Source organism: Spinacia oleracea, chromosome 4, assembly GCF_020520425.1.
Source record: "Spinacia oleracea cultivar Varoflay chromosome 4, BTI_SOV_V1, whole genome shotgun sequence".
Classification (NCBI taxonomy): Eukaryota; Viridiplantae; Streptophyta; class Magnoliopsida; order Caryophyllales; family Amaranthaceae; genus Spinacia; species Spinacia oleracea.
The window spans coordinates 174,566,135-174,627,082 of record NC_079490.1 but is presented as its reverse complement, the minus strand read 5'-3'; the positions used below and the strand labels follow the sequence as shown (position 1 = coordinate 174,627,082).

At 36.5% G+C, this 60,948-nt stretch overlaps 9 protein-coding genes and 1 long non-coding RNA gene across 13 annotated transcripts; 5 read left to right on the top strand and 5 right to left on the bottom strand.

The window, feature by feature from the left end:
• Window positions 1–4,983: 4,983 nt before the first annotated feature.
• LOC110786494 (uncharacterized) lies at window positions 4,984–6,043 on the bottom strand. Its single transcript, XR_002532883.2, has 2 exons — window positions 5,774–6,043; window positions 4,984–5,621 (listed from the first exon to the last, which is right to left on the bottom strand). It is a non-coding gene; the product is annotated as an uncharacterized lncRNA (long non-coding RNA).
• On the top strand, window positions 5,468–13,022 carry LOC130472322 (uncharacterized). The gene is made up of 2 exons (XM_056842960.1): window positions 5,468–5,606; window positions 12,308–13,022. The coding sequence occupies exon 2, from the start codon at window positions 12,326–12,328 to the stop codon at window positions 12,653–12,655; it is 330 nt and encodes a 109-aa protein (XP_056698938.1). The 5' UTR covers window positions 5,468–5,606; window positions 12,308–12,325; the 3' UTR covers window positions 12,656–13,022.
• A 1,049-nt stretch (window positions 13,023–14,071) lies between these two features.
• On the top strand, window positions 14,072–19,801 carry LOC110786532 (uncharacterized). 2 transcript variants are annotated; one of them, XM_056842957.1, is made up of 9 exons: window positions 14,072–14,369; window positions 15,722–15,927; window positions 16,034–16,607; window positions 16,698–16,905; window positions 17,529–17,636; window positions 17,720–17,863; window positions 17,935–18,004; window positions 18,841–18,948; window positions 19,333–19,801. In XM_056842957.1, coding segments are annotated over exons 1-8 (1,389 nt in total). In that variant the 5' UTR covers window positions 14,072–14,367; the 3' UTR covers window positions 18,918–18,948; window positions 19,333–19,801. The 2 variants fall into 2 exon arrangements, with proteins under 2 accessions (XP_056698935.1, XP_021846782.1); XM_021991090.2 differs by lacking the exon at window positions 14,072–14,369 and adding an exon at window positions 15,022–15,451.
• Window positions 19,802–20,025: 224 nt separating this feature from the next.
• On the bottom strand, window positions 20,026–23,035 carry LOC110786533 (uncharacterized). 3 transcript variants are annotated; one of them, XM_021991091.2, is made up of 2 exons: window positions 22,385–23,035; window positions 20,026–22,251 (listed from the first exon to the last, which is right to left on the bottom strand). In XM_021991091.2, the coding sequence occupies exon 2, from the start codon at window positions 21,169–21,171 to the stop codon at window positions 20,215–20,217; it is 957 nt and encodes a 318-aa protein (XP_021846783.1). In that variant the 5' UTR covers window positions 21,172–22,251; window positions 22,385–23,035; the 3' UTR covers window positions 20,026–20,214. The 3 variants fall into 3 exon arrangements, with proteins under 3 accessions (XP_021846783.1, XP_056698937.1, XP_056698936.1); XM_056842959.1 differs by having other exon boundaries at window positions 20,026–22,514; window positions 22,601–23,035; XM_056842958.1 differs by having other exon boundaries at window positions 20,026–22,633; window positions 22,781–23,035.
• A 220-nt stretch (window positions 23,036–23,255) lies between these two features.
• Window positions 23,256–25,691, bottom strand: LOC110786530 (pentatricopeptide repeat-containing protein At2g21090). Its single transcript, XM_021991088.2, has one exon. It carries the CDS (start codon window positions 25,260–25,262, stop codon window positions 23,526–23,528), a length of 1,737 nt encoding a protein of 578 aa, XP_021846780.2. The 5' UTR covers window positions 25,263–25,691; the 3' UTR covers window positions 23,256–23,525.
• Window positions 25,692–34,022: 8,331 nt separating this feature from the next.
• LOC110786529 (translocase of chloroplast 120, chloroplastic) lies at window positions 34,023–38,236 on the top strand. The gene is made up of 2 exons (XM_021991087.2): window positions 34,023–34,325; window positions 34,636–38,236. Exon 2 carries the CDS (start codon window positions 34,676–34,678, stop codon window positions 38,024–38,026), a length of 3,351 nt encoding a protein of 1,116 aa, XP_021846779.2. The 5' UTR covers window positions 34,023–34,325; window positions 34,636–34,675; the 3' UTR covers window positions 38,027–38,236.
• A 1,133-nt stretch (window positions 38,237–39,369) lies between these two features.
• Window positions 39,370–40,590, top strand: LOC110786478 (uncharacterized). Its single transcript, XM_021991035.1, has one exon. The coding sequence runs from the start codon at window positions 39,370–39,372 to the stop codon at window positions 40,588–40,590; it is 1,221 nt and encodes a 406-aa protein (XP_021846727.1).
• Window positions 40,591–47,272: 6,682 nt separating this feature from the next.
• LOC110786493 (dirigent protein 23-like) lies at window positions 47,273–48,059 on the bottom strand. The gene has a single exon (XM_021991046.2). It carries the CDS (start codon window positions 48,004–48,006, stop codon window positions 47,422–47,424), a length of 585 nt encoding a protein of 194 aa, XP_021846738.1. The 5' UTR covers window positions 48,007–48,059; the 3' UTR covers window positions 47,273–47,421.
• Window positions 48,060–49,878: 1,819 nt separating this feature from the next.
• LOC110786492 (dirigent protein 23-like) lies at window positions 49,879–50,866 on the bottom strand. Its single transcript, XM_021991045.2, has one exon. It carries the CDS (start codon window positions 50,833–50,835, stop codon window positions 50,212–50,214), a length of 624 nt encoding a protein of 207 aa, XP_021846737.1. The 5' UTR covers window positions 50,836–50,866; the 3' UTR covers window positions 49,879–50,211.
• Window positions 50,867–57,472: 6,606 nt separating this feature from the next.
• Window positions 57,473–58,828, top strand: LOC110786490 (carboxylesterase 1-like). The gene has a single exon (XM_056842951.1). The coding sequence runs from the start codon at window positions 57,710–57,712 to the stop codon at window positions 58,763–58,765; it is 1,056 nt and encodes a 351-aa protein (XP_056698929.1). The 5' UTR covers window positions 57,473–57,709; the 3' UTR covers window positions 58,766–58,828.
• Window positions 58,829–60,948: the final 2,120 nt, after the last annotated feature.

The window sequence follows — 60,948 nt, the reverse complement described above, 5'->3', positions numbered from 1 at the left end:
TTGTGATTTATACTCAAACTTTCATTAATCTTTCTGATTATAACCCGTGTATGAATACAAGGAGGTGGCCTAGACTCAAAATAATGACATGGCGTAAGCCTATAATACTTGACCAAGCGACTCTCAAACTTAGGCTAATTGGACCATAACTTTCGTTGGTTGAAACTTTAGATTTTAACCCTTAGGTGTTCACTTGTCATGCGCCATTTTGCTTAATGTTGGCAAGGTAGTTAGTTGGGGAGATCGAATTTTTATTTTTGCAAGACTAGAATCATTAGTGCGGCTTCTCTCTTAGCGTGTATTGCTTTACCCCAATGGTAGCCTTATGGCATGCCGATTTGGGTATTTTCATGGTTTGTCATGTTGTATTTATGGAAAATCTTTTTAGTCCGTACTTAGGGGTACTTCAAGGAGCGAGTGGCTCAAGAGGACTATGATAGTCGTGACCCAATGTGATCATAAGCCTTGAGGCCATTAATTTTGTGCTAATGGTATTGACACCTTAGGTTCACTTTGGGGGTTGTGCAACTATGGGGAAATGATTTTCAGAATGTGACTGTTTCCATTTTGCAAATACTATAATATATTCTTTTTATTGGTGAGAGAGAGTATTAAGGCCGTTGATTCTTAGCAAAGGATGACAATTACATATGGGTGCTTATTGATTTAAATGTTAGGAGAGGAGACTCAATATGGTTTAACCTTTTAACTTGCAGAACGACACCAAGCATTAGGACCGATTCTATGGATAAGACAACTAAGACTTAGGATTTAGATTGTACTTTGGCATAGCCTAGTCTAGACTCGGAATTATTTTTTTATTCGAACATTATTTTTCTTTGAAAACTTCATTTGAACATTATTTTTTTGAATACTTTGCCCATGTGACATTCAAGGTTTAATTAGCATGCTCGGTTTTGATGCCGAGCATTGTCGTCGTAGGAGGCCTAACAACGACACAAAGAGTTATTTTTTTTTATTTTTTTTGTCGCTTTTAGAATCGAGTGCCTTTTCATACGCCCTTGCAGCAATTTTCACGAAAAGTTTTTTTTTTTTGCTACGTGTTTTTTTTTTTTGCGCGGGAACCGAGGCTGCTGTGCCTGACCAAAAGGCCAGGCAGCAACTTCAGCGCCCAGCAGTGGGCGTGAGAAATTTCGGCGCCCAGCCAGGGGCGTTGAAAATGCGTCCCTGGCTGGTTCTCGTTTTCTGTTTGCGTATACTTTTGTTTTTTGCGTGCTTGCCTTATAACGTCATTTACGCGTTGTGCAGCGTTTGTGGGATTCGTTATAGGCCATCCCGAATGTCGCTTTTTTGTGGCGATCGTTCGGGTTTGCGGAACACGTATTGTGGTATAACTCTTTGGCCAATTGGTTTATGAATGTTTGGGCAATTTTTAAGGTCGTTAGTTTTCTAGCATTATTTGTCTAGCATTATTCGTACGCACAATCATAACATAGTCACATAGTTCGCTACACATAATTACATTACAAACATGGATTTGAAAATTAAATATGTCACGTAGTTTATGATAGGCTTCTATGGGTAGTATTTGCGCCTGGCTTGGTACCGCTTCTATCGTAGATCCAACACATGCCCCGGTCGAGGTAGTGTCTTCAACAGACGAATTTCGCTCAAGAGGCCAACCCGCAAGTGCAAGCCAAGGGGGCATGCAGGCGAGAGGGACCTAATGAGCGAGCAATTGGGTTCGGAATAGGTGTACTACTTGCACAAGTACCGAGTGGACAACATGTGCGGCGTATGCACCCCCTATTGGCGAAAAAAGGGTATCCTTAGTCCCAACTCCCGAGGGAGCCGAGATTCGTTATGATGTTCTGTCCGTTCACATTAATATGCTGATTTTCTGGTCGTCCCAACTTGATGGGGAAATAAACGCGGGGTAGGATCGTTTCACCCTTCGGCTATTTTGATTACCTACAAGCACGAGTATTTCCTTCACTATCCCCAGTGGAGTCGCCACTGTGAGGGGGTCGAAAAAGCGCGAGGCTAATGCGTGACCTTGTCCCTCGTGGGTGTGACGATTCTTTTTATTCAATCAAGTGTAATTGGATTTCCTGTGAGTATACACCCAATTGACTAGTAATATAGGAGTCGCCATTCAGTTTTTAACGACAATGAGAAAAACTAACAAAACCCGGTTATCGTGACATAAAGGGAGTGCAATTATGTTTGACCACGACGGCCGTAGGTTCCCTTGTGATCCCTGGTGTGGAGATCTCTCAATATACACCCGCAAGGTAGAGATTGAGGGTTCGGGGGACTGTAACTACCGAGAGGAGTAATTCGCTCGTCGATAACTCCAGAGGCAGGATATCCTTACTAGCTCAGCATAAATAATTGAAGGGACATGCGTTAACTATTAAACTAATCTGAGTTGATTTTAGCAATATGCAACATGTAATACTAATTCGATCGTGATTATCTGATTTAAATAGCATTAAGGGACCTAGCATGATAATCCGATTTCCCAAAAATATTATATTTGTTAGGCGTGATAGAACAATCAAATTAGGTTAGTTTAACAGTTCATAAAAAGGGCGAGGAAAGCAGTTAAATCATCGAAAAGGGACACATTACGACGCACCCTTGAGAGGTGCGTCACGGTTCTCAGAAAACTAACCACTTTGACTTTTCTATTTCTCCTTTTTATTTAACGAATCTCAATTATAGGACAGGATACGTTCTGTTCGATTTATGGATCGATTGCGACAGAACGCGTGAACAGTTTCACAGCGAGAGGCTTAGGCTAAGGGGTTTAGAGTCAATACTCAGAATATAGTTATGTGTTGTTGTGTTTTCACGTCGAAACTAGGGGCCTATTTATAGGGAAGAGTTCGTGGAAAGATAGAATTGCAGAGTTCTAATCCATAAAGAATTAGGAAAAGAGACGTATCCAGGTATTTTCAGCGCCCAGGCCTGGGCGCCGAAGATTTCGGCACCCAGAGCCAGGCGTTGAAAATAGGGTCTGGGCAGTTTTGTTTAGTCAGATTCGGATTCCTAAAATCCGTAGAGTTTGAGATTAATTCGAGTCTTTTAGCACGTATCAATTTTATGACAGAATGCGTCTGGGCCCGTTACGAACTCTAGGTTCGTTAGGATTTTAATTAATACGTAACTCCTATTTCCGAATCCTATTAGGAATAGGATTCTCGCGGTTTTCTATCTCATTTAGGATTTATGTTGGAGTGCAACACCTAATTCTGACAGGTTTCTATCTTTTATGATTTGCCACTTTTAGACGCTACCTTTTACGGCAGTTACTATTTTTAGCAGGTTTCCATAAATAGCAGGTTTCGGGTGAAATGAAATGGGGAATCGAGATTTGTTTATTTTATAGGAGATGCGTTGTCAAGTGGAGTTTTTATGCTTTCATCATCGAACCTTTCCCTTGCGGGAACGGGGACAAAAGTAGGTGTCTACATTATTATGCTTGGAGGTTATTTAGTTAAGTTTCGATATTGGGAATGGTTCAAAATATGTTTAGGGTGTATTTAGAGTACTTTAGTATTGCTGTAAATTGTTGGATATTGATTGGGGAATTTTACTGATTGTTTTTAGGCGGAGAATTCTTTGTAGGCGACTTTTGAATTCGTTAAAGTGGCCTATCAGTTTGTTTACACAAGGTACGTACATACCTGTGTGCTTGGAATGTGTGTTATCTGTTGAATCATGTTGAAAGTGGTTGATGAACTTGGTTACGTTGAAATTACATGTTTAATGTTGTTGGATGAACGTGTTGAACATGGGTTGTAGTATGAGAATTAAAACATGTTAGTATGGATTATTGATGCAAGCATGTCATTTGGGAACTTTATTTTATATATATATTGATTCAGATCAATTGATTGTTGTTCCCTTTTAGCTTTTCACTAATTTATGAGGACCGAGGACCTTGTTTAGTAAGTTGAAACCTTATACCCATATAGAGGGGTTGATCAGTATTAAAGAAAAGGTTGGATTTAATTGGAATAAGTCTTGATTGATACCTTTGTGATCACTTACTTAATTCCAAGATAAAAACAGTTAAGAATAATTGTTGATTGTATAACTTATGTGATTGTTAGTCATAACAGAGTTTAATTTGTAAATCATGTAAAGTGAAACTGAGTAGCAATATCTTTAGACTATGCACGTCTAAAGTGACGGACAATCAGGAGTTGGGGTCATGGGTCGCCTATGGCTTTTTCTGGGGCCGGATTGATCACCGGTTCTATTTTATTCAAAAGTCCCTTGATATCGCAGGTCATTGGGGTTTACGGAGTCGCGCTCGTACCTCGTCTTCCTTAGTGAAGAAGAAGAAGTTTCTAGTAGCAACTCGGTCCATTGACTATTTCAATTAAAATAATGTTATTGTTATAAAAGTCTGGTCCAGTCTAGCCTAGTCTAGTCAAGTGTGGTCGTCAAACTAACATGTTTTGTCTGCCCTTACTCGTGTTTTATTAGAATCATGTTAGGGTTGTTCGTTTATTAGTATCATGTTAGGATTGTTTTTGTTTTAGTATGTAGTACTCAACTTTGCTGATTACGTGCTTTGTTTGTGTGTGTTGATCATGGCTATGCCTTATTGATCCTGTGATGACCCATTTTGGTGAGCAGTCTCTAAGGATCAATAAGCGTTGCCATCTACAGGTTTGAAGATGATGCATCATGGGAATCGGGATTAGAGAGCTTGTATTTAGTTTCGTTTTGCTAAGTAACTTGGTTTGTTAATTTAGACTTTAAACTTATCGTATTATTTATATTCCCTTATTTTCGTTGGTTGGTTTTTGGGATTAAACCTGTAATCGATTATTTATAAACCTAAAGTTAGTTTTATGTTTTCCGCTGTAAAATTCTGAATAAGCCGTTACGTTTTCACACGGGCGATAATGCCTTGATAATTCTCTACGTTTTATATAAAAAGGTTATTTTAGAAAAGAGAGAATTGTCGGGGTGTTACAAGTGGTATGTCAAGTTAGTGGAATATGAGGTGGAAGAAGGAGAAGGATGAGAGATATATATTATTTGACACTTGACCGAAGGTCAAGGATGCACATGGTCTTACAATATTAAAAGGTGGAGCGCTAAACTCCGCCCCATAAATACTCACTCGCCCTATTAAATTCCACAACTACTCCTCTCTATATTTACCCCTTTACTTTTTTACATTTTTTACCCCATCAATCCAACTCCCTCCATCAATACAGTAGAGGTAAATACACCCAACAACCAGATTCAGGCACCTTCAACCCAGAATCCAGCAAAAATTTCCGGCCACCTTCAACCTAGAATTCCAAAAAAAGGGCCTACGCTAAACCTAGAATTCCGGCAAAAAAGAGAAATGTCAGACCCGCAATGATGACCCGTGCTGCTCCACCTCCGCTCAACCCATAATTCCGGCAATGATACCCGTGGTGCTCCACCTCCGCTCCACCCATAATTCGGCTAGAAGAGAAGCGAATGGGAGTTAAAGTGGTCGGCCGACGAGTATGGGAGATCCAGGAGCAGCTAAGGCGGGACAAGCTCCGGCAGCGGCGGCGAAGGGAGTGAAGGCTAGGAGAGGTAAAACGGCTTCGGTGGTGGCGAGGAAAACGCCGGCAAATCGCAAGGTATGTCCCTGTTCTCTGCAATTATTCTGTATATTTACTCATTTTCACTCCAGAATTCAAGCAAGAAACTCTAAAAAAGGAAAATAACTCAACCCAATTAAACATAAACCAAACTCACATAATTTTCTAATTAAGAAAAGCCTTGAGAATATAGACACTATAATTACCTGATTTTGAGATACTTTAGGCATAATTAATTGGTAGCATTGGATCTGAAACTTCAACTTTGTGTTAAATCGGATAGAGTTTGAATGATTTTGCTGATGAGTTAAGATGAGAAAGAAAGTAAGTGATGTGTGCACTATTTCAATTCATAGCTAGATGAGCATTTTTCATTCCGTATGTTTTTGCATTTTTGCATTCCAAATTTAATTTGTTATTTTTTTTAAAGGGAAAAAACTCTAGAAAAGCATACTGTATGTTTGAGTAAAGGAAAAAAACTAATTAATGTTTAGTTAAGGAGCCCACTTTGTTAATTAATGTTCTCTTCTAATTCATGAGTTACTGCTCATATTCCAAATAGCCTTAGACTTCTTTGTTTTGAGCTTGCATCATGGTAAAGACTTCTGTTGTTTAAGCTTCTACCATGGTGTAAGCTTTAAATGAAGAAGTCTCTGTCATGGTAGAAGCCTAAAACGCAAAAGTCTCCATGTTAAAAAATAAAATTTGTTTTATTTTTATTGGAGATATTAATTAATAATTAATTAATCGATCTTATGATTATTTTTGTTAGAACTATTATAGTCTACTAGTTAAATAAGGATTATAATTAATTATTTTTGTTAACTAATATTATGTGTAATTAGACGTTGTAATCATTATTGTTAAAAAAAATGTTATGGATATAGATGAGACGGTAAGCATTAGCGTATTAGTATTGAGAATAGCTAATGATTAATATCCAATTGTTAATTAGTGTTATAAGTTAGTTATTTTTGCTAACAGAAGGCGTGTGTCATGACATTGTCCTCCTCATGAACCCACTGTGAGTAACCACTCTCTTTAGCAAGATGGAGAAATTGACTTACAACATCTCTTCCTTGAGCATCCATCCTTCTCATCCGATCCCTATAGTTGTATATGTGTCTTCTGTTAGGGTTATCCTCCGGAAATTGCTCTTGGACAGCTGCCAAGATAACATTCGGCTTTGCTTGAGCCGAAGACATATCACGAACAAGTTTCTTTGCTTCTAGACTAAGGCTGCTCATCTGTCGGTTGCCTTCTCGGTACGTAGAAAAGTCATTATTGTGCATCCCGTTTTGTTCAGGACCCAAGCTAATCACCCAACCTTCATTTTCACACGGTACCACTTTAATCAGGAACTTGCAACCGCATGCTTGAGTTTTGGTGTTTGGTCGTTCCGCTATTTCCACATTCCTTCCTTTGCCCCAATTCCTTTCACCATGATTGCATCTCAAATACAATTGTCTTCCACGAGGATTTCACAAGCATAAAACCATTGCTATTAGCAATGCTTTTAGCCCACTCGAAGTAACAAATTTTGGATTATAATTCACACCGTCACTACCAAAGTCTTGTAAAGGAACCTGTCAAATAAAATAATAATTATAACAAATATTTAATTTCAATTAAAATATATTAAAATAATTAATAAATTAATCAAATAAATAATTAATATCAATTACAAATTCAATCGAATAAAAGTAAAATAAAATTCTATGTAAAAAAGTTAGTTAGACTTTTTGGTTTTGAGCTTCTACCATGGTGTAGACTTCTTCGTTTTAAGCTTATACCATGGTAGAAGCTCAAATAACATAACTACATAAGTCCACACCATGGTGCGAGCTCAAATAAAAAAAGTCTAACTAATTTTTTTCTGAATAATTTTTTCAAATGTGAAGGGCAAAATTACAGAAAATTATTTAATATCATTAATAAAATAAAAATAGATTTACATTTCTTTTTTAGCATTGAGACTTATGCGTTTTAGGTTCATGCCATGGTCTACTATAGTAGAAGCTTAAACAATAGAAGTCTCCACCATGGTGCGAACTTAAAACGAAAAAGCCTAACTAATTTATTTCCGGAATAATTATTTCAATTCAACACTTAATTACCAAACTATTCCGTATTTAATATCAGTAATTAAATAAAAAAATAGAATTACATATATTTTTTTTCGTGGAGACTTCTACGTTTTAAGCTTCCACCATGATGTAGACTTCTTCGTTTTAAGCTTCCACCATGGTAGAAGCTCAAACAACAGAAGTCCCCTACCATGGTGCGAGCTCAAAACGAAAAAGCCTAACTAATATTTTTCGGAAAAATTATTTCAAATTCAACAATAATCAAAATCGAATTAATATGCAGGCTTCTTCATTTTAAGCTTCCACCATGGTAGAGACTTCTGCAGTTTAAGCTTCTACCATGGTAGGAAATTGGTAAAAATGGAGCAAACAAGTTATGGCGTGGGGGTGAGGATACAAAAGGCAAAGACGTAATAAATGTAAAAGTGTACCCTCGTACAGTCGTACCCGTCAAATCGTCAATTGTCAAGTCATTTCTATCTCTGGAAGTTTTCCCCACAAAACCACTAGGGGCTCAAGTTTCCATTTGGCAAAAACTAGCATTGTAGTCCGTATAAAAGTACTACAATCAGTAAAAACACTCATCTATATTAAATTCCAAGCTTTCACTGTACTATTTTCATTTTTATCCAACCCTTTTAGTACCTTATTAATCGAAATAAAGCTTATCAATATATTTCCTTGGAGATTTGATTTCAGAATTGCTTTAAAGTAACAAAAAAATTATGTACGAGTGATTTAAATCTGTCTAGTGGCCTAGTGTGGGACTGGGTGTACAACTGTTGGGTTTTTTTAATGTGCGCCATTATATATGTAGGTACGATCTGTCAACAATAATAACGTGGAAAAATAATGTACAAAGTAATAATTTATTACACAATGGGGAAAAAATTCTACACTCATAACCACATTGGCACTGTATTACGCAAGGCCTTCTAGGTAGGAAAACGTGGCAATCTATCACCCGTTAGTACTTTGCAACAAATGAGAAAAGATATCTTTTCATATGCGGTCTTTGTTCTTTCGTTTGAGTTTTTTTTTTATATATATATAAATATTCTATGTCCCTTCGTTTTCAAAAGGGTTTCATGTCATGTTTTGTTTGTCAATTTCTATGGCCCATATTTCATAAATTTCATTTAAGTATTGATTTGAAACCATATTCTTGAATGAAGAGTTACATACCTTGTTTAAACCAATTAACATATGTCTGTCTAAATTCAAAGAAAAAACGTCTTACAATATACTACAAGAAGAAATGGTTTTAAACTAGGTTTAATTTGTGTGAGGGAAGCATGTAAAGTCTAAGGGAAATTTCATTTGAAGTATTGATTCCATAATGATATACGAAGTATGAGCATCAAGAACACTAGAGACGAACAAAGAAAGCTCCTTAAAGGCTGAAGTTGCCCTACTGATATAATTTCTACTCGTATCTTTTTTATACCTAAATTCTAGTTTCTCATTAGCCTTTGTGCCTTTGAAAAACAGTGCATTTGTTATTCTAGTTGTCAAATCCCCCTTTAAGCATCTCCTCTTTCTTTCTTTTTTTTCTTTTTTTTTAAAAAAAAACTTTGACTATTTAATTAATTTACCCCTTCAAATGTGTTATAGAAAGAAAGTGTCTTATTATCTTTCTTATCTTATTGACCCTTGTAGGAAGTTATAAAAAGTGCATTTGAACTTGTTGCCGAGTGAAACATAACTTTGGGATCCCACTTTTCCTTTGTTTCACCTTTTAGGATCCGAACCTTTTGTTCTTTACGTTTGGTATTATTAGAGATGGCAACGGGTCCAGGATCCTACCCTGACCCTGTCAGACCCTACCCTAAAATTAGGGTATGGGTCTTAATTTTCTAGACCCTATTGGGTAAGGGTAGGGTATGGGCATATGATGTATCGAATAGGGTAGGGTAAGGGTCCAACTTTTTCAGACCCTTACCCTACCCAGACCCTACCCATAGACCCTTAAGATCCATACCCTACCCAGACCCTAAACTAAACCCGCTCAAATTTCATTAAAGAAATATAAAAATAACACAAAACCTTAAGGCAATCCACAAAATCACATTTACTCCTCTAACAACCATCCAACACTACCACTCACTAGTCAAAAAAACCTCTAACATTGACATTGTGTACTTGAGAACCTGAGATTTTTTTTAATTCGTGACCTTAGTACATTAAATTGTAATATGTTTAAGGAAATACAAGGATGATTTGGGGCACTAGGATTTATTTGTTTCAAAATGTCAAATATATCGTTTGTCTTGTGTATTTTTTGTGCATTACATATGGTTGGATATAAAAAAAATTGAAAAAAGTTATAGAAAAAATAGGCAATACGGACCCACACCGGACCCTAGACCCTACCCATACCCTACTGGACCCATAGGGTCCGGGTAAGGGTCTTGTAATTCTAGACCCTATAGGGTAAGGGTAGGGTATGGGTATAGGTCAAAAAATTAGGGTCCGGGTCTGGGTATTGCTAGACCCTACCCAGACCCTACCCATTGCCATTCCTAGGTATTATGCACGTGATTTAACGCTTTATAATGTGCATTGAGATTCCTCTATTTTCTTTTATTTAAACAAGGCGCATTACGTTTATTTATAATGTTTTCACTTTTATAAAAAACTAACATTGGAGAAATGAAGGTTTAGTTTCCCATGGAAAAGTGTGAGAGATTATATATCCCAATGAATTTAATTGGTTAAAATAATTCTTGGGCACAAATTTTGATAGAATTCTAAAGCATTTATGTGATAATACAAAAGGAAATATTCTCAATGCATGTCGAAAACAAAATGGGACGGAGGAAGTATTTCAATCACTAGTATCTATTACTGTCAATACATAAAAATTAAAAAAGTTGAGATTTTGAAAATACACATTGAGACGAATAACAAAGCTACACATGGTTATATTTTCCTTATATGTAAATCATTAAAAATAGTTAAAGTAGAGTACGTGAATAGTGAATTATCAAAAAGTTGTTAGTAGAAACAAAAGGAGGAAGTATAAAAGAATTGAAAATTATTACGTGGGTGCACCATGCATCCAATGGCACTTTTATATCCATTGGTGGCCCCTTTCACATTTTCTCCTCACATGTAAAGGGGTATGTGAGATGGTGCACGGTGCACCTATGCACTATAAAAGAATGCTTGAGTCGGCGTAAAAAAATGTGAACTACCCTTTACACTCTTCAATTAATTAATTTTTTAAAATTTAAAAAAGGTTTTCTATTTTGCTAAGCTAAACTAATACAGAATCACTATTGAATAAAATATTATGTTATTTTTCTACTTGTATATGCAATTCTTCAAAAAAAAAATCTTTTACTTTGTACACAAAATATTTGATATAAAAAATCGTGATTAACTAACTAATCTCTATTTTATAAGGGATTTTCTGAGGTCATTATCGTAAATGACATTTTAGTGTCCCCTATAGAATAGTCCAAAATGCCGCTACTGCTTACAAATAATATAAACGTTAATTATAAAATAAAATAAAAAGGCATAAAAGAAATTTATCAATCAAATTTAAATACTATTTACAAATTATAGTAACATTAGTTGTAAAATAAAATAAAAGGCATAAAAGAAAATTAGTTAACTAGATTTAATCACAACAGACAAAAAGTCAAAAGCAAAAAAGTTAAGTCACTATCAAACACTTAATCTCAGCCAAATATACTCCTTATTAGTCACATAATTTATTTTTCTTTCAAGTACTTTATTATGCCACATTTTCATATTACATAAATAAATATCTTAATCTAATTTTTAAAAACAAATTTCAATAAAACAATATACTCCGAAATATAAATTCATCCCTCAATTATTTTAATGTCTACTTTTTTTTAGAGAAACTTTGCGAATAATATTTTCTACATAACATATTTTTTCTTTTTTATATATCTTTGCACACATCGCGTGCATATAAGACTAGTTTATGAAATATTAAAACATTATTTAACAACTGATAAGGGTGGTACGTTCAAAAAAATAAGTCATTTCACGCTAAGGAATATTTATTTCTTAATATTGATTTACATGCATATTAAAATCCGCATCACGAACATAAAAGACTAGTACTTTTTTTAGACAACTCTTGAACATTTCAATTTGGTGTCGAATTAAAATTGATAGTCCCCAAAATTACTTAATATTTAAGCAAATTTGCGAAAGACAATCTTTTATAACCACTTTTTTGCAAAAGACAACCTTTTATAAATTTTTTTTGCGAAAACAGACTTTAAACTAAATTAAATTTGCGAAAGAAAACCTTAATATGTTTTCAGGCATTGACCCAACATTTTCCGATTTGACTTGCCCGATTTTAATAATTACACCCTCTTTCCCTCCCTTTTTCCCACTTAAAACTAAGTTGGAGCCAAAAAAAAATCCCCCAAATTTTCTTTCTCTTCTCTGTTCTTCCTTCCCCCAATTTTTTTCCGCCCAATCTTCTTACTGAATCATTCTGATGAAATTGCTTCAATTTCTTCTCAATTAACTGTTTTCGACACTCTACAACTTAATTTCGGTAAGTATTTTTCATTAATTTTGGTGTAATTTTAATGAAGAAAAGTTAGGGTTTTCCCCCCCAAATTTGTGAATTGGTTCGTTTTGTGGGTGAAATGACAGGGACCATGAGGGCTTGGGATGGACGAGGTGTCGGAGGAAAAGGGGGGTAAGGTTGCGCAGGATAAGGCTGATGAGGATGACCATGATACGGCGGAGGAGGAGGTGGTTGGGGTGGTGGTGGGCCCCACTGATTCTGCTGTGGAGGAGAAGGAGGATGGGAGGGAGAGTGAGAAGGTTGGTATTGGAATTGGCCGGAAAACCACGAGTTTGTTGGTGGTGGAGGAGGGGGAGGCTGACTGTGGGGAGGATAATGTGAATCCCCTGCCATCAGCGGCGACGCTTGAGGTGGGTGGAGGTCTCATACAGTGGAAGTTCAATATATGTTTCTTGATGGTTAAGCTTCATTAATGGAGTGCGTGCACCTTCGTTTTGTCTTTTCAGAGGGTATTATTTTAAGGTTTTAAGGAACTTGCTTTTATATAGGAGGAAAATTAAGGAGGGAAATGGATGGAAATAAGAAAATTCCGCCTCACGTGACCGGCACATGGCAAGTAAAACTGGAAATTGTTGGGTCAACGCCTGAAAACCCATTTAGGTTGTCTTTCGCAAATTTAATTTAGTTTAAGGTCTGTTTTCGCAATTTTTTTTTTAAAAGGTTGTCTTTTACAAAAAAATGGTTATAAAAGGTTGTCTTTAGCAAATTTTCCTAATTTAAGTGGTTAATCATTTGTAAAGTGTTGCAACAGTGTTTGCATATAAAATAACATTTTTAAAATGTATGGATGCATAACATGCATGAGGTTTTCTAAAGAGTAAATAGGTCTGGAGGTCCCTAAACTTTGCCAAAAGGAGCAGTTAGGTCCCTCAAGTTTCAAAAGGAGCATTTAGGTCCCTCAAAATGGATGGAAACAACTACTTTTGTTAACACCGTTTCATTTTCTGTTAAGTTCAATAAAATAATAATAAAATCGCTTTAAAGAAAAGGAAAATTAATTTACACGTGTATAAATAAATGAAAACAGCTGATTTTAATTATGACTTAGCTTTTTCAACTTACTTAGCTTTTTCATATGACTTTTTCTCCATTTACACGTTTCACCCTTTATATTCCCCTTTTCTAGGTTTTTCCACAATTCTTCCTAATCAAATCGAACTTAGTGAGTAACCCAAGCAAATTTACTCTAAATTTCCAGCAATTATCGCCATAAACTTCAGCTAATTGTTGTTCTTCCACAACTCTAAAGTTTCAAATTCTCTTCTCCCAGATGTCTGCTACTACCACTAGTTCTTCTTCTACCTTTTTCTATCTCTTTCTCTCTCCTCTTTTATTATGGATTCTCTTCAATCTACTTCTCTTTCTTAATTCCTGGATATCTCCAACAATTCCATTGTAATTTCACATTTTCACTGATTTTCCCTTTTTTTTGTTCCCCTGTTTTTTTTATTTATTTTGGGTTGGTTTCGATTTTTTTTCTTATTTATTCTGGGTTGTTTTCAATTGAAGAGATTCTGGGTGGGTTTCGTTACCACATCGTGACCCACACCCCTGCTCCCCCATTTTCTCTCTCCTCCCTTTCTGAAAAAAATTGATCTTCGATCTCATTTGGGGAAACCACTTTCTTCTTCATAATCCTATTCAATAATTCTGAGAAAAATAGTTACTTCAATATTTCAAAACTTACTCCGTATTTCAAAAGATTGTTACCAAGAAAAATAGAACGATGATGATTGATGGTGATCATGATGAGGATCAACGATGATTGATGGTGATCATGATGAGGATCTCAAGCTCAAGTTGATAGATGATTATTGTGATCTTTGAAGGTGCACGATTATTGTGATCTCAAGCTCAAGTTGATAGATGATTGATGGTGATCATGATGAGGATTTCAATGGAATTTTACACATAGACCCCGCATTGTTGTTTGATCCACAAAGTTATGTTAGCTAGCTAGGCTGTTGATAAGAATATAATTGAAAGAGTATGGTTGAGCAGAGTACTATTAGTCGTAGGCTCGTTAGATTTCATGTATGAGTTGCTGACTTGCTGATTAAACATGAGATTGAAGATGATGATGCATGGAGTTTATGGGTTTGAGCTCGGATGAATTTTACCGGAAATGTAAGTTACTTGGGTGTGCACACAAGGTGTTTGATAAATTGTCTCTAAGAAATGTTGTTGATTAACCTATGCTTGTTGGGTGTGTTAATTTGGGGGATTTGATTAGTAGGAAGCTTTGATCCTTTTTTTTTTAATTTTTTTTTATTAAGTGTTGAATAATTTTGGTACAAATGGCCTTGTTAAATACTTTGAACTGCTAGTTTTTTGTAAAAAGCTAACTTAAAAGGGTTTCCCTTTATTTAATTATTGTTAATATGTAAAAGTAACTGTTATTTTGTCCTTTTCTGCCTTTTATATTAATTTGCCTTTATTTTTAATTCATTTAACAGACGTTAGTAACAGAAGTCAAAAAACAGCGGTTTCCATCCATTTTGAGGGACCTAAATGCTCCTTTTGAAACTTGAGGGACCTAACTGCTCCTTTTGTCAAAGTTTATGGACCTCCAGACCTATTTACTCGTTTTCTAAACGTCAAGTGACTTGTGACCAAATTGAACACAAGTCACCCGATACAATCATTTTTAGTACAACACATAATATATCTGTACCAATAACGCAAAGAACTTGTTTAGTACTCTTAGCAGTATATCTGTATACAAATACCAAATTTATGAGTACTAATAAGAGTCATTTCCGTCTATTTTGAACATAAGCCACTTTTGATATACACTTCCTCTAGCCGAGTACTACCTCAAATCCTCAATCGCTTCAACAAGGCAAATTACCAAAGTAACCCTCCATAACTGGTCAATTTTATGTTCAACTCAAGCTCGAGCGATCTCCCGTTAATCGGAGAACACCAAAGAAAGGGGATTTAAAGTAAAACAAGAGTGCAGAAAGAATGGGGAGCAAGAAGAGGAAACGAGGCGGTGGAGGAGGTGGCGGCGAGAGGAGAAGCATACATCCTCGCAACAGATACGCAAATAATCCCCCGGATTTCTCTCTCCTCGCATCTCTATACCCTTCTTTCTCTTCCTTCGTATTCTATTCTCGTGACGGTCGGCCTAGAATTGATTGGACTGATTTCAATGCCACTCGTGAACTCACCCGCGTCCTCCTCCTCCATGACCACTCTATCAATTGGTACATTCCCCTCCTTTATTTTCATTCAATTATTTCATCATATACAAACTCCAAACTTTAACCGACTAAACTAGTTTGGAATCCATCAATTCTCTTTTGTTGGCGTGTTTCAACTTTTAAATTTGTATTTGTTTATGGGTTTCTCTTTAAATGCTTGAGAATTTAATACTTGTCTTGTGAATTTGGTTCATAAATTGTACAATTTTGTCATGTATTTTATCGAATTAGTGGGTGTTTGAGTTTAATTAGTGAGAAATGATGGTGTTTTAGGTGGATTCCTGATGGGCAGCTCTGCCCAACTGTGCCAAATAGGTCAAATTATATACATTGGATTGAAGATCTTTTAGCATCTGACATTATTGAGAAAAACAATGTCGATGGAGATAAAGTGAGAGGATTTGATATTGGAACTGGGGCAAATTGTATTTACCCTCTTCTTGGTGCATCCCTTTTAGGTTGGAGTTTTGTTGGGTCAGGTAGGCTTTGTTAGTAGTATCCAACATTTAACTTGTTTAAAACACTTCTTTGGTGACAAATTAGTATACATTTGTCTAATTTGAACATTATCATGATTTATTGTAGACGTAACAGATGTAGCCTTAGAGTGGGCGGAAAAAAACGTTCGAAGTAATCCGCATATTTCGGAATTGATTGAAATTAGAAGGGTTGAGGTCACAGAACCTGCCATTGACCATGGAACCATGTCCTTAGATGGTAGTAGGACTAGTGATTATTGCCAAGAGAAGGAAGATGTTGATGATTTGACCAAACATGAAACGAGAGAGTTCGATGAATCTGCAGTAATTCATCCCGAGGGTGAACTGGATAATGCACACACGGTAAGTAGTGAACAAGTGGAAGATTTTAATGAAAGAAGGGATGGTGAAGCACAGGCTCAATCCTCAAGTCTTTCTGATGAACCCAATGTAGATAGGGGTTATCATGGGCCATCCATCCTTCTTGGTGTGGTAAAACAAGGAGAAAAGTTTCATTTCTGTATGTGCAACCCTCCTTTCTTTGAAAACATGGAGGAAGCTGGACTGAATCCAAAAACTTCATGTGGTGGGACGCTAGAAGAGATGGTCTGTGCTGGTGGAGAGGGAGCTTTTATCAGTCGCATTATTGAAGATAGTTGTGCGCTAAAACAGTCATTTCGGTACAGAAATTATTTATGGGTTAGTTATATCATGCTTAAAATTTTCAAGTTGAGCTCCTACGGATATTTTCTTAACTACATTGCTTCTAGGTGGTACACTTCAATGCTTGGGAAGAAGTCAAACCTTAAATTTCTGATGGCAAAGCTTCGGGAAGTGGGAGTCACCATTGTGAAAACTACTGAATTTGTCCAGGGTCAAACATCTCGATGGGGACTTGCCTGGTCCTTCATGCCTCCGGCCAGAAAATTGGTATCCCCTCATGTGAGGGGCAATACTAGCTTGTCCTTCATGCTTGAGGTATGCCTTGTGAATCCATTGTTAGGGTCTATGAAGCTCTGTGAGTAATTAGTATTGTTCATTCTTTCCATCAGAACTTGTATAGGTTATCATTACGTTGCTAGCAGATCCAAGGAGGTGAATGAATACATGATCTTACTTAAGCAAGCAGACAGTTGCTCCTGTTTCATTATCACAGATTTTTAGTATCTCCTGATTTAAGATGATTTGTTGCTTTTGGTTATTGGATACATAAGCTACTTGTGAAACAAAAATGAATAGGTTTCTGTATTTTTAAGGGATGATTAGTAATATTTTCTAGTTTTGACCTTGGTAACCCACTCTGTTTGGATAGGAATATTTACTGATGCTGTTCTTTCTGTTCAACGGTTTGGTCTATACATGTCTATCACTCTATCATCATCTTCAGATGAACTCTGTCACAATGTCTGTTTTTCCTCTTCTGTACTGCCAAACCTCGGTTCTTTTGTTGTGTGTGTGTGTGTGTGTGTGTGTGTGTGTGTGTGTGTGTGTGTGTGTGTGTGTGTGTGTGTGTGTGTGTGTGGTACCAGGGTATTTCTGTACCAGGGTATTTCTGTACTTCCTGTCCACAAATTTGATCCAGAACTCTCTGGTTTCTTCAGGGTCTCCAGCATCAAACCAGTGCCTTCGATGTTTTAAAGTCTGTGGAATCCTTTTTCAGCTACTTTGGTGTATCCTGCAAATGCAACGATTCATCGTTTACTGTTGAAGTGAGTTTCGTATTATCAGTGTCTATTTTCTTGTTTCCTTTATGTTAAACTACAATGTAATATAGACACTTCCTTATGCTTAGGTAAGTGCAACAAATGATCTTTGTGACACTATATTGAAGACCAATGTCAAACAGCTTGATGAGGCTTCCACTTGCTCGCATGTGGCTGAAGCATCGAGTGCAAGTTGTTCAAATAGTCTAATGAACTTATCTTTCCGCATTCTGGTATGACTTGAACATTAGAAGTGTTAATGAATTACTAGAGCTGACACTGACATGATATTTTGTTTCTTAAGGTCTTCCAGCAGATCCCTGGCACACTCCTGGTGAAAGCATCATTAAAGCCGGGAGACAGTGCACTCTCAGGTAGTAAATTGCTTTTCATTTTCTTCACTTCCGTAAAATTTCCTTATTTTGATAATTTTGTTGCAGCACTTTTTCATAGAGAAACCACTTGTACATATGGGTTTTGTGCAACAAGATCCTTTCATTCATTATGGCCCTAGTCTAATCACTCCGTTGCAGGGAATTTTTGGTTGTGACCATTGACCTTTTTCTTCTCACTTTATCTTGACAACTTTTTCTAAAATTTTGCATTTCTTCAGAGATGAGATGCATATTTTGGACGGAAGCTATACTAGTTCCTTTTTCTGTCTATGTACATAAGTTTATTTTGTCAATTAAAAGATTTGATGATGTGACATGCCCGAGTGTGCGAGTCATTTCATATAAGAGTGAGAAATCGTTGGAATAGTATTGATTTATGTGTAACTTTATATGAACGTACATGTGCATGTTTTATCGTCCCTGGTCCACACCAGCAAGCTTGTATTGTCTTATTTAATCATCTATATGCCCATAATAAGTAGTGATGAGAATTAATGAAGAAAATATACATATGGGCTTGGGAAGACACATTTTTATGGAAGTATGGACATTCACATGGGACAATCTATGTGAGATTGCGCCTAAAATCGTTGTCATTTGTTCAATTCTAGTTGTTGTAGGCTTGTAGCAAACATGTTTTCGTTGTTTTTCTTTTAAAAATTTACTTGAGTTGTCTCTCTCTCTTTGGCTCTCTTTCGCTTTTCTTTTTATGCATCACCTGTTTCAAGATTTTGATGTTACATGCCTACTCGTCCTTTCACCACTTGACACTTAGTGCACACCTAAGCTCTTGCTTCATGTGGTTTTTTTTGCAGGAACATTCACATCTGTGTTTCAACAATTGGAAGGATTTCTAAAACACAAGTTTGCTGGCAAGAAGGCCCGTATTTAACCCTTTGCATTGAAGATGCTTCCAAATAATGGTTAGTGTTACTAAAGAACTTATTAGGAGGAGGTTCAACGCCATATATTTCTATTGACAATTAGGTGATACGGAAATGTGTTATGAATGATTGACCATTGTAGATATGCTTAATGTTGACCTTTTTGGATTGTTGGAGGAAATAGGTCATAAACCTTTACAGAGCATCAGGCAGGTCTCTATTATGATTTGGTTTGATCCCCTATGTTTGAACATATGTTTAAATCCCGAGCCTTAAAATTGGTTCTTGATGCACAGGCGTTACTGACATTCAGGGATCAGAACAGCTTATATGTATATGACGTCTCTTAGCCCTTAGGTTACTTGGGAAAATAAAGAGTTATTACCTTTTCTCTGTGGTTGTTAATTTTGTTTTTGTATACAGGATCAGGAATTGCATACACTTGTGAGCTGAAAAATAAGCGAAAAAGTCGGTTGTTTTACTTTACTTGTATCAAACACTAATGGGAATCGACCAGTGGCCATGGGCAGCTCCTGGTGTCCCACTGCCCAACATGTGGATGAAGTTGAATTGGTTGCTAAACTTAAGTACTGTAGTTTTTGAGAAAGAGAACTCTGACAATGTTGAAGACAAACTAATACTTAAATTTGAAGTATTAAGAAATGGGTTGCTTACATAGGGGAATGAAGGATTCCCTAATTAAGCATACTTTTGTCGGAATGGTTGTGCAATCAATATTCTACCATGTTTCATGTTTGTGGTCCTGTTACCATTATCGATTCTAAACTCATTCAGGATTTAAAACAATTAGTGACTTCAAATGTAAATTTCTAACTTGTTCCTAACTTTAAGCTGATATTTTAAATGTTGTTTCTTTTCCTTGACCACAAAATTTTCCAACTTTTGATGAATCCATTTGAATGGATCAGTAACCCTCCCAAAAAAAAAGGTTAATTGCCCAAAACCAGAGAAAATATATTGAAATTTTGATGCTCTATCTTAGAAGAAAGAGCCATATGTCGACATGTGGAGCTACGGGACTAGGTGGAAAATCTGGCTTCCAAAATATCAGGAAGTAATTAACAATGACGAGTAAACAGAACAATTGCTTATGGGAATAATTACTGCACAACTCGTCCAAATATTTTAACAAATTCCATATCCAAATTATATACTAGTGTGAAATTTACAGATGAATACATTTTGAACAGAAACCACACACTTGATCCGAGAAAACATAATATGATTATGGAGTATGTAAAAACTAACAAGAGAGCTATGGTGTAAAATTGAGTGTCTTTAAGTTTATGCTTGGCCTTGAATCCTTGCATGAGTAAGGGCAACACAAGCATCCACAAAATCGGCGTCGATAAAATCAGTTGAGAAAATCTGCAAGCGATCAGCAATATTCCTGGCAAAACACTGTTTTATGAACAGCCTTGCATATCCATGAATCCTATCAGTCACAGGTTTGACACATAAAATCGGGTTATCTGCTTGAGGAGTAACTGTATTTTCTACCCGGTAGAAAAACTTCCTAGTTGATACTGGAGTTTGATCAGCCAAATGTTTCAAATTGCTCTCGAATTTTGTTGATGGTAAGTCGGTATCAATCCAGTTGTCTTTCAAGTACCCTGAACTCCAAAGTGGATCACCTTTCTTTGGGGCTGGGGATTTCCTTGGTTTCCATACACAAATTACTCTTTTAGGAAGCAACTCAGAAACAGTCTTATTAAAGACATGATCATCCTGATGGATTAAGTGATCTCCAAGTTTCTCCACGAGAAACTTGTCGAATTCAGGGGGATCATCATGCCCGAACTCTGTCCTGATCTCGAGGATAATAATCTCAGATTGAGTTTCAGATAAGAACTTGTTAACCTCATCTAAGACCACGTCTACACTGTATGTTTTAAGGATGCCATGACAAACCCGGCGATCTTCCTGGACTCGGATGTCCAAGACACGAGTGCCTATGACGAGCTGCTTGTAAATAGACAAGGATTGACATTGAGCAAAGGGACGAGATATAAAGGGTATACCAATCTTATTGGTTGCAGAATCATGAGTACCAGCCCAGATAATCTTGTTAATTGTAAGTTTCCCAAGATCAAGCCCAGCCATCCAGTTTTTCCTATCAGAAGGCCGGTAGTCACATCCTGGATAATCACACCCTGAATTTTGATTCAGATCAACCAAAGCTTTCTTCTCTGTTGATATTGTTTTTCTCCTCTCAACTTGTCTTGATATATGACCACCCATTTCTTGATGATCAAAGGAACAACAAGATCCTTTTTAATTTCTATGTGTTTGTTCAAGACTAGTACAGCTTAGACATTAATTAATATGTCAATTTTTGTTAGTTCGGATTTGGTATTTTCCCTGTACAGCACCAGGGTTTATACTTTATAAGGAGTCTGAAAACTCAGTTTCATATTATTTTATGACTCTTCATTATTTTGATCAAGTGATTGGAACGTGTTGTTTAATTTAATTAATGCCTGCAAAGGTGGACTTGTAAGCTGTAATCATGCATTATTGGCGGAGAAATATGATCAAGGTTCTTTCTTATTGTTGGTCCACCTGTCTTAAATCTTAATTAAGCTGTATTAGTTGGCTTTATAGATTAATTAACCTTCTCCGAGTAATCAATTAAACAGCAAAATAAATTTCCTTAATTATTTTTTCTGTCATCAATTAGCATAAACAGGTAAAGATTAAACAGAATATTTGCTTTAAATTTTATTTCTGGTAAATCATAGAACAACAACGCCTGCGCCGCCCGAATTACAATTTACCCCTACATACCCTCTTCTTGGCGGATTAAGATTCGAACCTATAACCTGGGTCGTGGAAGGTATGTGGAACTTACTACCAAACTGAGTTAATGCCACACATGATAACCCTTATCACACCTTAAATGCTACGTTGTCATCAATTATAGTCTTGAATTCTTGATGGTTGAACAACTCCCCAACCAAAATAAAGCTAGTAAATCATCAACTAGTGGATGTGGTTAATCCAAGCTTCTCTTTCTACTTACCCAGTGACAAACCTCGGTTCAATTGAGATTTCATCAAGTGTGATCATAAAATCCTAAAGCTACTGATGCAGGTAAGATTTATCTGAATGAGTTCAATCATGGAAATTATCAAGAACCACTTATTGAACTTAAATTGACAGCAGCAGCAAAACAAAAATCTGTTCAGGTAGTGTAAAAGTAACTTTCACCAGTTATGATGGAAGCAAATGCAATAAACTTCAATGGGCCGGCCAATTCCTAGCAAACGGAGAACCCTCCTTAATCAGCAAGAACGTAACGATATATTCTGGGATGCAAACCTGAGAGTGGTAAAAGATGGAGTACGAAATACATGGAAGCTTAGAAGATGAAATCCTTCAGACAGGATCTACCGTAAGTGAATAACTCAATATCATGTGATAAGTTTCCTAGAGTTTGAGTTAGTTTTCTCACCTTAGTTGTTGCTTTCCAGGAAGGATCCAAGGAGTGGCCTAAAAACCACTTAAGTCATTCAGCAGCATATTACAATATTCTATAGTGCAGAATATCCATTCTTCTGTAATGATGCTGTGACTCTGTGAGCCTGCAATGGCATCATAATCTTAGCCGATTTTGCTCATTCCCTTGGACATAGTAGAAATAACTTCTTACTGATATTAGATCGACTACCTATAGGCTACATACACATCAAAACCTTCACACCTGCATCAAAGAACATATACATATACCTCATATGACAATGTAGTTCAGTCAACATCGAGGTTTTGAAAGTCCTAATATTTTCAGAAGCAAATACAATTCTCAGAGAAGCCTATTTTTCAAGAAAGAAAGATTTAGCCTTGTCTATACCTTCAGCCAGTTCTTAACTACACTGTAACTACACTGATATTGACCTCAGACAATATTAGACTGATTGTTAAAGTCCTGATACGCTTTGAGGGAGTAGGATAACTGTGGCAGAATGGCAGTCTTAGATAAGCAGAAAATTGGCTTTAACTATTAAAACATGTTTAATTTGTGCAACTATGGATGATTCTCCTCTTTTAAACTCACTTAAGCGCGTGAAAAGCTAGATCACCGTGGAGGCAGTAAAGTCGCAGGTTAACCAACACATTTTTTTTTCTTTAGTCCTCTTCTCCTTTAAGTTTTCCAATTTGGCATCAAGTTTCTTTTTTTATTTTATTATTATACCATTATTATAACTTTCTTTGCCTTTCCCTGCTTTAGTTGGTGCACCAACTATAGGTTTGACTACCAGTTGGATGGAGTAAGGCATAAATCAGCAATACTCCATATTAGCTGTAGCAAGAAAATAACACTGATGTAATAAAATTCCACGAAGAAAGAATTTATCTTCTATTAACCTGTAAACAATTGGGTTAAACCAGAAATATATGCACCCTGATTATCAAATACATGCATCTACAAGTAAAAATATTCAAACTATAGGCAAGTTATTTGAGGCAACTACTCAAGTAAAATAAGAAAATGAGTATACTTTCACTATCTCTTTATATTGCCTCAGATGAAATATAGAAGTGATGATAATCTGATTTTACTGAAACCAAAATTGTTTGTAAAATGGAAGTAGAAATTATCGCGCATTAAAAGCATGAACCTTGCTATTAGTTTCAACCCAGCTACTGGCTTGCTCTTTTCTGGCACATCTCTGATCCATGAGCTGCCTCGTCATTTCTACATTCTCCCATTTCCCAGATGCAGCTTGTATACTTGAAAGCAATAAATACGGAGCATAAGACTTTGGATCCAGTTTGATTACGTGTTCTGCAGCTTGCTTTCCTAGCTCAATATTGTCATGAATCCGACAGACACCAATCAGGGAATTCCATATCCTATCATCATCTTTACACGGCATCTTTTCCAACTGTTTCATCAACTCATCAAAAGATCCAGCTCTACCCAAAAGATCAATTAGGCATGCATAATGCTCTACATCAGGAGTAATGCCATGATCCTCAGTCATGGATTTGAAGAAAGCAAGCCCCTGATCTATAAGACCGGAATGACTACATGCACTGAGAATGATAACAAGAGTTACTCTATTTGGTCTTACTCCACAAAGAATCATCTCATCAAACACTCTGATTGCCTCTTCGCCATTACCATGCTGTGCCAGGGCACCTATCATGGGATTCCATGTCATGACATCTTCCTTAATACCCATAAAGTGAAAAACATGCTGGCTAAGCTTTAGACTTCCACATTTAGAATACATATCAATGAGAGAGCTAACAACCACGTTATTAGGTCGAAAACAAGTTCGTACCATATAGGCATGGATTTGCTTACCATGCTTTAATGAAGCTTGGCTAGCACAAGCATTAAGCGCACTACTGAAAGTAAACTGATCAGGTCTAATGCCAAAGATCATCATTTTCTTAAACAAATCCAACGCAGCATTTCCAATATTATTCCGAGCATAGCCAGAAACCATAGCAGTCCACGAGACTGGATTCTTTGCAGGCATCACATCAAACAACTCTTGTGCTGATCTCATATCTCCCCACTTGCAATACCCTGAAATCAATGAAGTCCAAGCAGGAATATCCCTAACCTGCATCTCATCAAATAATCTCCTTGCATCACTCATCTGTCCACATTTAGCATAAGCATCTGCAATTGAGCTTGAAAGAACTACATTAGGAAGAAACCCAGCAATCAGAACCTGGCAATGTGCCTGCCTGGTCAATTCCAAATCCTTCAATTTGATACCAATGGTCAAAACACCAGCAAAGCTAAACGCATTATAACCTATAGACGCCTTTCGAAACTCCCTATAAAACCTTATTGCCTCACCGTACTTACCTCCCTGTGCATACCCAATCACCATAGTATTCCACGATACAACATCCCTTTCAGTCATTTGATCAAAAACCCTCCTAGCAGCATCAATCATACCTAACTTAGCATACCCAGAAAGGGCATTGTTCCAACTGTACAAATTTCTCACAGACATTTTATCAAACACCTTGCGTGCCTCAATGTGATCACCACATTCGAAGTACATATGCATCAGATGATTCGATATTAACGTACTGGGATGTTTCATACCAGTAGCCTTCAAATGAAAATGCACCCATCTTCCCTCCTTAAGAGATCGGGTTGTTGCACACTGTCCTAGGAAAAATGTCAAAGTTTCAGAGTCTAATCGTAACCCTTTTCTAGCTAAAATGCTGAGTGAGTTAACGGCTTCTTTGAGCTTCCCTTGGTAGCAGAGATCAATCAATGGCTGAACTATACAAGGAAGATTTCTGGGTTTCTGTCGGATTTGTGAAAGGACGGCGTTATTTTGGGGAGAAAAGGGGGGCATTGCAGTTGAAACACCATGTCAAATCTGCGCTTCTCTCAGCTCAATGGTGAGTTCAGATCAATTAATTGACCCAAAAAAATTTCTCCGGCGAAGATAGTAGGGACGCACTAGATTGGATGTCGCCGGTAAAAAGATTCCGACATATTGTTCATATTTGCGATTTGGGTCAAGGTGTCAAACGTACGAGGTTTCTAGTTTAGGACTTAGGAGTGTAGCTTGAGTCCATGTTAGAATGTTAAGGATTCATTACGCTGAAGCTGAACTGCTTAAGCTACAAAGTTGAGTAACAGCCTAACAGGCCGAGCGATGTGTTGAATATTTACTTCCCGAGCCCCCTTAAAAAGTAGCATAACCAGAAGCCCCATGAGCCATGATTGATGTTTTAACGTGGCTCATACTAACTATTGTAAAATATTATTCGTCCAGTTAACTATAAATGCTTATTTTGATAATTTATTTATACATATTGTTCTTAAATTTGAATAAATTATAGTTGTGAATTAAACTTGTTAGCTCATGTATGGCTTATTAACTTTATATGAACATAAATCTCATAGAATTTGTTATACTTGATTAAATGAGTCTCGTGAGATATAACCCCTAGACTACTTGGGAAGTGTTGGGATCTAATGTGAGAAGCGATATTATTATACCACTACTCCACCATATCAATCTTAAAGATTGGTAAAATATGCATATGCAATGCATAAAAGTCAACCATTAACCGCAACTATTGTTCTATGATGTCCCTTTTACAACAACTGGTTTACAATGATAAATTAATTGTAGTTAATTGATAATTTTCAATTGTTATCATCTAACATATCTACCGTACTAATGTGTAAATAGATATCAAAACGAAAAGTGTTGCTTTTAAATAAGGTCGTCTTAAACATTTTACGGGCCCTTTGCTATTTATAAAAGTTAGGTAACACAATGATACATATATTGTACAATTTCAATGAATAAACTTACCAAAATAAAATTTTAATAAAATATCTTAATTAACAAAAATCTTGTTTTTCAAAAACCAAAAAAGAAAGACAAACAAAATAAAATGAAACATATTTAATATTATCGATCAATTGAATATGAGGCATCTACTTTAAATGGTACTCTGTATATAGTTTGGAATTAATGGAGGTACGAAAATGAAAAGATGAAAGATTTGGATGATAATAATAATAGCAATATCGTGACTTGACTTGTTGAATAAAGAAGGTTGAAGACCAAGAACGGGCTGAACCATGAGAAATTATTGGATGAATTTATCACATGTAGAATTAATTACAGGCTATAAAAGCTCAAAATATCTACCAAAAGATGAATGGTCCGGAATTCAATTTTGGGACAAGCGGGATTGGAGTCTTGGGAGATTACACACACAAGAGATATTCATGTCATTTATGCAAACATTTTGTTTAAGTAGAATAAAATTGTGGCTTTATGCTGAGACCCACCTTACATATCCTCTTAGAATGATCTGCTTTAAAATTAAGCCTTAGCCTTTTGAGTTAAAAGTTTTTTTATATAAAAATGGCAAACGATACTAATAAGAAATCGAGGTTTGTCTAATTGGAGTTGTATTGTAATATGCTTCAATTCCATTATTTAATCATTTCTTGATTGTCTAAATATCCATTGTGAAAGCTTGTAATCCAAGACCTCCCCTCCACAAATTTAGGTAAAGGGATGATGTATACATCTATGAATCTCATGCATGCTTCGAAGCTAAATCATGGGAAAAGGATGTTTACAAATCAAGGCACATAATCATTAACATTTCTATCTTTGGTCACATGGCATGTACAAAGGTACGACCCAAGTGGATTCGGAGGAGAGAAATCAAAATCAACTTGGCAAATGCAAGAAACAAGCAAAAGCTAGCTAACATAAGGAAACTGAATACTCTTCAAAATCCCCACCTAATCCACAAACATACTTCGAATATCACTAATATAACACATTTTTTGTTTTTTTTATTTAATATAAAAAAGTTAGGCAATGATATTATTGTAAATTAAGATCCATTAAAGTATTAATACTCCGGGAATAATTGTTTATATAATACATATTACTACCTGTGTATATCTCAAATGTACACGTAAAAGAAATCATATGCCTAGTCTTTACTCTTTACTAAGATAATATAAGATAAATGTGAATTCTTACACAACTTGTTCCCTTTTTTATGTACCCTTTTTATGTAATAAACAACTTTGTTCCCTAATTAAATAAGACATTGTTTTCAATTGACTCTTGAATTTGATACACAACATACAAAAATCAAGACAAACAATGAATCAACAAGGCATTATATTCATAGGTTATTCTAATACTCCATGTGAAAAAGAACGCATGAGTGCAGGACGCATACTATATCGATGAAAAGAGACCTTGATAGATATAATTTTAACGGAAATGAAAAGAACGCATGTTGCGACTTTTAAGCCGTGTCACAGTGGTGACATGACACTCTTATGTGTCATAAATGTATTTGGAAACTAAAATATTTAGATTATATAATCTATTATACATGTCATAAAAAAGGTAGGAATATCTTAATATTCTAATTTACAAATTGAATAATATAATTTTTTTATTTCAGAAAAATAATTCTAATTTGTATAGGAAATTAGAAAAAAAAAATACTTTTAATTATTTATATGATATAGGAAATAAAAATAAAAATAAATTTATTAAATTATACTTAGAAAATAATAAATACAATACATTAGAAAATAAAAAATTAGGAAAAGAATTTCGTCTTTATTTGCTTATTGGGTTTATACAGTACTAGAAGTGTTGTTCTTCCTCTCCGAATTTTTTTTCTAACACTACAAGAAATTGTACTATTAACGACAGGAAATCCCGTCGCGAAAGGCCAATAATCGTTGATTAACGACGGGATTTCCTGTCGCGAACCCGTCATAAAAGGGGGTCGTCGTTAATAGAAATCCCGTCGTAAATTCGTCGTAAACCCGTCGTAAAAGACATTTGCGACGGTTATTCCCGTCATTGTTTGGTTGTTAGCTCCGTCGCAAAAGGCCTTTGCGACGGGATTTTTGACCCGTCGTAATTAGATTGTCGTTAAAGATACAAATTCTTGTAGCTTAGTGTAATGAGATGATGATGCGTGACTGCGTGTAGGCCAAGGAACTGCGTGTAGACCTAATTAAAACTAATATAATCATTAAAATTAAAATAATATTTTAAAGTAATGTATAATTATGAAAATTATTTACATAAAATAATTTTTTTTTTGGTGAAAGAAGAGGGGAAGACCCCTAAATAAAAGAAAACACAAGTCAAAGGAACCCAAAACAAACGAAAAACTACAGACTACCAAAACAAAACGAAAGGAAATATTTCTTGATAGAGTCAGTAGTTTTAGTTTCTTGCTATTTACATACATAAAATATATTATTAGATTATAAATTGATGTATTTTTTAAATTAAATTGATGTATTTTTTTAATTGCACAAAAATATATTATTAGATTATAATTATAATTTTTTTAATGTGTAATTTATAAGATAAAAGGAAATATATATTTACTATGAATATAATAAATATTTGTTTCCTTCTTTGTATCGACTGCCTTATTTATATATTTTCATAGTAAAAATATTGAATTGATAGTAAAAATAAATTGATGACGTGTAGCCTACATGGTGCTTATTTGTACCAATGAAATGCCGACACGTAAGATTGCGATAACATTTTGTTGTCGCAACTTGTGACCTATATCATCGTCCTAATTTTAACTCACATAGTCATGCTCATGCTTTGTAATTCTTTAATTTTTTATTATAGGAAAATTAATTTCTAATAATCCAATATTTGCTGGTAATCCATTAACAGTCTCACCTATGCGATATTTCTAAATGATCCTACCTTTAGTACCTATTATCTTAACGAACCTCGTCAAAATACGACATGTAAAATCAGGTCAATTGTCCTACATGGCAGTGACCTGATTTACCTGATTTTGCAGGTTGTGATTTAACGTGGTCCGTTTAAAGATAATAGGTACCAAAGGTTGGATCATATAGAAATATCGCATAGGTGGGACTGTTAATGGATTACCGGGAAAATGTTGAATTATAACTTGAATACCTGCTTCGGCATGGATAGCCTAGGCGTTGGTGTAGAACTCGAATACCTGCTTCGGCATGGATAGCCTAGGCGTTGGTGTAGCATTTGAATACCTGCTTCGGCATAGATAGCTTAAGCGGTGGTGTAGAACTTGAATACCTGCTTCGGCATGGATAGCCTAGGCGTTGGTGTAGAACTTGTATCTCTATTATATAAGCCAAGAGGGTAGGGGTAATTTAGTAACACCACTTTTCGTGTCCACTAGAAAAAAGACGAAAATACCCCTCCTTCCGTTATCGGTCTTTGCTAAGCCACTCCTCCTCTCACCTTCGTTTCTCTTTCTCCTCTCACCTTCGTTTCTAGGGTTAACCTTCCGCGCCGTCTTCCCTCACCAAATCACGTCCTGTTCGCCTCCCTCCTAGAATTTAATTTTGCTTTATTATAAAGAGATTGTATGACAAAAACACGCTTAGTTTGGTGTTATTAGATGAAGGATGTGTGAAGGGGAATAAAGGTGATACAAATTGAGAAAATTAGATTAGGTCCCGTGCACGTACATATATTTGAAATTTATTATTTGACAATCTTTTTTATAAAATATTTAACTGAAATATACATCTCTTAGATCTATTGGATAATTAAATAAATATCGAATGTACTCATATCATCATATAATATACAATTTCCGCCTTACTACACAGGAGTATATATTTTATATGTTTAATATGATGATTAAACATTTGATATGCTTAATATGATAATTGAACCAAAATATTGAGTAAGAATATTTTCTATCATTGATGTTACAATTTGACTAAAATATTACAAAAATTGTCTAATAATGTCATATTCCATAATCTTATAATTTTTTCCATATATAAACATTTATACAAAAGGAGAAAAAATTAAAAAAAGAATAAAGTAAATATGTTTTTTTAGGAAAGAATTTTTGGCAGGAAATTTTGCACCAGAAAGTGACATGTGCCATTCCTGATGTCTGTTTTAGTATATAAAACTAGTCTTACATGCAGGCAATGTGTGCGATATTAAATTGAAACGTCACATTATTTTATTGCGTCTAATATCCTCAAATAATAAATAAGAAACATTGTTCATAAAGTTTCTCTAAACAAACATTTCACTATTGTAAGTATTGTGATTGTATTTCTTTTATGCGCATATAAGATGTAGCCACTAATTATATAATAAATATAGAAGGGAAAGCATTATGTATATTTCTTTAAAACCCCATTCCAAGCTAAATATAATCTCGACAATCCACATTCGCCTCAACTCATAGCCACTAATCTTCGATATATGCCAATTGCCACCCAAACACCGCCTCAACTTTTAAAAATAAAAAGAAATCCAAAACCCCAAAGTTGTTTAAAATTTATTTTCTTTTGAATGTGTATAATTATTTACTGGTAGACCCTAGGGAAAAAGAGATAGGACTTAAAATAACACTGTCTTTAGTCATTTGTTTCTGACAATTGTGAGATCAACAATATATAGTATGATAATATGCTAATATAGAGCAATATAAAAGAGCAGTAACCTTACTCAGTTACTCATAACGTGATTGCATACATGTCATACAATATTACATTTTAAGCAGTATTGCACATAGAAGTACAACAATTAACAAAGAAACTCAATAACAATATTTGCATATTACATCATTTTTTTTTAAAGAAACTCAATAACAACATTGCATATTATTTTATTTTTTTAATGAGTTGATGGAAAACATGTCTTATTTGGTGAAAGTTATTCGATTGTGGTAATTGAATGCAATGACGAACTATATAATACCTGCATAACGATTCAAGTGTTTTAGTACAATTTAGAAGACGAAACTAATTAACTATTCCGTACTAAATTAATTTTAGAGTTGCATCTCAACAACCAAAACAAACTATAGACAAAAAATTATTAGAGTAGAAGAAAGTTGAAGATTAATTGTTTAAAAAGCCGTTCTTTTAATTAGTTTTATTTGTTAATTTTTTCCAATTTCGTGCATAAAATTACTAATTGGTTTAATTACACAACCTCTAATATAATCATGAATTGCTTATTTTGTTAATTATTCTATTTTTATAAATTTTTAATCATGAAATATTATAATCATTATGTTTTAATTTGGTTATTTGTGCATGGTTTTAGAAGAAGTAATTAGTATCAAGGGAATGAAAATACTTATGTGTATGTGGTAGAGTTTTTAGGGACAAAGTATTTTGTTTGTTTGATTTAGTTTTCTTTTATTTATTTTCTTAACTCTACTGATTTTTTTTGGAAAAAAAAAGTTGCGTAATTATAATTTTCCGTATTTAACACTTCAAGATTTGGGCAACTAAACAAATTTACGTAATTATATGACTGTTTTAATTTTACAATGACAAAAAACTTTGATTTGGGTATTTTGTTGAATTTTTTTAATTTTAACTTGAGAGTTGAGAAATTGCATAAATAGGAGAGATTGTATATTTATTGTGATGATTCCCTCTTAAAGATTACACCACATTGTAAAAATATTAGTTTGACTTTTTTTGTTGCTGTCATTTATGGGTTTTGCTTCTTTGTAGGAAATTAGAATAGATTTATGTTTAATTTGAATTTTGTATTTTTAATTGCTCATTACATTAAATTGTGGGTGAGGGTATTTTAGTCTTTTAGATAGGGGACACCAAAAGCGTGAGTACTGAAATGCCTCAGCTCTTCACTTATATAATTGAGATAGATGTAGCATTCCTTATTCCATCACCCTTAAAAGGACACACGTGTTACAACAGTAAAAAATGATTTATAATATGAGAATATTATTTATTCACTCATTCACAATCTTGATTAGAGAATTAAAGAAAATTTAATATTATTAGGACAAGAGAATCACAGATATATATTCCAACCAAAATCAGGGTGGTGATTATTCCAAGGAAGAATTTCACTTCTTCTATAGAAATAATAATTTCTCAAAGTTATTTCCTTGGAAGAAGTGAATCATTTGCATAGGATATCACATATCACCCCAAATCAATTTTGTGTGTGCAATTCTATTTACTTTCGCGTGCATGAAAAGACGAAAAATGCCCTCAAGTCTCTAAAGTCAAAGAAGACAACTATTTACAAGGGTAGAATTATAAAATCTCCATCTTGTAATCATATAAACTAGTGTGTGGCCCGGGCGATGCCCCAATTGATACATTGAATAGTTAAAATTTTTGATTTTTCTTGAGCTCAATATTTGACAAAAGACATGTATACCATAAAGTGAAATGGATCCATTAAATTCGTCAACTACACAGGCATATTACGTCATTTATCATACCATCTAATTTTTCAATTAGACCATCTTATAATTTGTATAATTAATTTTCTAGTTGAACTATGTGCTTCAAATTAATAAACACCAAATTAGATATATGCAACCATGTAAGACATTTTATAGTTGATGCTTATGAGACTTTATGACGTCATGTTTCTTGGTTTGTCCTAATTCTTTAATTATTAACTTTTTTTCAAAATAATCCATAGAAAATAAAAAGTCACATAAAAAGTCAGTTATTTTAGACTTCATGTTAACATTTATTTATAAATTAATGTGAAGAGATAAAACACAATTGGTGGTTTGTTAAAATGGTAATGAGTAATCAACTGAAAAGGTACCTAATTCATACCAAAAAGGACAATCGCACACTTTCTCGATCCCACTTAACGGATTACTTACCCAACTTAATCATCGACTTTGCAGGTGGTCGACCTTAACATATCGTGATCAAGCGCGTGGTCGACTAAAACTTCTTTTCAAAATAACTTCATCGATTAACTTCTTTGTGATTTTTTGAGCAGAAACACCGCCACTGTAGTACTTCCTCATTTCTTTATTAAATGACACAATTTTTTTTGTCACGTTTGCCAATGCAATATTTCAACCATTAATACCTTTTATTATTAATGGTTAAAAATTATAAAAGTTTGATATTATAAAACTATAGGATGAGACGATTATAACAAGACCCCACATGACTATATTTTTTGTTAAGTATAAATCACAATTGATGGTCAAAGGTTATTATATGAATAGTGCCAAAAGTACAATTGTGTCATTTAAAAAAGAATGGAGGAAGTATTTCTTTTCCCGAATTACATCAAATGACTTAGATATGTGAACAAAAAATGGAAAAAAACATACGAAGTACCCCCTCCGTTTCTTTTTGTTTTTTACGTTTTTCTTTTTGGGTGTCTTAAAATGTTCTTTACATTTCCTATTATATTATCACATAAATGCTTTAATATTCTATCAAAATTTGTGTCAAATGATTATTTTAACCAATTAAATTCATTGAGTCATTTAATCTCTCACACTTTTCTATTGGTACATTATTTTATTTTTCATTTTCCCAAACAGAATTTTGACAAGAGTGAAAACATTATAAATAAACGTAATTTTTCTTCTTTAAATAAAAAAATAGAGAAATCTCAATACACATGAATTAGTCGTTAACAAACGTGTGTAAAATGACAAACGTTAAGAACAAAAAGAAACCGATAGAGTAATGCATGGTAGACCCTTAACATTTTCCAATTTGTTTCATTTTCTTTGTTTTTATTTTTATTTTTATTTTTATTTTTATTTTTAGGAGGTGAGAGAAGTTAGAGCCAATGAGGTGAAAGTCTAACGTCATAATAGTTGGCATTTTTCACGATTGCTAATTTGCTACCAATCCCAATTTCCACATCCGTCGGATCCTTCAATGAAATCTGAAACCGTCGATATAATTGTTATCTTCACCCCATCTACTGGGTTTAGCCTTTTTTTTCGATTTCACTATTAACAAAGTCGCTTATCCCCTCTTTCTTGCTCCTTCCTTGTTATACTGGGGTGGTGAGCCACATCCAAGCTCTTTTCCCCCCTTTTTCTCTCTCCCAATCCCGTCTCTTTCTTCAATTTACGTTTATTCCCAGGTTAGCTTTCCATCGTATCTTCTTAATTTCTGTTGATTTCCGTTTTTGGTTTTGTTATTGTTTCGTCTTTATTACTGGCCATGATTAGCATTTAAATGTGATTACTTTCGTTTTAAGATCTATTGTTTTCGGTTTGTAATTGAATGATCTGGGTTTTTGTTGGATTATTGTATATTTATATGCCCATTCATTTTACGGGGGCTGTTGAATTTCTGTGATTTTCATTTGGTGGGTATTGGTGATTTTTTAATTTGAACAAAAATGGATTGATCTTACATGAAATACAGCTGATTAGATGTCTGGGTTTTAGGTAAATTTCAGGAATTTGTGCAAAAAAGTGACATTTGGGGATGGAAAATGGGGTGGGAGCTGTTCATGAGCATAAGGATTCTGGAGGGTCTGATATGTTTGAGGAGGCAGTTGAGGAGGCTTTAGATAATGGAAATAACGAAGTGATACCGGATTCAGATGATGTTGGTGTTCGTGGTATTGCTATTGGGGAGAGTGATGCGGATTTTGCTGCAGCTGAGGGGAGTCCGAAGCCTCTAGACGAAGTGGAGAAGATTAAGAGTGCAGTAGAGGGGTCTAGTGAGGGGAGAGATGACCATGGAGAGAGTGTGGAGATGAGGGAAGAATCTGTGGCGGAAAACGGGCATGATGACTCTGTGACAATAGAGAATGTTGACGGTATTGTAGCAAATGAGGATTCCTTTAATGTTGATGAGAGGGTTAACAGCCAAGAAATCGAGCTCCCTAGTGTCATTGGCGATGCTGTAACAGAAGAGTCTCAAGACAAGGGGTCTAAAGTTGCACCTTTGAACATTAAAGAGATTGAAGCTATTGAAGGTGACGAGGATACTGTTGAAAAATCTGTTGTCTTGGAGATATCAGAGGGTAGAGATGTTGGGGCAATGGGTCAAGATGACACCGGTGCGGATCTAGCTGAGGATGTGAAAGATGTGATAACCAACTGGAATGTTAATCATGTGAATGAAGACCTGGTGAGGGAACTGGGGGATGATGCTTCAGCTGCCAATTCTTCTGACAAGGAAAAGGAGAAGCCTGAAGAAATTAAAGAAATTTTAAGTGGGGATCTAAACAGCAATGACAGTGAAACTGTTTTGTCAAGCATTAGTCCAGAACCTAAGGAGAGTGTTGGGGTTGTATCCAAAACAGTTTTGGGCGAGACCAATTCAGAGACTCCTGATGGTGATACGAAATCTGAAAGTAGGGTTTTGCTTCCTCAACATAATGATGAAAGTAGTTCTCCAGTTGATAATGGTGGAGCGTTGACTTCAGAGGCAGAGCCACAACAGCCTCAACGCCCTTCCCCTTCAATTGAGGAGAGACAAAACAATGAAACGAAGAAGGAATCAACAGTTAAGCCTAAGTCAACAAGTTCCAATGTTCCTCCTGCACATCCTGCTGGACTTGGCCGTGCTGCCCCACTTCTAGAACCTGCCCCAAGGGCAGTCCATCCACCACGGGCAAATGGGCAAGTTTCCCAGACTCAAACACAGGTTGTTGAAGATACCACAAATGGGGAGGTTGAAGAAGGTGATGAAATCCGAGAAAAACTTCAGATGATAAGGGTGAAGTTCTTGCGTCTCGCTCATAGGCTTGGGCAAACTCCTCACAATGTTGTTGTTGCTCAAGTCTTGTACAGATTAGGGTTAGCAGAACAACTTAGAGCAAGAACTGGGGGGCGTGTAGGTGCATTCAGTTTTGATCGTGCTAGTGCCATGGCAGAGCAACTAGAGGCTGCTGGGCAAGAGCCCCTTGATTTTACTTGTACGATTATGGTTCTTGGGAAGACAGGAGTTGGTAAAAGTGCAACCATCAACTCCATATTTGACGAAGTGAAGTTTAGCACCGATGCTTTTCAAATGGGTACTACGAAGGTTCAGGATGTTGTGGGTACTGTGCAAGGGATCAAGGTGCGGGTCATTGATACTCCTGGACTCGTTTCATCCTGCTCTGACCAGCATAAGAATGAGAAGATCCTTAACTCTGTGAAACGTTTCATTAAAAAGTCTCCTCCAGATATTGTGTTGTATCTTGATAGGCTTGATATGCCAAGCAGGGACTTTGGCGACATGCCACTATTGAGGACAATAACCGACATTTTTGGACCTTCAATTTGGTTTAATGCAATTGTTGTTTTGACTCATGCTGCATCAGCTCCCCCAGAGGGTCCAAATGGTACTCCATCAACTTATGACATGTTTGTCACCCAGCGTTCACATGCTGTACAACAAGTTATCCGCCAAGCTGCTGGTGATATGAGGCTTATGAACCCTGTTGCATTGGTGGAGAACCATTCTGCTTGCAGGACAAATAGGGCTGGTCAGAGAGTTCTGCCAAATGGTCAGGTCTGGAAGCCTCATTTGTTGTTGCTCTCATTTGCCTCCAAGATATTGGCCGAAGCAAACATACTTTTAAAGCTGCAAGATTCCCCACCAGGGAAACCATTCACTCCTCGTGCACGAGCACCACCTTTGCCTTTCCTCCTCTCTTCACTTCTGCAATCAAGGCCTCAATTGAAACTTCCTGAAGAGCAGTTTGGTGATGATGATGCTATGGATGATGATTTGTGTGAATCGTCCGAGTCTGATGAAGAGTCAGAATATGATGAGCTGCCTCCATTTAAGCCTTTAACCAAGGTTCAGCTGGCTAAGCTTCCTAAAACTCAGAAGAAAGCTTACTTTGACGAGCTAGAATACAGGGAGAAGCTTTTTATGAAAAAGCAGTTGAAGGAAGAAAAAAGAAGGCGGAAGTTTATGAAGAAAATGGCAGCCTCAGCCAAGGACAAGGACAAGGACATGCCTAGTGAGTACAGTGATAATGTTGAAGAAGAGTCTGGTGGTGCTGCATCACTACCTGTACCAATGCCCGATCTGGCATTACCTGCTTCCTTTGACTCCGATAATCCTACTCATAGATACCGTTATCTGGACACATCCAATCAATGGCTTGTGAGGCCTGTTCTTGATAATCATGGTTGGGATCACGATGTTGGCTACGAAGGTATTAATGTGGAACGTATGTTTGTAGTCAAAGACAAGATTCCTTTGTCCCTCTCTGGTCAGGTATCAAAAGATAAGAAAGAAGCTAACCTTCAGATGGAAGTAGCCAGTTCCATAAAGCATGGGGAAGGAAAAGCTACAACAATGGGTTTTGACATGCAGAGTGTTGGGAAAGACTTGGCCTATACATTACGCAGTGAGACTAGATTCTGCAACTACACACGGAATAAGGCCACAGCAGGTCTCTCTGCTACTTTAATGGGTGATGTAGTATCAGCTGGAGTGAAGATAGAAGATAAGTTAATTGTTAACAAGCAATTGAGGATGGTGGTGAGTGGTGGTGCTATGGCAGGTCGTGGAGATGTTGCTTATGGTGGAAGTTTAGAGGCCACTTTTAGGGACAAAGACTACCCTGTGGGGCGTTTCCTTTCAACTCTTGGGCTGTCTGTAATGGATTGGCACGGGGAACTCGCTCTAGGGTGTAATCTTCAGTCTCAGATCCCAATGGGAAGGTCTACAAATTTGATTGCTCGTGCGAATTTGAACAACCGTGGATCTGGGCAAGTGAGTCTTCGTTTGAACAGCGCAGAACAGCTCCAGTTGGCTCTAATTGGTTTCCTTCCTCTGCTCAGAAAGCTAATGGGTCAACGTCAAGACCGTCCTCTTGGATATTGATGAAAAAAACAAGTAGATGATACATTCAGCACAGCAGGATATTATTAATTAGGAAGTTGGTTTTATCTTGTCAGACATAATTTAGCAGAGTGAGTAACCTTTGTTGATCCTTTTTTCTTTTGATAGCCATTGTAATTCTCTTGTTAGATATTTGCCATTGGAAACTCAAGTTGTTGATCCTAGTATTGCTTGTTAAATTTTGGTTTCAAATATGAGAATAGTCTTTAACTTTCCTTACGCACGAAATATATGTGCATTTTGCAGTTTGCTTGTATATGAGACATGACATATGAGGTCCTTCCCACTTTCTTCAACCTCTGATTGTCTTCATATTCTGAATGATGTGTATGCATAGTTGGGGTTGGGGACTTGTTTCATGAGAGCCACAGTCCAAGTGTGAACCAACATTGCACACCTTGGCAGTAAAGTGAGTAATCCTTTCAAGTTTCAACCAATTATCTACAATCAGTCAATCAGCATGAGCTATGCTTTCCATGAGATTGCCTTCAGAGTTCTAGCTTATTACCATGTTAACATTATCAAACCATCCCGTTGGTTGTGCCTTCTACTAAAAGCATTTAATTATTGCCTTAAGAGTTGTTTGGTTCACATAGTGGTATACGGTTGAACTCATGTATGATATCAAGATAATATGAGTTTAGAACATGATTCTTAATGAATATTGGTTCAGTTCGGGAATGAGTTGTTTTACCTTGGGGGGTTTGAGGTATTACTTTGGAACTCTTACAATCATTAACAAAACACATGGTATGAGTTAAGTCGTTTAGAGCATTTTAAATCCATACCTAAAATTCTTGAACCAAACACCTCTTACTTGTTACTGGTTTAGAATTTTCGTTAACATACTTTTGGAATACCAAAAATAGAGTTCGTGAATATGTAACAACAAAATTACAGAAGTAATCAGTCCTTTTTGTTGGAGGTCGTATTCCTAGAAGAGTCACACATTAGGGATAACCGTTGATTAGGAAAGCAAGAGACAAGAGAACAATTGGAAAATAATTAATTATTATTGTGATAAACCCTAATGAGTGCGCAGCAGGAACGAGAGCTCTCGGTGGAAGAAGCCGATCTAATCCGCAGGTCAAATAAGAAATTCAAAAGAGGTAATCCTGATCGGACTACGGATTCGAGTGTGACCCTGGGAGAAGAGCACCGTACCAAAGTGTGACTGAAGAAGACATGGATGTAGCCATGGAGCCTATTGAACCGACAAATGGTGGAAAACCCATCTCATATAGTATGGCAACAAGGGGAGTATCCAATGGCAGTATGGCACCATTGGATCTGAAGGAAAACAGGTTACTGATGAAGAAGGATATATGTCGGACGATGATTTGGTACCGGAAGATGAACAAGATGGAGAACTTTGCCCTACCATCTTATTATCAAAGGAGGAAAAAGCAAGGCTGCGAAGGCCTTGGTTGAACGCCCTAATTATAAAATTATTCGACAAGAGATTAAGCTACGCAGTTCTTATTAGAAGACTCAGATTGAAATGGAACCTGAAGGGAGCTATTGCCCTTACTGATGTAGGGTGCGCATACTATGTTGTTCGGTTCTCATCCTTGGAGGATTATGACTTTGTGCTAACCCAAGGTCCATGGATGATTGGGGAGAGTTACCTCTCGATTCGTAAATGGGTTTCGAATTTTGTCCCAGACGAATCACCAATTAAGACCCTCACAGCATGGGTTCGAATACCAAATCTCTCAGTGGAGTACTTTGATAGACAGTTTTTACAAAGAATTGGAGAGAAAATTGGGAGAGTGGTTCGAATTGACAAAAACACGGAATCAGTGGATAGAGGACAATACATCAGATTCTGTATTGAAGTTGACCTCACAAAACCTCTGCTAGCCAAGTTCAGGTTGAATGGACGTATATGGAAAATACAGTATGAGGGTCTGCGTTTAATTTGCTTTAAATGTGGGCACCTAGGGCACAAATACAGTGATTGCACTATGTTCAGAAGTCCTCCAGAGCAACAGATGGTATCAGCCAACAACGGTGAAGGAAGCGTAGCTGTGAGTAAAGAAGTTGATACTAGACGTAAACCAGAAGAGGCAGACCAGTATGGTTCGTGGATGTTGGTACAGAAAACAACGAGGAAGTATAACACTAGACCGCGGAATGGTGCTAACAAACAGGCGCAACAGCAACAGGAGACTAGAGTTCCAGTTTCTAAAACAACCCAAAGTGCGAATGATAGAACAAACCAGGGACATGCTCAACAACAGGAAACAGGTAGGAACGACCAATTAAATGGGTCACGGTTTGCAATTCTAGATCAGGGAGACAACATTGTGTCGGAGGGAGAACATGAAAGGAATGCTACGATGGTTCAAGTTGAAAGTAACTCAGGGCAAGCATCTTTGGGCATTCCAATAAATTTGGGAGAGGATGGAATAAATGGAGAAATTGAAGGAAGAGGTGACAGGGACGAGCATGTGGTTGCTAGCCCAGGAATTATTTTGCCCACAGTGGATTTGGGTTCCACAGGACAATCGATCCCTATTGATCGACGGAGTTACAATAACTAGAAGGAGCAGGCAATGGACTGTGAGGGACCGGCCCAAGAGGCAGTAAACGTTATGATGGCAAGAAGTCCTAATGGAGATAGGATACCAGGACAATTCCAGCTTCGGGAAAACTTTCCTAATCAAAATAGAATCAAAAGATTTGATTCTTCGAAATCCTCCTCTCCTTATATACGACCTATCGTCTATGGTAAGGAGAATCGTAACCCTACTACTCCTCAAAGTGCCCCCTTGCCGCCTCGAATACCTGAACCACCGGACCGAGCTGTGCAGTTAACAACTAATGGCAATGAATCCCCTTCATCTCCCGATCACGTTGGAGGTCAAGGTCCCCCCGGCTTACTCGACGTTCATAGATTACCTCACCGAGGGACCTACGATGGTCTCAGTTCATCCCTTGGTACAGAAAGTGGAACTTTTAGTGAGTTCGTTCTTGCCACCGGCTCACAACCCACCAGAACTCATGACATCAATCCAACTCCCTTTGGAGTTAGTGAATCCAATGAATGCCCTCAGGGAAGCATTCATGGAGATTCTACCTAACGTTCCTTTGAACGTGAGTACAGATACCCCTCCTTTCCAGAGTTTATCATGTCTATAAAAATAATGATATGGAACGTACAAGGTGCGGGGAGTCAGGCTTTTCAGACTGTTATTCGTGAACTGATTCGCATTAATAACCCTACGGTACTTGCGCTAGTGGAGACGCACGTAAGCAGAGAGGTAGCCCGAAAGATTTGTGATAAGATCGGCTTTTCTGGCCATACCCGTGTTGACGCTCAAGGATTTAGTGGAGGTATTTGGCTCTTTTGGAGACAAGACATTGTTACTGTGAACCCCATTGCTTCGAACAACCAGCATATTACCGTGGAAATTAGCAAAATAGGAGAAGTGCCATGGCTATTTTCAGCAATCTATGCAAGCCCGGATTCCTCATTGAGAAAAGATCTGTGGACTGCACTTGAAGAAGTTAAACGGAACTTCCCTGGACCTTGGTTGCTCGGTGGGGATTTCAATGATACGAGTTCAATGTACGAGAGAAACGGAGTGGGCGGGCCTGAGATGCAAAGACGATGTAGATTGTTCTCAGACTGGATTAACGCTAATGGACTCCTGGATTTGGGCTTCTCAGGGTCGGACCACACTTGGTTTAGAGGTGAATCTACCTCTACCTTCAAGTCGGCCCGGCTTGATAGATTCTTGGCTACGGATGATTGGCGATTGAGGTTCGAGGAAGGTTCAGTAAAACATTTACCAAAGTGTGGGTCTGACCATTGCCCTATAATATTGAGCACATGTGGTTTCGCCCCCATACCCAACTCTCTAAAGCCGTTTAGATTCCAAGCGGCGTGGTTGACGCATAAGGAGTTCGATAAGTTTATGACTAGCAACTGGGACAACGAGCCCCCCTTGGCCCCCCTTCCAGAAACAGTTTGCGGAAAAGTTGAGCAAATGGAACAAGGAGGTTTTCCATAATATCTTTAGAAAGAAATCGGAGTTGTGGGCGCGGTTAGAGGGAATCCAGAAGGCCTTATCTCGTAAACACTCAAATTTCTTAATTAACCTTGAAGCGGAGTTGAGGAGGGAATTAGATGATGTCCTACACCAAGAGGAACTGCTGTGGTTCCAGAAGTCTCGTATGGAGGCCATAAGAGACGGAGATCGAAATACCAAAGTATTCCATTTGAGCACTATAATCCGCCGTCGCCGGAACAGAATCGATATGCTACTAGACAGTGAGGGAAATTGGGTATCAAATGCCGAGGAAGTGAAGGGAATGGTGGTTGAATACTGGCAAGGCCTGTTCTCAGAAGATGGGCCGACTGGTAGGTACGACGTTATTGCTCCTAATAGTTTTCCCTTGATCCCGGTTGCGGAGTTAAACAAGTTGAACAAGCCCTATGCGGAGTGTGAAATTAAACTGGCCATTTCCGATATGCAAGCCTTCAAGGCCCCGGGTGCAGATGGCTTCCAACCTTTGTTCTACCAACGTTATTGGGACATAGTAGGTAGAAGCGTAGTGCGCACTATTATGGATGTGTTGTACGGGAGGGAATTTCCAGAAGATCTCAACAATGCGTTCTTAGTCCTCATTCCCAAGGTTGATAATCCTCAATTAGTTACGCAATTTAGGCCAATCGGCCTTTGTAACATTGTGTACAAAGCAGTGACTAAGGTCATAGTGAATCGACTCAAGGGAATCCTGCCAACTTTGATCTCTCCGACTCAATGTAGCTTCGTGCCCAAGCGACAAATTACGGACAATATTGTGATTGTACAGGAAATGCTCCATACTATGCGAAGGAAACAAGGGGCGGTTGGCTATATGGCGATAAAAATCGACTTTGAAAAGGCGTATGATCGCCTTCGATGGAGCTTTATTAGAGAATCACTTATGGAGCTAAGATTACCTTTGATCATGATTGAGGTCATTATGCATTGTGTGAGTTCTACTACACTTCAGGTACTATGGAACGGTGAGCCCACTGATAAATTCCGTCCTACCCGAGGGATAAGACAAGGCGATCCTCTTTCGCCGTACTTATATGTCATATGTATGGAGCGATTAACTCACCTCATAGAAAAGGAAACTCAATTGGGGGCGTGGAGGCCTGTGCGGGCAAGTAGGAACGGGCCGGTGCTCACGAATCTCGCATTTGCAGATGATTTGATTTTGTTCGGGGAAGCCACAACAGACCAAGCCCAAGTTATGGCAAGCTGTCTCGATGCTTTCTGCCTCGCCTCGGGAAGTAAGGTCAGTAACACCAAGTCACGTATATTTTTCTCCAATAATACCAATAATGAGTTTAAAAAAGACATTTGTGATACACTTGGTATGGAGGAAACGGTTGACTTAGGAACTTACCTTGGAGTCCCCACTATCAACGGCAGAACTCGCAAGCAAGAATACCAATTCCTAGTAGATCGAATTAAAGGTAAACTAGCGGGATGGAAGTCGAAGGTTATCTCGATGGCTGGAAGGGCGACATTGGTGCAAGCTTCTTTGAGTTCCATGCCTTACTATGCAATGCAAACTACTAGACTTCCTCGCTCGACCTGTGATGAGATTGATAGATTGTCGAGAAGGTTCCTGTGGGGTGGAGACGAGGAGCATCGCAAGATGCACCTAGTGTCGTGGGAAAAGGTCACTAAACCAAAAAATGCAGGAGGTCTTGGTATACGATCTATGCGTCAGGCTAATGCCGCTTTTCTTTCGAAACTAGGGTGGAGATTAATTGCGGAGCCGGACACATTGTGGTCTAGAGTGGTTCAAAGTAAATATTGTGAGGGACGGTGTGGGTTAGACATCTTCAAGCCCAAAACTAATGCCTCAAATGCTTGGAAAGGGATGGTAGAGAACATTGATATCCCGCGCAAAGGAGTAGGTATGGCATTAGGAAATGGCAAGCACACACTATTTTGGCGCCACAGGTGGGCCTCGGACAAGACCTTACTAGAAACAACAATGCATGAACCACCAGTACACATTCGAGATTGCACTATAGAGGAAATGTGGGACAAAGACCATGGGTGGAAATGGGATTCTTTTTCCATGTACCTCACTCCAAGAACCCTGTAAATTATCGACTCGTTTGATCTACAAAACGACGAGGATGCCATAGACCGGGTACTGTGGAATGGGACGAACTCAGGGAGATTCTCCATCCAGTCCGCGATGCAAATTATTCGAGGTAATGAGAACATGGGCGCCCATAAATGTTGGTCGAATGTATGGAAAGTTCGCACTCCGCATAGAGTCAGGTTCTTTGTGTGGCTAGCTCTCCAAGATAGATTAATGACCAACGCCAATAGGTTTATCAGAGGTTTAACTGATGATCCCCGATGCTTTTTTTGTGGAGAAACGGAAGAGAACGTTGATCATATTCTCAGAAGGTGCCCAGTAGCTACAAGTGTGTGGAGAAAGTTCCCAGGGATGAACGATGATGAGCTATTCGGAAAAAATTGCAATGATTGGATTGCCTCGAATATTCAACCGGTTGATGATACGCGGGATCCAAACTGGCCAATGGTTTTTACTCACACTATCTGGTGGTTGTGGAAGTGGAGGAATAACCGGTGCTTCGATAGAGTGGCTGAAATCCCTGTGGACCAACTTGGTTTCATTATGACTCGGGTTGGGCTTATCAAACGTGCCTTTGACAGGGAGGAGGGTATCAACAGGCCTGGAAAAAGAAAGAGGGAGGAGGTGTATATACGCTAGCAGTATCCAAGAGAAGGGTGGGTTACTCTAAACACCGATGGAGCGTCGAAGGGAAACCCGGGAGCAGCAGGTGCTGGAGGAATTATTAGAGGGCATGGAGGAGTCCTTCTCGAGATGTATGCAGTAAACTGTGGTTATTGCTCGTGTACGAAAGCGGAACTATTGGCTGTGCTTCGAGGCCTGGCCATTGCCTGGAACGCGGGACATCGCCGAGTTCAGCTCACCCTTGACTCTCAGGTAGTGGCTAAAGCTCTAGTGGAGGAGACTGTTCTTACATCTCCGTACTTCTTCATCATCAATAAATGCAAGTCTCTCATTAATCGGTCGGAATGGGTCATTGAAATTCAACATTGCTATAGGGAAGCCAATCGAGCCGCGGATTGGTTGGCAACTATGGAGTGGGTTTGAATCCTAAGATGGTCCTACTTGAGGCGGCCCCGGCGGGCCTTCAGGCCGTTTTATTGGAGGTTTTGAGTGGGGTGGCGTTGGCTAGAATGGTGCCCGCAGTTGCAGCCTAGCTTTCGTCGATATTTATAGTTTTACATTTTGTTGCCTTAGTTTAGAGTAGCTGTTAAGTTTTCAGTTTGGTGTGCTTTGTAGTTTCGTAGCTTTGCTTTCAGTTGAGTGTGGTTCGTACTTTTTCTTTCCCCTGTTTGGGGCTCTTTAACACCAAAAAAAAAGAGAACAATTGGAAAACTCAATGGATTCCCATAATACTTGTACTATTTCCGTTTCATTAAGTTTTTTACGCTTTGAAAAATGTGTCCAACAATCAAAATTTTGACCATAAATTCTCATTATTATATCTATCGAAAAATTATCATAAGATATCTTGTTAGATTCGTCTCAAAATACATTTTATGAATATCAACTTTTTATAAATTTTTGCCATACAAAATTGAATATATTAGCAATCAAATATTACACCGGAATCCGTACAAATAGTATGTGTAAAGAACTTTTTAAAACGGCGTAAGTATGAAACTTTGCCTCTCCTATGAATTTTATTTTGATGCCTGATTAATCAAAACTCTGATGTAAGCAATTTTAAAACTAACTAAAGAAACATCCCCAATTCTCCAAAAAACAAGCAAAAGTGGGATATTTAGGGAAAATTTGCCAAATACAACCTAATAAAGTTTTCTATTTGCCAATTACAACCTCAAATTTCTATTTTTGCCAATTACAACCTTAAACTTATACATCCATTTTAAATTACAACCCGAAATTAATTTTCGGTAAAAATTACCGGAAGATGATGTCATGATGTTATTAAAAAAAATAGTTACATATTTTCTATAAAAAATTAAATCGATAAATAAGAATTAAAACAAAAAAAATAAAATAATTGATTTTTTTTTTTGTACTTCATAATTTTTTTAATAACGTTATGACATCATTTTCGGGTGATTTTTGCCGGAAAATAATTTAGGGTTGTAATTTAAAATAAATGTACAAGTTTAAGGTTGTAATTGGCAAAATTAGAAATTTGAGGTTGTAATTGGCAAATAGAGAACTTTATTAGATTGTATTTGGCAAATTTGCCGATACTTAGAAAACTCTATAATGCGTGATTTGGGGGGCATCATGTATTCTTTTACTTTTATAAGTGGAGGCTCACAAAGGGCAATACTCATTGTTCTCTACTTATACTTTCCACTTGTACAAAATACATAGTGTAAGATAATGTTTAAATAACAACGAATTAAGGGTATCCAGAAAATAACTCTGTTTTAGAGATGAACTAAAATAGAACGGTGACTCATTATGTATTTTTTGTGAAGGAGGTAGGTATGTAGTATAAATTTATAAATACATATAGTTGTGAACTATTTAATTCAAAATATTTAAATAATAATTGTATCATTAACTACGAGAAATTCCGTCGCTAAAGTACAATAATCGTTGATTAACGACGAGATTTCCTGTCGCGAATCCGTCATCAAAGGGGACCGTCATTAATGAACAATCTCTTCGTTAACCCGTCGTAAAAGACATTTGCGACAGTTGTTCCTGTTTTTGTTTGGTTGTTTGCCCCGTCAAAAAAAAAATTTACGACGGAATTTTTGATCCGTCGTTATTAGATTTTCGTTAAAGATACGAATTCTTATAGTGCGTCATTGAACTTCCGTATCCTATTCTTTTCTTGTCACGCTCTCCACAAATTGCTAATATCAGTAACTTGCTTTTCTGTATCCCAAAAAATGAAGTCCATTTTTCTAAAAGATCTGTAAAGTAATGGTATTTGCTTTGGTTACGCTATTTTCTTCTTCTGAATAATACAAATATTTTATTCTTTATGTTTCATTCTCCTTCGCTAAGGATTTAAAGGTGAAATCGTGAAAAGAACTAGTTATAAAATGTACGCATGCTCTTATTTTGACAGTTTGATACATCTACTAGAGGATTATAAATTTCTAACGTCATTTTTTACCATAGAGGACAACTTTTGTCCAAGACTAATTTTACGAAACACTATTAACGCGTCAATTAATTTGAAAGCAAATCCGTGAGACCGTGACTATTACGTAGTACTCCGTACATACTTATTTTAGTCCAAAATAGTACAGTCTAGTAAGCTAAAAATGATAAAAGTGACAATAAATTGGTGATTAGTGAATAATGGTAACATTGTAACCAACAATGGCATCTCCGGTATTCAAGTCAAACCAGTAAGTATGAGCTAGGGCATACCCACGGGCCATCCGAAAATATCCTGTTCCACCAACAACCGGTATCTCTCTCACCGGATTCATGGCCGAGTTCCGGCCCATTATACTAATGGAGCTTCCATTGTACTTCCCATCCAAGAAATTGTAACTCATAACCATCAATAGGCCCAATTCATCCTGGCAAGCTGATCCATAAAGACCTTGGGCACGTCCCACAAGCTGTGACTTTGGGTCAGGCCCGACCGTCAATGGGTCATCGGCCATCACAAGAACTCCAAAGCCGGAACGTGTTTGTTGGTCGGGCTGGATGGGTTGAGCTACCTTAACCGCGCTTGGAGACTTGCCGCTAACGGTATCATGGAAGTAGAATTGAAGAGTGGTTGTGAGCTCCCTACCGGAATCAACTGTTTTCGCCCATTCTTCGGCATGGGCCTGCAACGTTGTTTGGGCCCAGGCCCTACTTGTGTTTGCCACAAAGATTGTCAAAATTACCAACTTTACCACTAGGGTCGTTAGCCTTGCCATTTGTAGCGAGACTAGTCGAGAAATGTGTTTAAATGTTGTGAGGAAATACAAGGAAGATGTACGTATATATAACAAGAATAACAAGTTTCTGGAATATGGCTACCAAGTAACGTGAGGTCGGTGTGGACCGATTTTCTAACTTCTTTGTTTGCAATTTAGGTGAGGTAGAAAATGTTTCTTGACTACTTTATCAAAGATTTTTCTTGTTGGTAATACGACTAATACTTTCTAAGGGGTCCTACAAATATAGAGTATGAAGACTATGGACCATGCCTTTCATAATATAAGAAATTAAACACTTATGGACATACTTTTGTTCTTTGAAATAGGCCAAATTACTGAAGTGAGAAAAAGTTGCAAAACGTGGAGTTAGTCTCATGATTTTTTGACGTATGCATGACTTGTGATTGTTGTAAGTTACTATTGGTTGGTACGGAGTATGAATCATGACGTACTTTGAATACTTAAACTGTCATGCTAAAGAATATTACACAGTATAAATGAGGTAATTACAAATTTAGATTTGATATATTTTGTGTCGCAGGTAGTTTTTTTATTACGTCCTTTCATTGTTCTGAATTTTTTTTGAGTTTTTCTACATGCAAATTATTACATTGAAGAGTTTTTTGGAGAAACATAAAAGTACTTGTTCAACAAAGAAATTTCAAAAGAGAATTTGACTTTCAAGATTAATTTTTTGAAAGGTAATGTAACAAGAAATAAAGCCCCGGTTCAAGGTTTGCAATTTTTTTATAAAAAGTTTCTAAAGATATATTTGCTTAAAATAATATTTTACAATAGTTTTAACATTTGGTCTGCTTGTTAACATTGTGCTTTATTCTAGTTTGGAATACTCTTTTACTACTATTCACTCAATCTATTTTACATTTACGCCATACATCTTACTTCGTCTAAATTATTATACCAATGTTAAAACGACAATTAAGAAAGAAAAGAGTAATCAATTAAATGAAGAATATTTCCCAAAAAAAAAAAAATGAAATGAAGAATATAGACTTTGTTGAAAGATATGAAGATCCTTTACCTTTCCGACCGTATATTTGGGGTGTGGTGCCTGTGGAATGTGGATTTCATCCATTACATTTGCCTTTTCGTTTCTTGAATTCTTTCTCTTTTGTTATCTGTATTGGACCACCAATTTCCCAACAATCAAATTGACATGTATTCGTAATATTAGGGTCAGTTTGGTACGAGGGGCAGAGAATTAGAGATTGGAGGCACATAAAGTGAAATAAAAATAGAGAATTAATAAATAAGACAATGATAAAATTAGTATTTTATTTTGTTTGGTATAAATGGGGATAAGAGTGGGATAAATGACAAATTTACTAAAATACCTTTATCGATTCTCCATTTCTTTTTATTTTCATTAAAGGCTCATAGGTTGTTTCAATTCAAATCTCTTTTCCTCCCTTTTTACCACCCCTCCTATACATAAACAACAATCAAAGATGATGACATATGCCATATACTCCTATATCTCTTAGGGAGCTTATCACTACAAAAATTAATATCTTTTATAACAACATAATAACGACGGGTAAAAATCCCGTCGTAAAAGAGCTTTTGTGACTGGGATAACAACCCAACAAAGACGGAAACAATCGTCGCAAATGTCTTTTACAACGGGTTAACGACAAGATTTTCCATTAACGACGACCCCCTTTTATGATGGGTTTGTGACGGAAAATCCCGTCGTTAATCAACAATTATTGGCCTTTAGCGACGGGACTTCCCGTCGTTAATAGTACAAATTCTTATAGTATATTTTGGCACGTCATTAACTTTAAAAAAAATTAAAATTAAAATAAACAAGATGAAATAGCAAACACATTAAGACATTTAATAATCAATAAAATCGCTATCCACCTTTTATAGGGGTTATAAACTCATGACTCATTATGTGAAGGGGTATCAGAACGCATTAGAGGACAATTACTACAGTACGCTACATGGGAATATGGGATAATGGATCACATTTCTAACGTAATATTAATTTGGTAACATGTTAACACTGTTAGGCACAGCCCATTTTTGGTTTGTTTTAGGGCTTAGGAAGCCTTTTTTAGTAGATAAAAGCTAAAACAATACAAGTACATGTTCACTACTTAGTTTTATTTATTGCATCGACAGTGTGATAATAACCAATGAGTGTGCAACATACTCAATATTTTTTTGACAGGATCACCATCCCATATAAATATAATCCTTCTTATAGTGAAATATTGTAACATTATAGCCAACAATGGCATCACCAGTAGAGAGATCAAGCATATAAGTATTTGGCACAGCATAACCTTGAGCCATCCTGAAAAGCCCAGTACCACCAATAATGGGTAACTCTCTATGTTTAACCGTGATCGGGTTATGGACAATAATACTAATGGAGCTCCCATTGTAGATACCCTCAGAGAAAGTGAACCCCATAGCCATGATTAGGCCCACCTCCCCTAGGGAATCCGAACCGTACATCCCTTGAGCCCGTCCCACGAGCTTCGACGTAGGGTCAGGACCCACAGTCAAGGAATCGTCGAATATAAATAGATTCCCAAAGGCCAACGGAGCAACATTAGTGCTTCCGTTGGCCTTGGCAATTAATACTGCAGTTGGGGACTCCCCACTAATAATATCGTGGTAGTAACACTCTAGGGTAGTCTTTTGCTTTCTTCCACGACCAACTGTTTTTGCCCATGTTGAGTCACAATTATCATGAGCACATGCCCAACTTTGGCAAAACGTTACGACGAATGTGATTGTGAAAATAACGAGTTTCACAATCTGAATTTCCTTTGCTAGATGTTTCGTCATGATTTATTTAATTTGCTCTCAATATGGCGAATGTATTTGGTGAATTAATTAAGTCGTAGGAGAATGATGTTCATATATTTATATGGGATGGTTCAATTCAATTCTTTCTAGATGATCCCTTATTCAAATGCAATTAATTAATACAAGTGCTTAGCATACGAAATTGAGTTATATGAGCTGGAGGAAACAATAATAAAATGACATAGGACTTAATTAAGTTGTACAAATTAAGTAAAATTAAGAATGAATTGTTTACTCCAGTCTCCAGAAGATCACTCAAGTAATTAATGGAGGTGAATCACAATATTAGCTAGTCGTATAAGGCTGCGTCAACTAGCTAGCTACTTGATATATGAAGTCAGAGATAAGCAATCCCATTGATCGAGTAGATTTCTTATGAGACCGCCATACTCATAAGATTGTTGATGTAAACAAATATATACTCCGTATCCTATTTGATTGTATAGTACAAATAATAATACTTCGTACTCCGTAGTTCGTAATACTTAGTGGAGTATAACATAACCATTTGATTGTAATGTGTAAGTATTTGGGAAAAAGTTGATCTTATACATAAGATCATAAGATCATCATCTTTAAGTTTCTGTATTTTTTTGTATTAAAGGGACTAAACATAAATTAACGTCAGAACATGCATGCGTTAAACAAGGATCTGGACAAAGACCTAAACACCTAATTCAAATGTTTAGAATGAATGTCAAACTAGAGTTGCTGGAATCTGGATTTTCATGAACAACAAACGAACCTCACTTTGAACATGAGTTCTGATGGACTAATAACTAGGGATGGGCATGGGTTCAGGATCCGGCCCAGATCCGGTTGGACCAGGCCCATTTTTAAGGGTCTGGGTCTAATTATTTGAGACCCAATGGATCTGGGGCGGATCTGGTCCATGTGTTTAAAAACGGGTCTGGGTCTGGGTCCAATATTCTCAGATCCAGACCCGGTCCAGATCCGGCCTATGGACTCGATCAATTATTAGAAATTAGAAATAGTCTAATTAGATACATGTTGCATTAGTATTTTGGCACAAATTTGTAAATTGTAATATTTTATGTATCGAATGTGAATATGTGATGGTAAATGACGGTTTAATTAATGGCGCGGGAAAATTTTCTAAGACAAAAATGTTAAAAATAAAAGGTAACACTAAACCCATTTTTGACCAGAGACTAGACCCACTGGATCTGGGTATCTGAATTTTTCAGACCCAATGGATCTGGGGCAGGTCTTGGTCCGCCTAAAAAATATGGGTCTGGATCTCACCAGACCCGACCCAGATCCGGCCAATGCCCATCCCTACTAATAACTACTCCTTCCATTTCAATATGATATTTACGGTTATTATTTGCACAAATATTAAGACAAAATAGTAAAAGTTTGTAAAAAGGTAGGTGAATATAATAAAATATGAATAAAGTATGTTAGATGGGTAAAAATGTGGGTGAATATAATAAAGAAATAATAAAGTAAAAAAAAGTGGGTGAGTTGTAAATGTTGTGAGGTAAGAGGGGTAAAATACGAAATTTTCACGTCCAAAAATAGAATAAAGCAATGTATAAAAATAAAAAATAAACGGATTAAAATGAAAGTGGAAAATCATAATTTTGAAACGGTGTACTCCGTAGTACGAATGTTTGATATTGACTTTCAGATGTTTGAGGATGTACTCCATAGTATGAATGTATGATATTGACTTTGAGCTATTTGAGTATGGAGGCATTATGATTCTTTTCTCTCAGATGAAGCAGCAGGCATCGGTCCTCCTGACTCAGCACCCTTACTGGCTTTATGGAATAAATAATACCATGTCCTCATTGACGCTACATCGCTGGTGGACAGCGACAAAAAGAGCCCATACCCAAGGCAAAATGGTATTTTCGCTACATGAGTTGAAAAGTCAAACAAATTGCTAAATATCGGCAATATGACAGTAATTGATACAACAATGACAATATTTTAATACAACAATGACTGTATTTATGTAAACGATGATAATACTTATATAACACTTGTATACATATTTTTATCTATTCATTTAATATGCAACACTTTTATCCATTCATTTAAGTGATCCTTTACTTTTTCTATTTCATTACACTTGTATACATAATTTCCTTTTTTTGGGTGATTGTGACAGTATTTTAATACAACAATGACAGTATATATATAACAATTACAATACTTATATTACCGATGACAGTATATAAGAAGTTAGCAATACTTGTACACATTTATTTAAGTGTGGGCCATCTTTCCAATTGTTTTTTTTTTATTTTTTTATTTTTAGGGTGGGTATGGATTTTTTTTTTGTCCTTGGTGGACAGCGATGTAGCATGCCTTTTTGAGTATGTAGTATGAGTACACAATTAGAGAGACTTTAACACAATAATTAAATACTACCTCTGTTTTAAAATGTTCTTTATATTGTGATTTAGATTATTTTTGGACATGAAAAATTACTACACCACATTTATATTTTTTCACTCACTTTTCTCTAATTAACTTTAATATTTTTTTTCTTACACCCACCAATCTTTTTACATATTTATCTTACTTTACCAATATTTTATTATATTCACCATCTTTTTACACACTCTATAACCTTGTTTGTAATATTTATGCAAATAGTAAATTAATAACTATAATATGAAACTGATGTAATATGTTAAACTCACATACACTAATATGAGGAGAAAAATATATCCCTTGTATTACAATATGCACAACTATTTATAAAAAGAATAGGAAACTTAACTTACCAAAACTCCTAAAAACCACAGTAGAAAACATTAATTCTTACATCAAGTCTTACTCCAATTCTTAGGTTACATTATGTTACAAGAATTCTAGTAACTCTAGAATTTCTAACACTCCCCCTCGAGATGGAGCATGTAAGTCACAAATGCCCAACTTGCGTAACCGAAAAGTAAATTGTTGTTTCCCAAGCGCCTTAGTTAAAATGTCAGCCAATTGATGATCAGTAGGAATGTATGAATTATTGACATTTCCGTTAACCAACTCATCGCGGATAAAGTGATAATCCACCTCAATATGTTTCGTACGATCATGAAAAACGGGATTCTTAGCAATGTGAATGGTAGACTAACTATCACAAAATAACTGCATCGGGGGTGCAAAACACTAAGAGAGAATAACACAGATTTCAACCACTTAAGCTCACATATAGATACGGCCATAGAACGGTACTCAACTTCAGCAGACGAACGAGATACGGTAAGTTATTTCTTTATCTTCCAAGATATCGGAGCACGCCCCAAAAAAACCAAATAACCAGATAAAGAATGACGAGTTAATGGACAAGCCGCCCAATCACTATCACAAAATGTCGTAAGAGACATATTAGGCATAAGGCGTAGTAAAATCCCTTGGCCAGGGCAACCTTTCAAGTAGCGTAAATTAAAACACCAGTTGTTGCATCCCAATGTAAAACTTGTGGTCCACTTAAAAAATTGAGCGAGAGTATGCACTGAATAACTCAATTCAGGGCGAGTCACGGACAAATAAACAAGTCGTCCTACCAAACGACGATATTGCTCAGGATAAGCAAACGGCTCCCCCTCGGCATAAGCAAGCCTATGATTTTGCTCCATAGGTTTACAACCTAACATTCCTGCTTCAGTTAAAATATCCAAAGTATATTTCCGTTGTGAAAGAAAAATACATTCTGGACCTCGAGCAACTTCAATGCCCAAAAAGTATTTTAACACTCCCAGGTCCTTCATACGGAAACAAGTACTTAAATAATCTTTAAATCTTCTATAGCAGCAAGGGAAGAGCCTCCAATTATCAGATCATCAACATGCACAAGGACATGCATGGAAATACTACCCTGGATATAGCTGAACAGGGAGTAATCGGCATACGATTGTTTAAAACCAAACGCCTTTAAAGCGTTGGATAACTTAGCAAACCGTTGTCGTGGAGCTTGTTTGAGACCAATAAAATGATTTTCGCAACCTGCAAACCTTCCCTGGAGTAGGGGTACTATATCCTGGAGGAAACTGCATATATACCTCCTCAGTCAACTCACCATGTAGAAATGCATTATGAACATTCATTTGATGCAATTCCCGATTCAGAGAAACAACAACTGCTAGAAAAAGACGTACAGTCCCCATTTTTGCAACTAAAGCAAAAGTTTCATTATAATCCACACCTACAACCTGCCGATTACCAAATACAACAAGATGACGCTCAACAATGCTCCTATATGTATATTTTATTTTATAGACCCAACCACTACCAATTGCCTTTTTACTAGGTGGTAAATCTTCAACCGTCCAAGTACCACTATTTTCAAGAGAATCAATTTCTTCCTGCATAGCCTTACGTAATTAAGCCAAACTTTGTTCTCGTGGCAGGAACCAAAACCAAGCCAAGCTTACGTAATTAATGAACAGAACACAACGAACGCAAGAAAAACAAAGGTAAGCAGCGTCCCAAAAAATAAGAATGGCACAACGGGTGTGGCATGTACAGTAGGCCACGGGTACGCCGTGGTATTGGTTGTCCGGTGTTCTTGTATTTGTCTTGAACTCTTCACCAACTGGGAGCACAACAAATCTTCACCATCAAACTTTATTAACTGGTGATAGATGGAGTAGCCCACCAATCTTATATGTTAATCAATCTCTCTCTATTTCTCCAATATGGGATAACTAGTCCGATACTCTTAACAACTACCTTTCGAGATCTTTGTATATTTTTTTTTCCTTTGTTATGGATAGAAGAAGAAACCTAATTACTTTTTGATTTCATAGAATTAGGGTATTATAAAAACTAGCCTTGTACTCCACTTCATTCGTTCATCCTAATGCTACATGGACAGATCAAGCAGAAAATCAGTATCATTTTGGAGGTCCTTAAATTGCGGTTAGATTATATGGTAAAATTTGTGCGTCAAGGTACATTTCTCGTATGATGATGAAGATTAGATTAACGATTGGTCCAGGCTTGATTAGACTAAGTTTTTCGGTATTTCGGATAGTTTAACTCATGGATTTAAGAATGGCCGGAAGCCTGATACGAGCTTGGGCGCTTGGCTTGATATTTGGGCCTAGTACATGGGTACGTTAGACTTAACTAATTAATTAGGCTAAGATTCTGCGCAAATTTTTGGCTATACCCGGTTACAGCCAAAGCTAGTTGTACCCCATCCAAAACGATGTCGTTTTGTCTTGTTTAAAATGAACATTAATATACTGGTACAAAAATGAACATTTACTATTTCGGAAATGAACATTTATCTATTTATTTGGAATGAACATTTACTATTTTGGAAATGAACATTTATTTATTTATTTGGAAATAAACAATATAGGCGCTTGTAAAAACATAAAAGACCAATGAAGTGAACAATTTCATTATGAACATTAACCATATATTTATTGTGAACAAACAAATAAACAAGAAAGAACAAATAATTCAACAAAAAAGAACAAACAATATAAAAAAGAACATAAAATTCCAGAAAAAAGAACAAACAATACAACAATTATGAACAATTTTATGATAAATTTTAAAGCCAACATGAAAGAACAAACAATACAACAAGAAAGAACAAGCAATAAAGCAGATAATTATTATAAACAAACAAATAAACAAGAAAGAACAAATAATTCAACAAAAGAACAAACAATAAAAAAAAGAACTTCAAATTCTAGAAAAAAGAACAAACAATACAACAATTATGAACAATTTTATGATGAATTTTAAAGCCAACATGAAAGAACAAACAATACAACAATAAGTTTGATGAATGAATTTAAAAAACAACAAGAAAGAACAAACATTACAACAAGAACGAACAAACAATACAAAAAGAAAGAATAAAAGATTAATGAAGAGTTTAATTATGAACATTAACCATATGATTATTATAAACAAACAAATAAACAAGAAAGAACAAACAATATAAAAAAGAACATAAAATTCCAGAAGAAAGAACAAAAAATACAACAATTATGAAAATTTGATGATGAATTTAAAAAACAACATGAAAGAACAAACAGTACAACAAGAAAGAACAAACAGTACAATAAGAATGAACAAACAGTACAATAAAAAAGAACAAACAGTCGACAGGAATGAACTAACAATATGAGCGCGTCGTTTTTGGGGGTACAGCCAGAGCTGGCTGTACCCGGGTACAATAGTTAGCGATTGAAGATTCTGCTTTGGATACACGGATTGACGTTTATGGCAAAAAGAAAATTAAAAACAGATGTTCCCGTTGGTAGAATATCTCTCATATTTTTTGACAAAATCAGTGATTGTTTTCTTGTAATATTCATAATTATATCTTTCATAATTTCTTTCTATTTCCCTTGATTTGCTCTCTCTAATTGTGATTTAATGAATCAACTTTCAACTTTTTTTGTCACAAATTGATTACCTTCCATTTTTTACTTATGGACTAAAAAAATATATAAGGCATTCACATAAAACATTCTTTCTAAAAAAAAAAAAAAATGCTCAAAACACTTTGTTCTTAGTACTTCTTGGGCACTGTCAATTCGCTTCTCATTCTACATCTTTGCTACACCGAATAAGGTAGCGTGCTAGATGTCGTGTCACTTTGTCAACCACGACATTCTCAGATAAGTCGTTCTAATTTCATCTACTATTACTCATATGTTTTACAATTAGGATTGATATCAAAGGCTATTTTTAGAATAAGTAATCCCGGCCCTGTTCTCATTGCATAATCCTTTCAAACAAATACGAGTCACGAGTGCCACACAAAACAACAAAATGATGGCAATTTACCATATCTCTAAACCTTATCTATAAGACAATAGCTTCAAACCAAAATCTAAGCGAAAAAAAAATGAAAGTTAAGAAATACCCAATTAAACTACTGCTCTTGTTCTTCCGATTAACAATTCTAGCAATAGATAGCCAAGCTAATGATCTAAATTCCACCACCGATGATCCTTACAAATTGCTACACATTATCCCAAACCCGGATGGGTCCATCACCCGAATGAAACAATACTACCCGACCGTCCCACCCAACACATCCACTTCCCTAGCTTTCTCTAGAGATGTCCCTCTCAATACCGATAAAAAGACGTGGATTCGACTCTACTTGCCCAATAATGAATCTAAACCCGTAACGACGAGGCCGAGCCTCCCAATTGTAGTCTTCTCACACGGTGGCGGGTTCATTATCCTGAGCACAGCCTCCCCTACCTTCAACTCATTTCTCTCTAACACGGCAAGTAAACTCCGCGTGTTAGTCGTCTCGATTGAGTATCGGCTCGCACCCGAGCACCGTCTTCCAGCCGCTTACGACGACGTTTTAGAGGCTTTGCATTGGGTGAAGGACAAAAAGGATGATTGGGTCAAGAATTATGCGGATGTTTCCAAGTGCATTGTAATGGGGGAGAGTGCGGGGGGCAACATTGCCTACATGGTAGGGTTACGTGCATCTCTACTAGTTCGCGAGTTAAACCCGTTAATTATTAAAGGTTTAGTTCTAGTCCAACCATTTTTTGGCGGGTTAAATCGTACTGGATCCGAGTTAAGGAAACCTGCTTCGGTTGGTTTACCTTTGGTGATTACCGATTTAATGTGGAATTTATCTTTACCACTTGGAGTTAATAGGAACCACCCATATTGTAACCCTATTATTGAGGGCGGGTCTAAAATGTTGGACAAAATTAAAGAGTTGGGTTGGCGTGTTGCAATAGCTGTTTATGATGGAGACCGGCTTTTTGACAAGCAAATGAAGGTGTTTGAGTTTTTGAAACAACGAGGAGTGGATGTCATTGGTAATTTTAGTAAAGGAGGTTACCATGGTGTCTTTGTTAAAGAAGCGGATATTTCGGAAAAATTATTTGAATTTATGCGAATTGTATTTTCTTCCGACTTTGCTTATTAAATGTTGTCATGGTCAAAAATTATTTATCTCGTTTATCTATAACCCATTTACAATCGCAATCAATTATCCCTTTTCTAATCTAAACCATGGTTATTCAAAGGGCGGACCTACACATCCTCCATGGGGTCCATACTATGGACCCCACTCCATAGGGACCCCCTTTATTTAAAAAAAAAATCAAAAAGTATATGCAATTTGAATTAAAAATAAAAAAAGCTATATTTGTGGTTCTCAATGTTAAAGCAAAAGCAAGTAGCAACCTGTGGCGGAGCTAGATAGGTGCATGGGGGGTCTACCGACCCCCCCAAAAAAAATGGAAAAAAAAAACTAGCTTATAGCTGAGAGCTAAGACCTGGTATTATATAGAATCGATCTCATAGGTTATACTTAAAAACACTTGCTCCGCGCGTAAGATATCGGTAGACTACAGAGATAATCCTAAGAGAACAACCTTTAGAAATAACCGTTCTCCTAGAATTTTGAGTAACTATAGGGGGATAATCCTAAGAGAGCAGTCTTTAGAAACAACTGGTCTCTTAGAATTTTGAATTTAAATACCCGCTCTACTAAATTAAGTTATTCTTTTAAGTTTTCACCACATATGAAAACCGTAGAGAATAATTGTAATAATTTTGTACGATTGTAATATGAATATTGATTAATTTTAGGACGATGCATTTTTTTTTAGTAATATATTGTGTGTTATGGAAGATCACCAAACACAATATTCTAAAAATCCTGGGAACGTCACTGTCGACACCCCAAAAAAAAAATCCTGGCTCCGCCACTGGTAGCAACAATAATATTGAAAAGTGGAAAAGTAAGAAAACTTACTTCCCAAAGTCACGTAGGGATGGAAATATCCAGTGGATGATCCATGAACCCGGTCGCCCGCTATAATTAAACGGATGAAAATCCGAATTAAATGGATGAAAAGCGGGTGATGGGTGAAGCGGGTGATGGATGCGGGTCGGATGCGGGTGATGTTTTTTTATCCATCACCCGGTCCATCACCCGTTTACCACCCGATCCGTCACCCGTTTATTTTAAATATATTATTTATATTTATATTTAAACATAAAACGTGTTGATAAATCTATTACTTATTAAAGTTGGTGCTTGTTTTTTTTTTTTTTTTAAGTTAGAAGTTATGCATAATAAGAAATAATTATATGTTTCGGAGATGAATGTAGGTATATAATTTTTTTTTTCTTTTGGTTAATTATTATGCATATTATTTGGTGGTGATTTTATAATGGTTTACCATTTTCACCCGAATATCACCCGGTTCACCTGCGGGTGATGGATGGACGGAATGCGGGTGATGAGTAAAGCGGGTGACGGATGGACCAGGTGAAGCGGATGGATGCGGGTGATGCTCCACCCGATCCAAATCCCACCCATTTTCATCCCTAAAGTCACGTGAACATTGTGATTTCTCTATAATTAATTGTTTATTGAATTAAAAACAAAATCAAAACCCATAAATTCTTTCTTTCTCTTTCATCCTACCTATTCCAATTCCAATGCAACGACTCTCCTGCTGGTTGTTGTAGCTCGTACTGCTACCTTTATATTTCTACTTGAATTTGATTTGCCATTTTTCCACCAAAAATAGACAAGTTTTCTGTACATATTTGGTCACTTTTGATAGAGGAAGGCATTTTTATCCAAACTAGTTGTTGGCCGACGCGCTAACGCGCGCCGTCCCCCAAGTTAGCCAAAAAAAAAGCGAAATTATTATTGTCATAATTCAGTAATTACAATTTGAAAGCTTTTCCAGATTATTATTATAGTATTAAGATAGTAATTACAATAATGATTTATGGTATTTTTCAAAGCGGGAGCATACAACACATTGACAACGTAAGATTTTCGCCTACTTCTTCACAAAACGACACAGTTTTGAAAGTGTACAAGGAACTAAAGGGAGTGACATCATAGTTAAAATAAGTATAGGAAACAATGAACTATTCTCTTCCATAGCTGCCATCTCTACTTGATAAGAGGAAACTTGTATGAAACCCTTATCCCTGCAAAAACATTTACAAATAAAAATCTGTCAGCATCATCATTCAGTTAAACTGAAGCACTGACAAAGATTCTTAACGAATACAATACCAAAAGACCGATCAAAAGTAACAAGCCTGCCCCAATATCTTATTTTAACTAAAATGCTAACA

Bases quoted from the DNA above. Each gene is read 5' to 3' on its own strand.
- LOC130472322 (XM_056842960.1), top strand. From the start codon at position 12,326: ATGGACGAGGTGTCGGAGGAAAAGGGGGGTAAGGTTGCGCAGGATAAG.
- LOC110786532 (XM_021991090.2), top strand. From the start codon at position 15,210: ATGGGGAGCAAGAAGAGGAAACGAGGCGGTGGAGGAGGTGGCGGCGAG. The intron at 17,864-17,934 runs GTATGACTTGAA...TTGTTTCTTAAG, and splicing joins ACTTATCTTTCCGCATTCTG to GTCTTCCAGCAGATCCCTGG. The intron at 18,005-18,840 runs GTAGTAAATTGC...TTTTTTTTGCAG, and splicing joins GGGAGACAGTGCACTCTCAG to GAACATTCACATCTGTGTTT.
- LOC110786533 (XM_021991091.2), bottom strand. From the start codon at position 21,171: ATGGGTGGTCATATATCAAGACAAGTTGAGAGGAGAAAAACAATATCA.
- LOC110786530 (XM_021991088.2), bottom strand. From the start codon at position 25,262: ATGCCCCCCTTTTCTCCCCAAAATAACGCCGTCCTTTCACAAATCCGA.
- LOC110786529 (XM_021991087.2), top strand. From the start codon at position 34,676: ATGGAAAATGGGGTGGGAGCTGTTCATGAGCATAAGGATTCTGGAGGG.
- LOC110786478 (XM_021991035.1), top strand. From the start codon at position 39,370: ATGTCGGACGATGATTTGGTACCGGAAGATGAACAAGATGGAGAACTT.
- LOC110786493 (XM_021991046.2), bottom strand. From the start codon at position 48,006: ATGGCAAGGCTAACGACCCTAGTGGTAAAGTTGGTAATTTTGACAATC.
- LOC110786492 (XM_021991045.2), bottom strand. From the start codon at position 50,835: ATGACGAAACATCTAGCAAAGGAAATTCAGATTGTGAAACTCGTTATT.
- LOC110786490 (XM_056842951.1), top strand. From the start codon at position 57,710: ATGAAAGTTAAGAAATACCCAATTAAACTACTGCTCTTGTTCTTCCGA.